Raw genomic sequence first — 72,089 nt, 5'->3', positions numbered from 1 at the left:
ATAGCTGTAACATATGATTTTTCAACAATATATCGAACAGTAAGAATAGTCTAACAAGTATTTATTTCTTCTGTTTTTGAGTTGGAAACACCTTCATATGCTTTAGAGTATCAATAGCAATCCAATAAAAAAAAAAAAAGAAAATCACATTGCATTGTCCAATAAACTGTTTATTTCTTGTATATATAGCTGAAAACATCTTCATATGCTTTAATATACCAATAACAATCCAATTTTACAAAGAAAATCACTTTGCATTTTTGCATCTAAAGTGCTACAGTACAAACATTTATAGAAATACATTCATATATGATTGTTCACCAATATATGTAACAATAAGAATAGTCCAAAAAGTGTTTATTTATTGTATATTTTAGCTGAAAACACCTTCCTTTGATTTAGTATATCAATAACAATCGAATTTATCAAAGTAAATCACTTTGCATACGGCTCTAAGACAAAAGGCTATAGCATTAACTTCACATTTGATGTTTCACCAATATATGGAACAGTAAGAATGTTCCAACAAGTGTTCCAACAAGTCACAAGAAAAGACATTTCTATGCTTTAATATACCAATAACAATCAAATTTATCAAAGAACATCACTTTGCATTTTTGCACCTAAACTATTAAAATACATATAGCTATAGACGTAACATTTGATTTTTTTTTTTACCAATATATGGAACAGTAAGAATAGTCCAACAAGTATTTATTTCTTCTGCTTTTGAGTTCAAAACACCTTCATATGCTTTAGTCTATCAATTAGAATCCAATTTTTAAAAAAAATCACATTGCATTGTCCAATAAAGTGTTTATTTTTTGTATATATAGATGAAAACACCTTCATATGCTTTAATAAACCAATAACAATCCAATTTTACAAAGAAAATCACTTTGCATTTTTGCATCTAAAGTGCTACACTACAAACATTTTTAGCAATACATTCATATATGATTGTTCACCAATATATGTAACAATACTAATAGTGCAAAAAATGTTTATTTATTATCTATTTTAGCTGAAAACACCTTCCAATGCTTTAGTATATCAATAATAATCCAATTTATCAAAGAAAATCACTTTTTTTTTTTTTGTAACTAAACTGCTACAATACATAAGGGCATAAAGGCCTTACCTTCACATGTGATTTTTCATCAATATATCGAACAGTAAGTATAGTACAAAAAGTGTTTATTTCTTGTATATTTTAGCTGAAAACACCTTCATATGCTTTAATACATCAATACCAATCACATTTAGCAGTGAAAATCACTTTGAATAGTCCAAAAAAGTGTTTATTTCTTGTATATGTTAGATGAAAAAACCTTCATATCTTTAGGATATCAATAACAAACCAACTTAACAAAGAAAATCACTTTGCATTGTCTGAAAAAGTGTTTATTTATTACATATGTCACGTGAAACGACATTTGTATGCTTTAATACATCAATAACAATCCAATTTATCAAAGAACATCACTTTGCATTTTTGCACCTAAACTATTAAAATAGCTATAGCTATAGCTGTAACATATGATTTTTCAACAATATATCGAACAGTAAGAATAGTCTAACAAGTATTTATTTCTTCTGTTTTTGAGTTGGAAACACCTTCATATGCTTTAGAGTATCAATAGCAATCCAATAAAAAAAAAAAAAGAAAATCACATTGCATTGTCCAATAAACTGTTTATTTCTTGTATATATAGCTGAAAACATCTTCATATGCTTTAATATACCAATAACAATCCAATTTTACAAAGAAAATCACTTTGCATTTTTGCATCTAAAGTGCTACAGTACAAACATTTATAGAAATACATTCATATATGATTGTTCACCAATATATGTAACAATAAGAATAGTCCAAAAAGTGTTTATTTATTGTATATTTTAGCTGAAAACACCTTCCTTTGATTTAGTATATCAATAACAATCGAATTTATCAAAGTAAATCACTTTGCATACGGCTCTAAGACAAAAGGCTATAGCATTAACTTCACATTTGATGTTTCACCAATATATGGAACAGTAAGAATGTTCCAACAAGTGTTCCAACAAGTCACAAGAAAAGACATTTCTATGCTTTAATATACCAATAACAATCCAATTTATCAAAGTACATCACTTTGCATTTTTGCACCTAAACTTTTAAAATACATATAGCTATAGGCATAACATATGGTTTTTCACTAATATATATCGAACAGTAAGAATAGTACAAAGTGTTTATTTCTTCTGTTTTTGAGTTCAAAACAAATTCATATGCTTTAATATATCAATAGCAATCCAGTTTAACAAAGAAAAATACTTTGCATTGTCCAAAAATTGTTTATTTCCTGTATATGTTTGATGAAAAAACCTTTGCATGCATGAATACAACAGTAACAATCCCGTTTTACAAAGAAAATCAACCTGCATTTTTTCACGTAAACTGCTCAAATACATCAGGCTATAGCGTCAACTTCACATGTGATTTTTCACCAATATATGGAACAGTAAGAATAGTCCAACAAGTATTTATTTCTTCTGTTTTTGAGTTGAAAACACCTTTGTGTGCTTTAATACACCAACAACAATCAAATTTATCAAAGAACATCACTTTGCATTTTTGCACCTAAACTATTAAAATACATATAGCAATAGACGTAACATTTGATATTTTTTTTTACCAATATATGGAACAGTAAGAATAGTCCAACAAGTATTTATTTCTTCTGCTTTTGAGTTCAAAACACCTTCATATGCTTTAGTCTATCAATTAGAATCCAATTTAAAAAAAAAATCACATTGCATTGTCCAATAAAGTGTTTATTTTTTGTATATATAGATGAAAACACCTTCATATGCTTTAATAAACCAATAACAATCCAATTTTACAAAGAAAATCACTTTGCATTTTTGCATCTAAAGTGCTACAGTACAAACATTTTTAGCAATACATTCATATATGATTGTTCACCAATATATGTAACAATACTAATAGTGCAAAAAATGTTTATTTATTATCTATTTTAGCTGAAAACACCTTCCAATGCTTTAGTATATCAATAATAATCCAATTTATCAAAGAAAATCACTTTTTATTTTTGTACCTAAACTGCTACAATACATAAGGGCATAAAGGCCTTACCTTCACATGTGATTTTTCATCAATATATTGAACAGTAAGTATAGTACAAAAAGTGTTTATTTCTTGTATATTTTAGCTGAAAACACCTTCATATGCTTTAATACATCAATACCAATCACATTTAGCAGTGAAAATCACTTTGAATAGTCCAAAAAAGTGTTTATTTCTTGTATATGTTAGATGAAAAAACCTTCATATGCTTTAGGATATCAATAACAAACCAAATTAACAAAGAAAATCACTTTGCATTGTCTGAAAAAGTGTTTATTTATTACATATGTCACATGAAACGACATTTGTATGCTTTAATACATCAATAACAATCCAATTTATCAAAGAACATCACTTTGCATTTTTGCACCTAAACTATTAAAATAGCTATAGCTTTAGCTGTAACATATGATTTTTCAACAATATATCGAACAGTAAGAATAGTCTAACAAGTATTTATTTCTTCTGTTTTTGAGTTGGAAACACCTTCATATGCTTTAGAGTATCAATAGCAATCCAATTTAAAAAAAAAAAAGAATATCACATTGCATTGTCCAATAAACTGTTTATTTCTTGTATATATAGCTGAAAACATCTTCATATGCATTAATATACCAATAACAATCCAATTTTACAAAGAAAATCACATTGCATTTTTGCATCTAAAGTGCTACAGTACAAACATTTATAGAAATACATTCATATATGATTGTTCACCAATATATGTAACAATAAGAATAGTCCAAAAAGTGTTTATTTATTGTATATTTTAGCTGAAAACACCTTCCTTTGATTTAGTATATCAATAACAATCGAATTTATCAAAGTAAATCACTTTGCATACGGCTCTAAGACAAAAGGCTATAGCATTAACTTCACATTTGATGTTTCACCAATATATGGAACAGTAAGAATGTTCCAACAAGTGTTCCAAGAAGCCACAAGAAAAGACATTTCTATGCTTTAATATACCAATAACAATCCAATTTATCAAAGTACATCACTTTGCATTTTTGCACCTAAACTTTTAAAATACATATAGCTATAGGCATAACATATGGTTTTTCACTAATATATCGAACAGTAAGAATAGTACAAAGTGTTTATTTCTTCTGTTTTTGAGTTCAAAACAAATTCATATGCTTTAATATGTCAATAGCAATCCAGTTTAACAAAGAAAAATACTTTGCATTGTCCAAAAATTGTTTATTTCCTGTATATGTTTGATGAAAACACCTTTGTATGCATGAATACAGCAGTAACAATCCCGTTTTACAAAGAAAATCAACCTGCATTTTTTCACGTGAACTGCTCAAATACATCAGGCTATAGCGTCAACTTCACATGTGATTTTTCACCAATATATGGAACAGTAAGAATAGTCCAACAAGTATTTATTTCTTCTGTTTTTGAGTTGAAAACACCTTTGTGTGCTTTAATACACCAACAACAATCAAATTTATCAAAGAACATCACTTTGCATTTTTGCACCTAAACTATTAAAATACATATAGCTATAGACGTAACATTTGATATTTTTTTTTACCAATATATGGAACAGTAAGAATAGTCCAACAAGTATTTATTTCTTCTACTTTTGAGTTCAAAACACCTTCATATGCTTTAGTCTATCAATTAGAATCCAATTTAAAAAAAAAATCACATTGCATTGTCCAATAAAGTGTTTATTTTTTGTATATATAGATGAAAACACCTTCATATGCTTTAATAAACCAATAACAATCCAATTTTACAAAGAAAATCACTTTGCATTTTTGCATCTAAAGTGCTACAGTACAAACATTTTTAGCAATACATTCATATATGATTGTTCACCAATATATGTAACAATACTAATAGTGCAAAAAATGTTTATTTATTATCTATTTTAGCTGAAAACACCTTCCAATGCTTTAGTATATCAATAATAATCCAATTTATCAAAGAAAATCACTTTTTATTTTTGTACCTAAACTGCTACAATACATAAGGGCATAAAGGCCTTACCTTCACATGTGATTTTTCATCAATATATTGAACAGTAAGTATAGTACAAAAAGTGTTTATTTCTTGTATATTTTAGCTGAAAACACCTTCATATGCTTTAATACATCAATACCAATCACATTTAGCAGTGAAAATCACTTTGAATAGTCCAAAAAAGTGTTTATTTCTTGTATATGTTAGATGAAAAAACCTTCATATGCTTTAGGATATCAATAACAAACCAAATTAACAAAGAAAATCACTTTGCATTGTCTGAAAAAGTGTTTATTTATTACATATGTCACATGAAACGACATTTGTATGCTTTAATACATCAATAACAATCCAATTTATCAAAGAACATCACTTTGCATTTTTGCACCTAAACTATTAAAATAGCTATAGCTTTAGCTGTAACATATGATTTTTCAACAATATATCGAACAGTAAGAATAGTCTAACAAGTATTTATTTCTTCTGTTTTTGAGTTGGAAACACCTTCATATGCTTTAGAGTATCAATAGCAATCCAATTTAAAAAAAAAAAGAATATCACATTGCATTGTCCAATAAACTGTTTATTTCTTGTATATATAGCTGAAAACATCTTCATATGCATTAATATACCAATAACAATCCAATTTTACAAAGAAAATCACATTGCATTTTTGCATCTAAAGTGCTACAGTACAAACATTTATAGAAATACATTCATATATGATTGTTCACCAATATATGTAACAATAAGAATAGTCCAAAAAGTGTTTATTTATTGTATATTTTAGCTGAAAACACCTTCCTTTGATTTAGTATATCAATAACAATCGAATTTATCAAAGTAAATCACTTTGCATACGGCTCTAAGACAAAAGGCTATAGCATTAACTTCACATTTGATGTTTCACCAATATATGGAACAGTAAGAATGTTCCAACAAGTGTTCCAAGAAGCCACAAGAAAAGACATTTCTATGCTTTAATATACCAATAACAATCCAATTTATCAAAGTACATCACTTTGCATTTTTGCACCTAAACTTTTAAAATACATATAGCTATAGGCATAACATATGGTTTTTCACTAATATATCGAACAGTAAGAATAGTACAAAGTGTTTATTTCTTCTGTTTTTGAGTTCAAAACAAATTCATATGCTTTAATATGTCAATAGCAATCCAGTTTAACAAAGAAAAATACTTTGCATTGTCCAAAAATTGTTTATTTCCTGTATATGTTTGATGAAAACACCTTTGTATGCATGAATACAGCAGTAACAATCCCGTTTTACAAAGAAAATCAACCTGCATTTTTTCACGTGAACTGCTCAAATACATCAGGCTATAGCGTCAACTTCACATGTGATTTTTCACCAATATATGGAACAGTAAGAATAGTCCAACAAGTATTTATTTCTTCTGTTTTTGAGTTGAAAACACCTTTGTGTGCTTTAATACACCAACAACAATCAAATTTATCAAAGAACATCACTTTGCATTTTTGCACCTAAACTATTAAAATACATATAGCTATAGACGTAACATTTGATATTTTTTTTTACCAATATATGGAACAGTAAGAATAGTCCAACAAGTATTTATTTCTTCTACTTTTGAGTTCAAAACACCTTCATATGCTTTAGTCTATCAATTAGAATCCAATTTAAAAAAAAAATCACATTGCATTGTCCAATAAAGTGTTTATTTTTTGTATATATAGATGAAAACACCTTCATATGCTTTAATAAACCAATAACAATCCAATTTTACAAAGAAAATCACTTTGCATTTTTGCATCTAAAGTGCTACACTACAAACATTTTTAGCAATACATTCATATATGATTGTTCACCAATATATGTAACAATACTAATAGTGCAAAAAATGTTTATTTATTATCTATTTTAGCTGAAAACACCTTCCAATGCTTTAGTATATCAATAATAATCCAATTTATCAAAGAAAATCACTTTTTATTTTTGTACCTAAACTGCTACAGTACATAAGGGCATAAAGTCCTTACCTTCACATGTGATTTTTCATTAATATATTGAACAGTAAGTATAGTAAAAAAAAGTGTTTATTTCTTGTATATTTTAGCTGAAAACACCTTCATATGCTTTAATACATCAATACCAATCACATTTAGCAGTGAAAATCACTTTGAATAGTCCAAAAAAGTGTTTATTTCTTGTATATGTTAGATGAAAAAACCTTCATATGCTTTAGGATATCAATAACAAACCAAATTAACAAAGAAAATCACTTTGCATTGTCTGAAAAAGTGTTTATTTATTACATATGTCACATGAAACGACATTTGTATGCTTTAATACATCAATAACAATCCCATTTATCAAAGAACATCACTTTGCATTTTTGCACCTAAACTATTAAAATAGCTATAGCTTTAGCTGTAACATATGATTTTTCAACAATATATCGAACAGTAAGAATAGTCTAACAAGTATTTATTTCTTCTGTTTTTGAGTTGGAAACACCTTCATATGCTTTAGAGTATCAATAGCAATCCAATTTTAAAAAAAAAGAAAATCACATTGCATTGTCCAATAAACTGTTTATTTCTTGTATATATAGCTGAAAACATCTTCATATGCTTTAATATACCAATAACAATCCAATTTTACAAAGAAAATCACATTGCATTTTTGCATCTAAAGTGCTACAGTACAAACATTTATAGAAATACATTCATATATGATTGTTCACCAATATATGTAACAATAAGAATAGTCCAAAAAGTGTTTATTTATTGTATATTTTAGCTGAAAACACCTTCCTTTGATTTAGTATATCAATAACAATCGAATTTATCAAAGTAAATCACTTTGCATACGGCTCTAAGACAAAAGGCTATAGCATTAACTTCACATTTGATGTTTCACCAATATATGGAACAGTAAGAATGTTCCAACAAGTGTTCCAACAAGCCACAAGAAAAGACATTTCTATGCTTTAATATACCAATAACAATCCAATTTATCAAAGTACATCACTTTGCATTTTTGCACCTAAACTTTTAAAATACATATAGCTATAGGCATAACATATGGTTTTTCACTAATATATCGAACAGTAAGAATAGTACAAAATGTTTATTTCTTCTGTTTTTGAGTTCAAAACAAATTCATATGCTTTAATATGTCAATAGCAATCCAGTTTAACAAAGAAAAATACTTTGCATTGTCCAAAAATTGTTTATTTCCTGTATATGTTTGATGAAAACACCTTTGTATGCATGAATACAACAGTAACAATCCCGTTTTACCATGAAAATCAACCTGCATTTTTTCACGTGAACTGCTCAAATACATCAGGCTATAGCGTCAACTTCACATGTGATTTTTCACCAATATATGGAACAGTAAGAATAGTCCAACAAGTATTTATTTCTTCTGTTTTTGAGTTGAAAACACCTTTGTGTGCTTTAATACACCAACAACAATCAAATTTATCAAAGAACATCACTTTGCATTTTTGCACCTAAACTATTAAAATACATATAGCTATAGACGTAACATTTGATATTTTTTTTTACCAATATATGGAACAGTAAGAATAGTCCAACAAGTATTTAATTCTTCTGCTTTTGAGTTCAAAACACCTTCATATGCTTTAGTCTATCAATTAGAATCCAATTTAAAAAAAAAATCACATTGCATTGTCCAATAAAGTGTTTATTTTTTGTATATATAGATGAAAACACCTTCATATGCTTTAATAAACCAATAACAATCCAATTTTACAAAGAAAATCACTTTGCATTTTTGCATCTAAAGTGCTACACTACAAACATTTTTAGCAATACATTCATATATGATTGTTCACCAATATATGTAACAATACTAATAGTGCAAAAAATGTTTATTTATTATCTATTTTAGCTGAAAACACCTTCCAATGCTTTAGTATATCAATAATAATCCAATTTATCAAAGAAAATCACTTTTTTTTTTTTGTAACTAAACTGCTACAATACATAAGGGCATAAAGGCCTTACCTTCACATGTGATTTTTCATCAATATATCGAACAGTAAGTATAGTACAAAAAGTGTTTATTTCTTGTATATTTTAGCTGAAAACACCTTCATATGCTTTAATACATCAATACCAATCACATTTAGCAGTGAAAATCACTTTGAATAGTCCAAAAAAGTGTTTATTTCTTGTATATGTTAGATGAAAAAACCTTCATATCTTTAGGATATCAATAACAAACCAACTTAACAAAGAAAATCACTTTGCATTGTCTGAAAAAGTGTTTATTTATTACATATGTCACGTGAAACGACATTTGTATGCTTTAATACATCAATAACAATCCAATTTATCAAAGAACATCACTTTGCATTTTTGCACCTAAACTATTAAAATAGCTATAACTATAGCTGTAACATATGATTTTTCAACAATATATCGAACAGTAAGAATAGTCTAACAAGTATTTATTTCTTCTGTTTTTGAGTTGGAAAAACCTTCATATGCTTTAGAGTATCAATAGCAATCCAATAAAAAAAAAAAAAGAAAATCACATTGCATTGTCCAATAAACTGTTTATTTCTTGTATATATAGCTGAAAACATCTTCATATGCTTTAATATACCAATAACAATCCAATTTTACAAAGAAAATCACATTGCATTTTTGCATCTAAAGTGCTACAGTACAAACATTTATAGAAATACATTCATATATGATTGTTCACCAATATATGTAACAATAAGAATAGTCCAAAAAGTGTTTATTTATTGTATATTTTAGCTGAAAACACCTTCCTTTGATTTAGTATATCAATAACAATCGAATTTATCAAAGTAAATCACTTTGCATACGGCTCTAAGACAAAAGGCTATAGCATTAACTTCACATTTGATGTTTCACCAATATATGGAACAGTAAGAATGTTCCAACAAGTGTTCCAACAAGTCACAAGAAAAGACATTTCTATGCTTTAATATACCAATAACAATCCAATTTATCAAAGTACATCACTTTGCATTTTTGCACCTAAACTTTTAAAATACATATAGCTATAGGCATAACATATGGTTTTTCACTAATATATATCGAACAGTAAGAATAGTACAAAGTGTTTATTTCTTCTGTTTTTGAGTTCAAAACAAATTCATATGCTTTAATATATCAATAGCAATCCAGTTTAACAAAGAAAAATACTTTGCATTGTCCAAAAATTGTTTATTTCCTGTATATGTTTGATGAAAAAACCTTTGCATGCATGAATACAACAGTAACAATCCCGTTTTACAAAGAAAATCAACCTGCATTTTTTCACGTAAACTGCTCAAATACATCAGGCTATAGCGTCAACTTCACATGTGATTTTTCACCAATATATGGAACAGTAAGAATAGTCCAACAAGTATTTATTTCTTCTGTTTTTGAGTTGAAAACACCTTTGTGTGCTTTAATACACCAACAACAATCAAATTTATCAAAGAACATCACTTTGCATTTTTGCACCTAAACTATTAAAATACATATAGCAATAGACGTAACATTTGATATTTTTTTTTACCAATATATGGAACAGTAAGAATAGTCCAACAAGTATTTATTTCTTCTGCTTTTGAGTTCAAAACACCTTCATATGCTTTAGTCTATCAATTAGAATCCAATTTAAAAAAAAAATCACATTGCATTGTCCAATAAAGTGTTTATTTTTTGTATATATAGATGAAAACACCTTCATATGCTTTAATAAACCAATAACAATCCAATTTTACAAAGAAAATCACTTTGCATTTTTGCATCTAAAGTGCTACAGTACAAACATTTTTAGCAATACATTCATATATGATTGTTCACCAATATATGTAACAATACTAATAGTGCAAAAAATGTTTATTTATTATCTATTTTAGCTGAAAACACCTTCCAATGCTTTAGTATATCAATAATAATCCAATTTATCAAAGAAAATCACTTTTTATTTTTGTACCTAAACTGCTACAATACATAAGGGCATAAAGGCCTTACCTTCACATGTGATTTTTCATCAATATATTGAACAGTAAGTATAGTACAAAAAGTGTTTATTTCTTGTATATTTTAGCTGAAAACACCTTCATATGCTTTAATACATCAATACCAATCACATTTAGCAGTGAAAATCACTTTGAATAGTCCAAAAAAGTGTTTATTTCTTGTATATGTTAGATGAAGAAACCTTCATATCTTTAGGATATCAATAACAAACCAAATTAACAAAGAAAATCACTTTGCATTGTCTGAAAAAGTGTTTATTTATTACATATGTCACGTGAAACGACATTTGTATGCTTTAATACATCAATAACAATCCAATTTATCAAAGAACATCACTTTGCATTTTTGCACCTAAACTATTAAAATAGCTATAGCTATAGCTGTAACATATGATTTTTCAACAATATATCGAACAGTAAGAATAGTCTAACAAGTATTTATTTCTTCTGTTTTTGAGTTGGAAACACCTTCATATGCTTTAGAGTATCAATAGCAATCCAATAAAAAAAAAAAAAGAAAATCACATTGCATTGTCCAATAAACTGTTTATTTCTTGTATATATAGCTGAAAACATCTTCATATGCTTCAATATACCAATAACAATCCAATTTTACAAAGAAAATCACTTTGCATTTTTGCATCTAAAGTGCTACAGTACAAACATTTATAGAAATACATTCATATATGATTGTTCACCAATATATGTAACAATAAGAATAGTCCAAAAAGTGTTTATTTATTGTATATTTTAGCTGAAAACACCTTCCTTTGATTTAGTATATCAATAACAATCGAATTTATCAAAGTAAATCACTTTGCATACGGCTTTAAGACAAAAGGCTATAGCATTAACTTCACATTTGATGTTTCACCAATATATGGAACAGTAAGAATGTTCCAACAAGTGTTCCAACAAGTCACAAGAAAAGACATTTCTATGCTTTAATATACCAATAACAATCCAATTTATCAAAGTACATCACTTTGCATTTTTGCACCTAAACTTTTAAAATACATATAGCTATAGGCATAACATATGGTTTTTCACTAATATATCGAACAGTAAGAATAGTACAAAATGTTTATTTCTTCTGTTTTTGAGTTCAAAACAAATTCATATGCTTTAATATGTCAATAGCAATCCAGTTTAACACAGAAAAATACTTTGCATTGTCCAAAAATTGTTTATTTCCTGTATATGTTTGATGAAAACACCTTTGTATGCATGAATACAACAGTAACAATCCCGTTTTACAAAGAAAATCAACCTGCATTTTTTCACGTGAAATGCTCAAATACATCAGGCTATAGCGTCAACTTCACATGTGATTTTTCACCAATATATGGAACAGTAAGAATAGTCCAACAAGTATTTATTTCTTCTGTTTTTGAGTTGAAAACACCTTTGTGTGCTTTAATACACCAACAACAATCAAATTTATCAAAGAACATCACTTTGCATTTTTGCACCTAAACTATTAAAATACATATAGCTATAGACGTAACATTTGATTTTTTTTTTACCAATATATGGAACAGTAAGAATAGTCCAACAAGTATTTATTTCTTCTGCTTTAGGAGTTCAAAACACCTTCATATGCTTTAGTCTATCAATAACAATCCAATTTTAAAAAAAGAAAATCACATTGCATTGTCCAATAAAGTGTTTATTTTTTGTATATATAGATGAAAACACCTTCATATGCTTTAATAAACCAATAACAATCCAATTTTACAAAGAAAATCACTTTGCATTTTTGCATCTAAAGTGCTACAGTACAAACATTTTTAGCAATACATTCATATATGATTGTTCACCAATATATGTAACAATACGAATAGTGCAAAAAATGTTTATTTATTATCTATTTTAGCTGAAAACACCTTCCAATGCTTTAGTATATCAATAACAATCCAATTTATCAAAGAAAATCACTTTTTATTTTTGTACCTAAACTGCTACAATACATAAGGGCATAAAGGCCTTACCTTCACATGTAATTTTTCATCAATATATCGAACAGTAAGTATAGTACAAAAAGTGTTTATTTCTTGTATATTTTAGCTGAAAACACCTTCATATGCTTTAATACATCAATACCAATCACATTTAGCAGTGAAAATCACTTTGAATAGTCCAAAAAAGTGTTTATTTCTTGTATATGTTAGATGAAAAAACCTTCATATGCTTTAGGATATCAATATCAAACCAAATTAACAAAGAAAATCACTTTGCATTGTCTGAAAAAGTGTTTATTTATTACATATGTCACATGAAATGACATTTGTATGCTTTAATACATCAATAACAATCCTATTAATCAAAGAACATCACTTTGCATTTTTCATCTAAACTATTAAAATAGCTATAGCTATAGCTGTAACATATGATTTTTCAACAATATATAGAACAGTAAGAATAGTCTAACAAATATTTATTTCTTCTGTTTTTGAGTTGGAAACACCTTCATATGCTTTAGAGTATCAATAACAATCCAATTTAAAAAAAAAAGAAAATCACATTGCATTGTCCAATAAACTGTTTATTTCTTGTATATATAGCTGAAAACATCTTCATATGCTTTAATATACCAATAACAATCCAATTTTACAAAGAAAATCACTTTGCATTTTTGCATCTAAAGTGCTACAGTACAAACATTTATAGAAATACATTCATATATGATTGTTCACCAATATATGTAACAGTAAGAATTGTCCAAAAATTGTTTATTTATTGTACATTTTAGCTGAAAACATCTTCATATGCTTTAATATACCAATAACAATCCAATTTATCAAAGAACATCACTTTACATTTTTGCACCTAAACTATTAAAATAGCTATAGCTATAGCTGTAACATATGATTTTCAACAATATATCGAACAGTAAGAATAGTCTAACAAGTATTTATTTCTTCTGCTTTTGAGTTGAAAACACCTTCATATGCTTTAGATTATCAATAACAATCCAATTTTAAAAAAGAAAATCACATTGCATTGTCCAATAAAGTGTTTATTTCTTGTATATATAGATGAAAACACCTTCATATGCTTTAATAAACCAATAACTATCCAATTTTAGAAAGAAAATCACTTTGCATTTTTGCATTTAAACTGCTACAGTACAAACATTTATTGCAATAAATTCATATATGATTGTTCACCAATATATGTAGCAATAAGAATAGTCCAAAAAGTGTTCATTTATTTTATATTTTAGCTGAAAACCTCTTTATAAGCTTTAATACACCAATGATAATCCAATTTTACAAAGCAAATCACTGTATTTTTGTATCTAAACTGCTACAATACATATGTTTATAACCTTTCATTCATGTCTGATTTTTCACCAATATATGGATCAGTAATAATGTTCCAAACAGTATTTATTTCTTCTATGTTAGCTGAAATCACCTTCTTATGATTTAATATATACAATAACAATCAAATTGTACAAAGAAAATCACTTTGCATTTTTGCATTTAAACTGCTACATTAAATACATTTATAGAATTCCATTCACATATTATTGTTCACCAAAATATGTAACAGTAAGAATAGTCCAACAAGTCTTTATTCAAGTTTTTGAGTTGAAAACACTTTTATATTGTAAGGGCAGGATTCAGGCCGAGGCCCCCTCCGGCCACCAGAGGGAGGCCTCTAGTAAACCTCACCACTAATCATGCGTAACAGCCTACAGCTGGGCTAGAGCTTATATAAGCCCAGTGATCCAGTCATTCGGTGCTGGGTCTTGGCCAAAGTTCTGAGCCAAACTCCTAGCCTGCAATGTGAGGTATTGAGGTCTGTGAACTCTCGTGATCCACTTTCCTTCTTGTCTGCGAGGATGTTTGTGTTTATACATGTTCTTTCTCCAGTTTTCTCTCTCGAGTCTGTCTCTCTCTCCTGAGGCTTCCCTTAGCCATTCAAGTTCCTCTCTGTTTTCTGGTTTTGTTTGGGGAGTTTCATTTTGGTTTTCCCCAGTGTATCGGGGTTTTCATTTCTTCCCATGGCTTCCCTGCTTGCAGAGGCATCAAACACAGAGACCAGAGATCAGTCGAGGCTCTCGCAGAGCTCTGTGCACCCTTAGTCCTGTTCATGTGAATGACGAGCAGGGAGAGTCTGAATCCCAGCCAATGCAGCTAGGACACACCCGCCTTTCATGAAGTGAATGTTACACTCAGTTGCGGGAGCAGAGGTGTCTGTATTGCAGAAGCGTGGGTCATCTCCGCCCAGCTTCTCCCTCTCTCCAGAAAGAAGACAAACATCCATCAGGGGAGGGAGGACCTCTGACAGACTCAACCAGTCCTTCCCAAGCTCAGTGGTTGTTCCTCAGCACCACAATGGCTTGGGGAACGTCTGAAACACATCTCCAGGCATTTGTGGACTCTTGGGCAGTGGGCAACCTTCTCAACAGGGGTTGTTAGTCATCAGACCCGTCCAGTCACGTTGCGATTCGGCGCACACACTAATTACATTGTACTGTTCATTATCCATGCTCCCGAATTGCAACTGATTTTGGGGTACCCCTGGCTTCAGCGACATAATCCTCAGGTAAACTGGCTGAGCCAGTCGGTGCTATCATGCGGTTCGACATGTCAGACCTCCTGCCTGCAGCCACCCAAACCCTGGTCTGGGGCTGGTCGCAACCCCGACAGTCTGGATCTGTTTCGAGTCCTCCAGGAATACTGGGATCTTAGGAGGCATTTAGCAGACAGAAGGCCCTACTATTGCCCCCCCCCCCCCCCCACCGGCCATACGACATGGCCATACACCTCCTCCCGGGCTCCAGTCCCCCTAGAAGCCACTTTTTCTCCCTTTCGAGCCCTGAATGTCAAGCAATGGAGGAATCCAGGAAGTCTTAGCCTTAGGATTCATCTGACCATCTGCTTCCCTGGCTGGTGCGTTTTTTAAATTTATTCATTTATTTATTTATTTTTTGTCGGGAAGAATGATGGTGGGTTACTCCCCTGTATAGACTACCGGGGCCTTAACAAGGTGACTGTCAAGGATCGTTATCCTTTATCCCTCATGACCTCAGCATTTGAGGTGCTGCAACAGGCCTCCATTTTTACCAAATTGGACCAAGGGAGATGAATGGAAGATGGCATTCATCACCCCCTCTGGGCACTGCGAATACCTGGTTATGCCATTTGGGTTGATGAACGCCCCTGCTGTGTTCCAGTGGTACATCAACAAGGTCCTAAGGGAGGCCCTTGACAGATACGTGTTCGTCTACTGTTTGGCTGTATATTAGGATGTCATCAAGTAGACGAACACGTCACCCATGTTAGGTGGGTCCTCCAGCTTCTGCTTGAGAACCACCTCTTTGTCAAGCTGGAGAAGTCAGTGTTCTATACCCAAACCATCTCCTTTTTGGGATTTATTGTCTCCCACAATAAATTGTGCATGGACCCTGCCAAGGTGTGGGCTGTAGAGAACTGGCCTAGACCCACCTCAATGCGTTTGGTTCAATGCTTCCTGGGCTTCACAAACTTCTACCGCAGGTTTGTCAAGAACTTTAGTGCAGTTGCAGCCCCACTGATCACGTTGACCAGGAAAGCGTCGGGTCGGTTCTGATGGTCCACCAAGGCCCAGCAGGCGTTTGATGAACTGAAGCACCATCTGATCAAGTCCCCTATTCTGCAGCTCCCTGATGCCGAGCTTCCATTTGTCATTGAGGTGGACACATAGGAGGTGGGCGTTGGTGCAGTTCTGTCCCAACGGTCCACAGAGGATGACAAATTGCATCCCTGTGCCTACTTCTCTTGACGTCTGTCCCCAGTGGAATGGAACAATGTGGGTGACTGCGAATTGCTGGCGGTCAAGCTTGTGCTCGAGGAGTGGAGGCATTGGCTGGAGGGAGCAAAACACCCCTTTCTGGTCTGGACAGACCATAAAAACCTGGCCTACAAACAGCAGGCCAAGCGACTTAATCCGCACCAGGCCAGATGGGGACTGTTCTTTGCCCGGTTTGATTTTACCATATCTTACCAGCTGGGCACTAGGAACATTTAAACCAGATGCCCTCTCTCGGCATTGGGAATCCTCGCTGCCTTCTGCACCACCCTCGACCGTTATACCTGGGGCCTGCATCGTAGTGCCACTCCAGTGGGGGGTTCAGAAGGAAGTATGTCAAGCTCTCCTTACTGAATCAGACCTAGGTGGAGGCCCGCCGGGACGGCTGTATGTCCCTAAGGCAGTTAGCACTCAGGTCCTCAAGTGGGGACATGCATCCCCCTTTTCTGCGCACCCAGGAGTCACATGGATGCTTGAGTTACTCCGTCAGCCATTTTGGTGGCCCCACATGGAACCCGACATCCGAGCATTTGTGAACTCCTGTCGCACCTGCGCTCAGTGCAAGGACCCCAGGACAAGGTCTGTTGCACCCACTAGCTGTGCCTTTGTGCCCTTGGTCTCACCTGTCGCTTGACTTTATTACAGGGCTGCCCCCATCAAGGGGCAACACGGTGATTTTGGTGGTCGTAGACAGGTTCCCCAAGGCTGGCCACTTCTTTGCACTGCCTAAACTGCCATCAGCAAAGCAGACAGCCAAGTTATTGCTTAACCAGGTGGTCCATCTTCACGGGCTGCCTAGCGACATCATGTCAGACCGCAAGCCTCAATTCACCAGCCAGTTCTGGGGGGCCTTCTGTGGGTTCTTGGGGGTGGAAGCAAGCTTGTCCTCCAGCTTCCACACCCAATCCATCGACCAAGCCAAAAGGGTTAATCAGGACTTGGAGCACACCCTCCGCTGTCTGGCCTCTTCCTGTCAATCCTCTTGATCTGAGCACCTATTATGGGTGGAGTTTGCCCACATCACCCTGTGGCACTCTTCCTTAGGCATGTCACCATTTGAGTGCCAGTACGATTATGCTCCACCCATGTTTCCTGGCCAAGAGGCTGACGTGGGTGTTTGGTCTGCTGAGCAGACAGGCGTTGCCACTTCGCCTGGCAATGGGCACGCAGTGCTCTTGTCTGCCGCTGCTGATCAAAAATGAGACGGCGACTAGCGCCAACTTATCGGCCAGGGCAGCGGGTTTGGCTAACAGCCAAGGACCTGCCTTTGCCTGTTTATACCTGCAAACTCGCCCCTCGCTACATAAGGCCATTCAAGGTTCTTTACCGCATAAACCCTGTTTCTTATTGCCTTGACCTTCCCCCGTCATTGCGTGTCCACCCCACTTTTCACGTGTCTCGCCTTAGGCCTGTGTTGTGTTCGGTGGGCTCCTCCGACCGGCCGGGTCCATGCATGGTGGATGGTGCACTGGCGTACATGGTCGAGCGTCTCTTGGACTTCCGGCAGGTTCGTGGTGGAGTCCGGTATTTGGTGGACTGGGCGGGATACGGGCTACACCTCACTTGTCTGCGAGGGTGTTTGTGTTTTTATACATCCCCTTTACAGTTTTCTCTCTCTCGAGTCTGTCTCTCTCTCCCGAAGCTTCCCTTAGCCATTCAAGTTCCTTCAAGTTGTCTGGTTTTGTTTGGGAAGTTTCAGTTTGGTTTTCCCCAGTGTGTTGGGGTTGCCATGGTGTCCTTTGTTCTTCTGTTTTCCATGCTCCGCGTGGTTAGATTTTTTTCCTTTTTTGTTTTACCTGGTCCAAGATCTAACTGTTCTGCACACGGGCCCACCATTGTTAGTGTGCTTGCTCACCCAGTAGGCTGTTGGTGTCGTCACCTAGCTGACCTGGGTTCAAGCCAATAACAATTCAGTTTTACAAAGAAAATCACTTCGCATTTTTGCACCTAAACTGCTCAAATACATATGTACGTAGTGTTAACTTCACATATGACTTTTCACCATTGTATGGAAAAGTAATAGTCCAAAAAGTGTTTTTCTTCTGTAAAGTAGCTTATGGCTCAGAAGCATAACCCTAAAAAGAAAAGTATATACAACTCTTGAATAAAAGCAATATTGTTGATGTTAAGGAAATGTCACTACATGCTTAATTCCTATTTAATTCCTGCTCCATGTTTTGTATGCAGCTCCCCTCAAGCACTTTTCAGGGTCACCAGCTGTGTTCTCACCCTGCCCTGATGCTACCCCTGGTAACCTGTACACACTAATACACCACTCTATTAGTCAGAATAGTCTTATGCAGGGATCATAATGTCTAGTACAGAGACAATGCAGGAATTTACAGTTAATGTTTGCACAGTTTTAAACACCTGTTTAAACCAAGCAGAACGATAAATGTTATGAACTGGATCACAGGGGCTAGATATGTTTACCCAAATTCTCCATAAAATGCATTTCAGCACCTGCTGAGTGCATGCACTGTGTTCACTGTTATTATCTCTGGGTAATGTAGTCCCTCACCTGATGTGTTTCTCACCAGGAAATAGAGATCAGAAAGACTAACAAGCACATTGTCAAAAACAGAAATGGCAGAATCAGATACCAGAGCAGTGGTTTTCTCTGAATTACATTACTGAATGTTAGATTATTAATCATGTCCTTTTAGGGGGTTTGTGTTAGTTTGTCCACCCAGACTCCCCCAATTCCATGTCTCAGGAAGCATGATACCCTAAAGTAGATACAAACTCCCTAAAGTAGATACATGTTTTTACTAATGCTAAAATGATATATGTTGCTGTTTTTATAAAGTTATGCATTGTTTAAGTGTAATAAGAAAACAAGACAGCTGTGATAATCTCCTCAGAAACAGAAGGGAAGGCCTACTTGAGTTATGAGCAGGGAAAGACTGGAGTCAGTGGAGAGACTGGAGTCACTGAAGAGAATAGACAAGAAGCAAAGTAATTTTCCCATCCATATTAAAAAGGTTCTGTAGCCCCTAGTTAAACCATAAAACAAAAACCACACTACACTTTATACAGGAGGGAGACAGAGGAGCTAAACACTTTAGTATTGCCATGAGATGACCTGAGAAACCTGGTGTACAGCTCAAGAATCATACAAAGGAGGAATTTAAAAAAAAAAGCTTTTTGCATGTTGCACCTTCATGATCTCACAACAAGCTTGCACATACAGTACAAGCCGAGTGCCTGCGTCAATTCTTTAGTAAGCAGAGAGAAACCGCACGTCTTTTATTTCGAGTTAGCATTTGGCGTCCTCTAGTGACGGTCAAGCAAAACCGGTCCATAAAAACATCTGTTTGAACCTTAGCTGTCAGACTGTTCTCTATTAGGGCTTTGAACTGGTGGCTGGTGAAAATAAGTGAGGATGTTTGTGATTTTCTTAGTTTCAGCAACTATCCTAATACAGCTTAACACATACTACTAGTGCCCTGTGAAACAGCCAGTAATTATTTAATTGGCATTAAAAACCAGGCTAATAATAAATGACAGTTGTTTTTAGTTGCAGTTCTCTAAAGTGCTCTGATAGAAGGCACAGTATGCATCATTAGTTTACAACCTGAGTCTTCAAGAATAAAAAGAGTAATTTTAGTACACTAAACAAAGAAATTTGGAATTTCTGGAGACCCAGATATTGCTGGATGATGTCTTATGCTACATACAAAGAAAGCTAATGTGATGCAATTTCATGCATGATCTTTTAGTTTATGTGGCATCCACGTGTTTGTTAGAGAAACTTTAAGTTAAGAATTTTGGCTTGCATGTCTTTTTGTTTTGAGACGTGAAATTAATGTCAGAGTAAAAAAGTGTGTATAGTTTGTTAAAACATTTTTAAATAAATACAAGACTTGCATTTTAAAAATATATATGCTGTCCTCAAGTCCTCCTAGGAAATTCCTATTTACTAGTTCGTAATTACAGGTAATTAGAGGTCGTAATTACAAGACATGGTTTGTGTTAAAGTTGTTTTTTGGTCTGGGGAAAAAGGGATGCCATGAGAACTCCTTTTGTAGTTACTTTTTGTTTTTGTATCATTTGCCTTGCTGAAAGAAAGCGAAGCAAATAAGGCACGCATTAGTGTTCTCATGATTTAGCTTTGTTGCTATTCCCCATAAACATAAGTGCAAGTTGCACACAATGTATACAAGCTTGAAATGAACATTTAACATTCAAAACTACTGTTAATAATCTTTAAAACCTTTTTACCGTCTACTGTAGGAGAAGCATCCATACAGACATAACGTTTTGGTTACTGGCACGGCCACAACTCGAAGAGTCGGGCCTTAACAAAAAATCTGAGTTTGCCCGCTAGTAAAGCTAATTTACAAATAAGTAGCTATTGAGATTTTATATATATATATATATATATATATATTACAGGGAGGGCAGCACCCTAGCGCCCTCTGTGGACCAGCTGCCACTGATTAAGGTTAGGGCTTCTTTAACACTTGTGAGTTCTGTATTGTTGTAGACTGCTCTTACTGTACTACAGTAGACAGCAGTACTACATTTCAAAGGCCTCTGCTCCTCTTTGATGGCTGGGCTGTGTCACAGTAACATGTCATTTTAATGTGTCATATTAATGTGCACTAGCCAGTCACATCATGTGTACAATTAATCTGCTGAACTGCTAAATAACATTCAGAATGTCTGTTCTGTTTTTCCACTCATCCCACTTACCCTTCACTTTAGCTGTAGTTACAGAAAACATGAAACCATCCACTAGTCCACCTCCATTCTGTTAGGGCTCAAAACTCTACAAATACAACACAAGGTGATATACATTTAGATATGAAAAGGTGAACCCCAAAACAGGTGCTAACCTGGAAAGAGAATTTGGATGGTGCCCAAGCAAAGAGAGAAAATAACTCACCACAATCCTAATCCATATTATAACCCTCTTACCTAATCCTAGCATAAAAGACAAGGGAAAAAACACTAACCAAATACGCGTTTACACTGAATAAACAAAATTGTTTAGTGTTAGCGCCTGCCCACTTACCTAATGTGTTTAGACAATTATGCACGAACCTACGTCCTGTACAGTGTAGGTGCACACACTGTTCTCAAGATCAGAATTTTTATCCGAAGTCAACTCAGAAGTACATAAACTAACAGCAAATGAGTGAATGCCAAGCAAGCACAAACAGGTGAGTCCCAAGAGCGATAGTGCCCCCTTCTGGGTGTCCCCCCAGATGAAGCAATGATAATTGATAGGATGAAAACTGTGATAATGGACAGAGACGGAAACAAAGGGAAACCCCAGGAAATCCCAGCAACAACCCAAATATGTAACAATTATCATAGACAATCATTTCACAAATTACCACAGACAATCACTTCACTGTTTCTATTCTTGTCTAATTACAGAAAAACTTGTGAAAATTAATTTGTGGTTATTTTTTACATTAGAGGTACAGTACACTTTAAGACATTTTGGAGATTAGATTAAAAAAAAAACCTGTTTGGTTCCATTATGACTCTTTTTACACTCATAACACGACAGAGCAGTACTGGGAGGAAAACTCAAATCAGAACGATAAACAGTGACTCTTGAAGTAGATCTCTGGGTTCTTGTAGAACAGTTGGTATACATCAAGCAGAAGTGAGTTGTGAAGGAGGAACCAGAGTTGGGCCTCTGTCAACTAGATGCAAGCTATGTCCAGTAAAACCCTAACACCAGCATCTCCGTTTGGGTGTTAAAGGTTTGTGTACGGGTAGAGACATCCTAAGCTGTTTTGTAGCTCTTTGTGATGTTCTGAGTGAGGTGGCAAGCTGCCAGTCAGGAGTGTTTCAGCACTATATCACCACTGTAGTAGAGACTAAAGGGGTAATCTATATTTCACCACAGGAGATATAAAAGCGCGAAACCCATGAGCCAAACATCACAGGCATTAATGCCAACAGTAACAGCAGTAACAGAATGCAACAGAATGTAGTGACAACACTTTACAAAGTAATTTGTATATATTTAACACTGAACATTACATTCATCAAGACTGCAGCAGGATAATTTAAATTGACTGTCACGGAATGCTCCCCTTTCCACTGTTCACATGGTACGGCCCTCCACGTGCAGTGGATGTTCATTGTCTCCCTTGTAACCATGCCCTCCTTGTTAGCACACACTTGCACATGCTTTATTGTGTTATGTTTGTATGTATTTAAACCCCTGTTGGTGTGTGCATCCTTTTTGGTCTTTGATCTTGATCGTGTTCAGGTTCATGTTGCACACTGTTTGTGAGCTGTGTCCAACGTTGCCCATGCTCACCTTGCCTGTTCTATGTGAGTGCCACTGTGTTCCGTTAATCGTGTTTGTGTAATAAATGTCCCCATTGAGGGATTCTGTGCGACCTGATCCTTGCCCTGCGGCACTCAGGCCATTACATCGACATTCTGGGAGTGTTTTTTTTTTTGTTTCTAGTGCTGTATATTGTATTACATTGCTGATTAACTGTACACTTATCAATTCATAAATAATTAATAGATAGACTCTAGTATCAGTAAACAGAAATGAACTCTTAGGTAATTACTATTAATTTACTTGTAGGTAATTCCTTGTACTTTAATAGTATGGGTAAGGGCACCCACTGTGTACTTTTGGGGCTTCAAAGGAGAATACATAATAGTAATGTATTAGTTATTAATATTTGATTTTCAGTGTACACACAGTGTAAGAAACCAATAGACATGTCGCTATCACAATATTTAAAAATGAACAAATAATCATACATTTGTCATCACAATGGTTTATTATAGTGAAGAAGAACTGAAACTTACCCTCAGTTACTTATTACTCAGTCAACAGGGAGGTGTTAACAACTGTTAAAACAGCTCAAGGAAAACAAAATAAACAAGTTTTGAAAATTGGTACAAACTATATACATTTTTTTCCAAGCTGTGCATTACACAAGTTAAATGGACTCTGTGGAAGATCTTTGCCTTCACAATTGAAAATGGTAGTATGCGCTATTAAACCTTACTTACATTTACCTGACACTTAGTCAAAGCATCTTACAATTATGACTGAGTACAACTTGAGCAATTGAGGGTTATGGGCCTTGTTCAGGGGCTCAGCAGTGGCTACTTGAACCAGCAACCTTCCAATTATAAGTCAAATACCTTAACCACTGAGCTACCACTGCCAACAGGACTGTTATTTAAACAGTAACCAAGGAAACCTTAAATACATAGGTACACCACAACAGTTCAAGATTGCTTGTGGAATTATTGTACTTTTATTAGCATTGCAGTTCATTATTTTGATGTCTATTTAATGCAAAATGATATGGAAACAATTGACTTACTTTTTACTCAGTAATTAATTTAAGCATTAATTAGCCAATGAATTAGGGACTTAATTAGGGAACCATCATTCATATAGATACCACACTGATTCACAATTGCTTACTTACACTTTAGTATTAGTAGATCGTAGATAGATAATAAATTATTGTAGTGTTGAGTAATTAATGAGGAACTACTTTGGGGATGCTTGATTACGTACTCAGAAATACGGAGAAATCAGTGTTTAAGCATTGATTAAGGAACCATATTGTAACGTGTTATCCAAAAAACGTCTCTAAAGAATCTTTAACAAATCAATTTTTATGTTTATGCAAAGCTCACTAAGCCCCTCCAAGGACAACAGTAAGATCCAGACTGTTCACAGCAGTTTTGCTGATTCATTAATAACGGTTTTTGCCTCAGTATAAGTGACACCTTTGTAGGTGCCACTGATGGGAAACTCCAGAACATTGTTGTTAAAGCAGGTAATTTGAACACTGCCAGTGTAGGGGAGATCTATGGTGACACGGCCAATTGTGATGTCTACATCTACTACTTTCCCTGGAGGAACTTTGACAGGGAAAGAGAACAGCTCAGTTTTTTCTTCAGAGTTCTCTAAACCACATGTGCTTTCAGTACTCACAGTAAAACCAAACCCAGTTTTTATTTCAACAACCTCAGGAATGCCTGCCTGCACTTCAAAGCTGAAGTTGAATTCAATCTTGTTGGTCACAGACCAGGATGATGTTTTGATTATTTTTTTTGAGGATTCTATTTTGTATTCTTGCATCTCACTAGTATTGTTGTGGTAAGTCATTGATTTGATTTCCTCAACAGCCACCTTGGGTATCACACTATGAAGTGTGGGATAATTCACATTCTTTAACACAGTAGACTTGATGGTGTTTATAAATTTGAAACCCAAGCTATCAATGTCTGAACCTGCTCTTCCTACAACTCCCATGCAGATTCCAGAACCAATATCAATTGGATATTCTGTTTTCAGCCCCCAGTCTGTCATACGTGCAAAAAACTCTGGGGAGCGATTGGTCTTGAACTTGATGGCACCCAGACGTGTTCCAGCTCCATTTCCCCACAGTGAGAGAGAAGTGAAGTGCTCTCCATCTTCAAATGTAAATTCTTTAAAGTCCCCGGCAGGATTTCCGAATTCCCTGCACTGGCCATCAGTAAGCCACACCTTTATGGCCTTGATCTGCCAGCCTCCTGCCCACACCCATATCTTTCGCAGAGTTGCTCCATTGCCAATACCATCAAAATGAAATTTGCTACCACCTTGCCCACCAATCATGAGCACTGGCGCCAGGTATGACATGGTCTTGCTCTTAATCTGAATCTTAAAAAGACAAGACAATTACTGGATAATAGGTCCTTTGGCCTCAAAACACATTATCTATGAACATATGGTAGGTATATATATCTAAGGTATGGTAGGTTTTGTGCTGATAGCATGATGATAGCATGATTAATCCATCTCACAATAATCACTGGTTTATTTATAAAGTTACTACTATAAATCTTAAATTGCATGCACCATTCCATCAAGTACAGTAAACATACTTACAGAGAGATTTTGAGTAGGGGATAAAAAGATTCCTTCCCAAGGTATTGTTGTGTAGTGTCAGCTGCAGGTTGGGTGCTCTCTTAAATACAGCAGATAAAGTAGGCGGAGTCTGATGTTGGCTGGGACTTCTGAAGAAATCAGGTTGGTGAGTGAGATCTTCAGTTATATCTGGAAAGTATATCTCTGCTGGAATTTGCTTTGGTTAGTTGAGTCCCAACAGTTTTACCACAGGTCACTCCCTCTGAAGACACAGCTGCCTCACCAATGTCGAGTCGATCTACTGCAGTTACCCAAGAGCACAGGAGCTTCCTTTCACTTTAATAGGACATACCCTGGATTCCTTTTCTATGAGCAGTTCTCTCTCTCTTTTGCTGCACCCTCTTCCTGTGTCTCACTGTCTCCTGCTCTCTCTTTCTTTGTCAGTCTCTAAAATAGATGCACTATATTGCCAAAAGTATTCACTCACTCATCCAAATCATTGAATTCAGGTGTTCCAATCACGTCCATGCCCACATGTGTATAAAACCAAGCACCTAGGCATGCAGACTGCTTCTACAAACATTTGTGAAAGAATGAGTCGCTCTCAGTAAATTCCACCATGGTACTGTGATAGTATGCCACCTGTGCAACAAGTCAAGTCATGAAATTTCCTCGCTACTAAATATTCCAGTCAACTGTCAGTGGTATTATAACAAAGTGGAAGCGATTGGGAATGACAGCAACTCAGCCACGAAGTGGTAAGCCATGTAAAATGTGTGGTGGAATTTTGAACATGATAATACATGATCAAATAATATTTTCCATCACAAATGACAGAGCGGGGTCTGCGCTACAGGCCTCCAAACTTCATGTGACCTTCAGATTAGCTCAAGAACAGTGTGTAGAGAGCTTCATGGAATGGGTTTCCATGGCCGAGCAGATGCATCCAAGCCTTACATCATGAAGAGCAATGCAAAGCATTGGATGCAGTGGCGTAAAGCACGCCGCCACTGGACTCTAGATAAGTGGAGACATGTTCTCTGGAGTGAACAATGCTTCCCCGTCTAGCAATCTGATTTTCAGGAGAACGGTACTTGTCTGACTTCACTGTGACAAGTATATAGTTTGGTGGAGGGGGGATTATGGTGTGAGGTTGTTTTTCAGGAGTTGGGCTCAGCCGCTTAGTTCCAGTGAAAGGAACTGTTAATGCTTCAGCACACCAAGAGATTTTGGACAATTTCATGCTCCCAACTTTGTGAGAACAGATTGAAGATGACCCTTTCCTGTTTCAAAGCAAGGTCCATAAAGACATGGATGAGCGGGTTTGGCGTGGAAGAACTTGACTGGCCTGCACAGAGTCCTGACCTCAACCTAGAACACCTTTGGGATGAATTAGAGCGGAGACTGCGAGTCAGGCCTTCTCGTCCAACATCAGTGTCTGACCTCACAAATGCGCTTCTGGAAGAATGGTCAAAAATTCCTATAAACACACTCCTAAACCTTGTGGAAAACCTTCACAGAGGAGTTGAAGCTGTTACAGCTGCAAAGGGTGGGCCAACATCATATTAAACCCTATGGATTAAGATTGAGATGTCACTCAAGTTCATATATGTGTGAAGGCAGACAAATACTTTTGGCAATATAGTGTATTTGCCTCTCATATATTGTTTTTCTCCTTGCTTTGTTATGAGTCTCCAGTGAGAAATGCTGCCAGAACATTGTGTGTGTGTGTGTGTGTGTGTGTGTGTGCGCGTGCGTGCGCACACGTGTTATATCTTTGGCTACCATCCCCACCCACTTATTAAAATCTGAACTGTTTTAAAACAATTGCTGCTAATTTGCCATATGGTTCAGTGCCAGATGTTCACAGGGCTGGGTTAGAGGCGCTGTGTGTCTGTCATTAAGGAGTTGTCAGGGACGGGCTGACATGAGTGCGTGAGCGTAAGGAGCGTGTGAGTATGTGTGGGGCAGTGGATACAGAGCCTATGAACAATGGGATCTGAGTGTGTGGGTGCTGAAAGGGGAAAAAAAAGCATGTCTCTCCAAACCTGATGAAAAATGGTAAATCTTTATTCCAGTAAAAGCAGTAGCAAACTACAGTAAAGTACTAGTACTGTGGGATCAGCGACTCTGGACTGAACCCCCAGTAATGGAACTGGTCCCACAGCAAAAGCCTTTGTGACTCTTCCTCCTTTTCTTTTTTATTTGCTAAATAAGTTGAGGCCTCCTTATTTTGGGGGGGACTCCCTGCTTTGGATTTTTATTTTGACAATGCCATTGAGTGCAGCGGGGTGAGCCAGTCAACGAAGGCTCCACATTATAATTTCTTAGTGTTAACTGTCTATTACATAACTAACACAGGCCCACCTCTGTGCTGATGAGTGTGATCCAGCAAAAATGATCAATACTTCTCTCAGCTGCTCAGCCTGGGACATACATAAACCCACCTGAGGGAGCGGGGGTGAGGTTTAATGGAGAGAGAGCAATGAAGAACAGGCGAGTGCAAGTGTGAAGGAGAGAGAGGGAATGAGAGGGAAAGAGAGATGGGGAGATGGTGGGGGTAGAAGCTGGGGAGTTTTAATACATTTTTGAAGAGTGAATCTTGCTGAGTAGGTTAGTCAGTAATGTTGTAGCAACCATAAAAAAACAAACACTGAGTCCAGTGCAATTTGAATCAGAAAACATCTGATACCAGCACAGGCACTGGCCCCAGTGCAGTCAATGATCCATGCATAATCACTGACTCCAGTGCAATTTTAACCAGAAAAGTGAAAAACTACTGACTAGTAGGGAGAGGATGATAGTGTTAAATGCTGAACTGTAGTCGACAAACAGCATTTTACCATAATTACCCCTCCATTTGTCCAGGTGGGTCATTGTGGTGTGGAGCAGATGTGTAATTGCATCATCAGTGGAGCGGTTGTGGTGGTATGCAAACTGCAATGGGTCCATGGAGGCTGGCAGTGAAGATGTGATGAAATCTCTGGCTAGCTTTTCAAAGGACTTCATCACAACCAATGTGAGGGCAACAGGGCGGTAGTCATTGAGGTCGGAGGGTCGAGGTTTCTTCGGGACGGGGACGATGGTGGATCACTTGAAGCTGGACGGGACGATACCGAGCGTCAGGGAGAGATTGAAGATGTCGGTGAATACCGGTGCTAGCTGGTTTGCGCAGGCTTTGAGGACTCTCCCGCAGATACCATATGGTCCCGCCGCCTTCCTGGTATTCACCCTTTTAAACACATTCCTCACGTCACTATCCGTGATGATAAGAGGGCGCTGTTCTATGGTGGGCTCTGCGCATGCGCCGTTGTTTGCGCCAATAGTCCCATTAGCACTAGTGCTGTTAGCATTAGCGCTGCTAGCATTAGCGCTGCTAGATGTAGCCTCGAAGCGAGTGAAGAATGTGTTCAGCTTGTTCGCCAGAGACTCATCCGCACTCATCAGTCCAGAGGGTGGGCTCCCGCAGTCCGTGATCATCCGTAGTCCCTGCCACAGGGATCTAGAGCCACTCTGCTGGAACTGTGTCTCTAGTTTCCTCCCGTAGCGCCGCTTCGCCTCCCTCACCGCCCTGCGCACTCCGTATGCTGCAGACTTGTACTCGTCCGTGTTCCCGCTGATGATCCCCGCGTTGTAGGCAATTGTAATGCGAGAGTTCAGAGCCTCGCGGATGGTTTTGTCCACCCACGGCTTCTGGTTGGGAAACTTCTTGATTGTGGTTCTTGGAATCGTGTTGTCCACCAGTTTCCCAATAAACCCTACTACTGCCCCTGTAAACTCGCTGACGACATCAGTGCTGCGCCGGAACATGTCCCAGTCTGCGTCATCCAGAGCGTCCTGCAGGGTGGCCACCGATTGGTCTGTCCAGCGCGCTACCTCCCTCTGAACCGGAGCATCCCGTTTGTTTATATTTTGGTGGGAGGAAGATGGCGGCGTGGTCCAACTTACCAAATGGTGGATGAGCTAGCTGTCCTTGTATGGGGTGTAGCAGTGGTCAAGTGTCCTATTTCCCCTGGTGGGGAAGGTTACGTGCTGGTAAAGGTTGGGTACTGCACGCTTGAGGTTAGCGCTATTGAAATCCCCAACCACGGTAAGTGCAGCGTCCCGGTGTTGTGCCTGAAACTGTGTGAGAGCCTCATGAAGTTCACAGTGCAGTATCCATGTTGGCCTGAGGTGGGATGTACACGGTGTTGATGATGACCGAAGTGTACTCCCGAGGAAGGTAGAAAGGACGAAACTTGAGGGCGAGCAGCTCCAGGTTGGGTGAGCAGGAGCGGGCGAGAGTAACAACATTGGCATTGTTGCACCAGCTGTTGTTTACCATCACACACAAATTAAAATCCTAATGTTTTTCATAGGGCTTGGAGACAGTATCTATTTCTGAGAAATTAGCCAAGTAACTTTGGACAGAGAAACGTTTCACTGTACCTTTTCTTCATAAACCCATATTAAAGTCATATTACCTTTAGGTGAATTAATGTACTTATATCATCAAGGCTGAATTTGGATATCTATTTCTCAGATATTTCCCATGATCATAAAAAATATGCTATCACATAACAGGGGTAGGCCTTGCCTATCACCATTGTAAGTTTGAACAGATTTCACTGTACCATTTTGACAAGGCCAGGACTGAACGATACCACTTTTTTAAGGATAAAACAAGACTCCAAACATAAGGCTTTTAGTTGTTCTTGAGGAATCTCCTTTATTGTATACCTTGTTCATGGCAAGAAAGCTCATTTTGTTTTTCTCCATCACCGGCATGCTAACTCTTGTTGCCTGCTGAGTGCTTGAGATATTTTGCATGACAGGGATGAGGAAGTGATGAGGACTAACTCATAGTTTTTGTTAAATTTTTGTTAATTTCCTTTCATTGCAACAAACAAGCCCAGGCTAAGTAGTTCAAAAAGATTTATTATTCATTATAAACGTAATTTCAACTGAAAATGATTAAAGAACAGCATGACTTCCATAATTTTTACATATACCTTTTCCACTCTATAATTTAAACATCTATATTTACATGCAAGTCAAAATCATGACACATAGTTACATAAATACCTCCACCTGACCATTCTACACCAGAAACAACTATTCTCATACTTCTTGTGTAAAAACTACGAGTTTTTCATGTTTTATAATCTCCATGTATTTTATTCCATTAGTCTTTGCTGGAGATAATTTTGGCATCACTCCTCTGAAACACACTTGGAACACTGCCATTCCTCCTCTGTATTCAGAGCACTTTCTGGAATGGAAGAACAAGTTGGGTGGTATCATTCTTTACAGTCTGTGCACTGCACCATTATCTCGCCATTATATGCTGTTCTGCACAAGCAATATACATCAACTTTTGTCACTTTTGGTTCTTTTTGTCCATCTTGCAGTTTTCAGTCTGATGTCAAATTTTCTCTTTTGTTTTTTCAATGAGGTATAAAGATGAGCTTCACTTTTCAGGGAAATAGCATTGCTTGGGGTGCAATCCCCTGGATATTGCATCAGAAAAGTCAAATGTCAAAAAGCTATAAATGTTACTATGTTATTGTTGTACATCTGGCTGAAGCAAAAAAAAAGTCTGGGGTCTTTGGCCTTAACATCCAAGATTATGCCTGTTTGATATTGATATTAAGCTTGTTCACTTGACTGTCATAGACACAGATGTGATTGCTTCCACATAACATTTTGATGGCAGTAACCCAGTTATGACCCCGGGTGTTCAGTAACTGGACAAAATGTCCCTGGGGTGTTCCCACCATCCCTCCTAATTGAAGTCTGCTATAAAGAAGAAAAGAGTAAAATCCATCCATATGTTTGTTGTCTCTGGCAAGGTAAAAGCAAGCCAGGTCAATTTCATCACTATGCAGTATGCTACTCAATGTTCGGATTGATGGTGCCCTCTCAGGGTTATGCAGAGGGTTTTTTATACTGGACTAAAACACTACCACAATGGTCCAGCAACAGAGGACCTCTGCTTTCTCCTCCTTTTTTGTGTATTCTTCCCTCTTCTTTTGTGTTCTTTTGATATGGTTTATTGTTAAAAGATTAACTGAAATATTAATTGGAATATAAACAAAGCTAAAATTCTGCTTAGTATTTTGTATTCCACTGGTGATGGGTCACTGTGGAGTAAACTGGTTCCAATGTTGGAGTTATTTATTAAAGTAGAAATAGTCATATTGTTCACTTTTATACCAATCTAATATTAAATCCTTAAGTGATTAATTTCAGCAATCCTGCATGTCCTTGCTGGGATCATTTATTGGCCTAAACCTGGACCATGCCATCCAAAAATGATGGCATATAGGCTGCCTTCTTGTACTCCTCCACAGGACTTTCAAGAGCAAATCCAAATTGTATTTTACATAGCATAAAGAAAGCTGATGGGGAGCATAACATCCTCTGGATGTCCCAAAGTAACCAACAGAGGCAATGGAACAGAACCCATCGGAGGAATACATCTTGAATAGCAAGAACCTACACTGAGCTGGGTGCTCACAGATCTCTGGTTCGTCCTCATGGTTTTGCTGACAACCTTGTAGGGTGAAATATTTTTGTAACAATGGGATAGAGGAAGCAGGCTGCAATAGCAAACATTCTAAAGCTCTTTTAATGTTGCTTCCACAATCCAGTGTCCAGGGCACAGTAGAACAGAATATCCATTGGTCATCAGTGTCAAATAAGAAATAAAATAAAAGACCACAAAACAGGCCCACAAACAGCAAAACAAACACTTCACAGTATTGACAGTAATGCATTGGTATAAATGCACAGGAGTAGATGAAGCTAAGTAGAATCAGGTGGAGACAATGACCATAATGAGAGGATAATGGGTAACAAGGGGGAGTAAACCAAGGCGGGGCTAAGAAATAAACAAGAGCACATGGCAAGACCGACAGACAAAATAAACAGAACCAGAAGATAAGGACAGGGTAGAATCACCACACTCATACATTGCGAACACTAATGATATACTTTACCAGCATTATAAATGACAAACACTGTACAAGCTGTCATTCAGCATTAAGAACACTGCTCATATAATTTTACTAGCATTATGAGCACAATTCATACTTTTATTGAGCATTATTACACCAGTTAGCTAGCTAATTCGGTCACGTTTAAGGACACAAACATGACGCTTATGATGTATTCGCTGACGTCTATGACCTGAACTTGCCTTGTCTTGAAACTAAAAAGCAAATGCATTTCGTTTCTTCAGCACTGCTCATGATGTGCTGCTAATGAACATTAAATACTTCTGGACGTTTTCTCACGTCGCCTACCTAGCTGGTGGCAATAGCATGAGAAGCATTGCAAAAATAATTTTCATTTAGCCCATATGATCAGCTCTTATACATGCCAATGTAATCAGAAAAGCCAAAAGGCAGAAAGAAAACGAGCTACATAATGTAAATGTCAAAACAGCACGATAACAGCCAAAAACATAGCTAGTTAGATAGTTAAGGTTAGGAAACTCAGTAAAACGTTAATGTAGTCAGTTAACAATTAAAAATGGAAGAAGAGGTAGCTAGCTAACATTTTAGTGCACTATCAAATTCGTTAGCTAGGTTAACTAGCCTAGCTATGTAGCCACATGTTTCGGCTAATGTTAGCTAGATAGCTAATATTAGTTAATATTAGATATGAAATCCCTAAACCGTACCGTTAGTTAACTAGCTAGCTAGCGTTGGCATAATCAACTAGATATCAAGAGCGACGTCCCCTGTGGTTGTTGCTGCACACAAAGTACGGGAGCTGTATTTATCCTACCACTGATAGTTAGCTAGATAGGACCGCTAGAGAGGTTCGCTAATTCATATAAAAGGCTACTCGGGTCTGGACGTCGATATCCTCACTGTACTCACAACGGCTACTCTTTCCTCAAAACCGAGTTCGTACAATTTCCTTAATTTCTAATCTCTCTGTTTCATTAAGATGAATAAAGAAAAGCTTACTTGATATTCCTCCAAGCTGCGGTCACTGCATTTATATGTTGTACTAAAATATCCGCGATCAAACTGGTTATAACTAACAGAGAAAACGGCGCTGCGCACTAAAATATATAAACTTCTATTCGCTGTGACCCCACAATTACACTTGGTTGCCATAACAACAGCCTATATGAAGTACAGGTCAGGTAGTTCAGTGAAAATGTATTATTATTCATAAAACCGTCCACACACACACAAGAAATGTGCTTGTCCGAGCAAACTTTGCTCGCCAGTAACGTCATATAACTGCTTAAATAAATAACATTCGGTATAAAAAAAAAGTTATTGTCGCTTCAATTTCTCATTGTTGTTTATTGATCTCGGTAAAAGGAGCAGTACTTACTCGCAGCAGTGCATAATCTGTTCGGCTGCGAGTATCCCAGAATTCTCTACTTTTGTCAGAGCTACATAAAGTGAGCATTTGGTGCACTCTTGTGACAGCCAAGAGAAACTGTTCAATAAAAATATCTATTCAAACACACCAGTTGTCAGGTTGTTTTCTGTTAGGGCTTTTAGCTATGATGTCATACACACTGTACAATCTCTACTGTTGACGAACAAATCCACATACAGTAAGGTTTGGGCTTCCCTGACACTGGTGAATTCTGTATTGTTGTAGTTTGCTCCTACTGTAGTACTTAGAGTAGACAGTACTACTTTTCAAAGGCCTCTGCTATTCACAGTAACATGTCATTTTAATGTGTCATATTAATGTGCACTAACCAGTCACATCATGTGTACAGTTAATCTGACAAACTGCTAAATAACATTCAGAGTATCTGTTCCATTTTTCCCCACTCATCCCACTTACTCTTCGCTTTAGTTACAGACATTAAACATTAAACCATGCACCAGTCCACCTGCATTCTGTTAGGTAGCCAAGCCGAGACTGGGTCGGAGCACAAGAGCACAACTGATGACGTTTCACAGAATGTTATAGTGTGGCCCAGGCCTTAGCCAATCAGAACAAGGTCTGCGTCGAAACTGGTTGTGTAGTGAAAATTGATGTGAAGGTTGTTTAGTGTGCTGAACACAATATGAAGGTTGCATTGTGCATTGATCATTAATGTGCAGATTGTGTAGTGAATATTATGTAGGTTGTGTAGTTTGTTGAACATTAACTGAACATTACTATGTCTGGGCACATTGAAAGAGGCTCTCATGTTCCAGCCTTAGACTGTCTTGCTACCTGTTTGGAGACACTAACTGCTCCATCCTCTTCATCACGATCGCCTTCCTGACTTTCCACACACCCCCTCTATTTGAAGCTGGCGACACAGGGACAGAGCAGAAGGTCCTAATATATGTGAGGGTTTTCTTATGCAAGTCTTTCACATACAACCAGGACTTGCCAGATCCTGCGTGAGTGGCTTTGTCATTGGCTGTTCCATGGGTCGGGCAAAGCCCGAAGGAGCTGCTCTTATCCCCAACCAATCAGAACAGTCATGGGGGACACAGTTGACTTTCTCACACAGACAGCTGCCTGTCAGTAAACGAGGTGATTCTGGTATTTATGGAGACTCAAGAAGAGAAACACAAATTGTACAAGTAATCAGGCAAGTCAAGTCATTGTCATTTTGACCACAAAACAAAATGCTTAGTCCAATAACTACTAAACTACTGTTACTGCCTGTAAACTAGTTTCAAGCATATAAAACTAGCCTATAAACTAATTAAATTTACATTAAGGATTATTTTTCTGTTTAATGATGGAGTACAGTTTAAAGGTGGAGTTGGTCAATTATTGTAGAAGCATTTTATATTTTTGTGAAACACTCATTACATTCTGATAGAAATAAATAAATTAAATGCTCAGATATTCAGACCAAACTGAATGACTGGATGACCTGCCTGCCTGTGTACCTGCCTACATGTCTCTGCAGTCTGCACATGTACTCATTTCACAACATGCTCTTACAAGCAGGTCATTTCATTTACATTTAGATTTACATTTATGGCATTTAACTGACACTTTTATCCAAAGCGATTGAGGCTTAAAGGTCTTGCTCAGGGAATTGGCAACCTTCTGATTACAAGTCAAGCACCTGAACCACTGAGTCAACTTTATAAACTATATAAAGCATATCAAACCCCAGACTAGGCAGGAGTTGTGAAGCCAAGTGTTGAGTTTATTGAAACACACACACACACACAAAACAGAGTAAAAACAAAATACAGAGAACAAAACAAGATGGACAAAGCCAGAAGGTAAAATCCAACAACAGTACGTCAAGAATCAAAGCAGCGGTGAGATCAAAATACAAGAGAAATGATTAACAACAAGGAACAGTTGAAAGAGGACGACACACAAGGAGAGGGAAGAACAAATGCTGCCCAGAGCCAATAGGATGAAAATGTTCAGGTTATGTCTTAAAGATAAATGAATCTTTCCAGAGCAGACAACTACTCCCCTAACCAAGTTCAGTTCATTTAAATATAATTTAAAGGCAATAGCATGAGATGCGTTGCAAGACATTCTTATTTTTCATCCATCCCAATTTATCAGTAATCAGAAAAGTCAAATGACAGGAAAATCGGGCTACATAATATGAATACAAAGACATAATATAAATATAGTAGGCTAAAGGGCAACAAGCATAATTTAGCTAACGCTAGCTAGCTAGACAGGTAACTTAGTACAACATTAATGTGGTCAGTTAACAATAAAAAAGTGCAAGAAGAGGTAGTTAGCTAACATTATTAATGAACTATAAATATTCGTTTAAATAATAATTATAAAAAAAATCGTTAGCTAGTTTAGCTAATTCATATAAAAAGATACTCGCGTCTGGACCTCGAAATCCTCACTGTATTTACAACGGCTACTCATTCCCCAAAACGATTTCTCACAACTTCCATAATTTCTGATCTCTGTTTTATGAAGATGAATGAAGAAAAACTTACTTGATATTTCGCTAAGCTGCGGTCAGTGCGTTTATAAGTCGTAATCAAATATCAGCGATCAAAACGGTTATAACTAACAGAGAAAATTGCGCTGCGTACTAAAATATATAAACCTCTACGAGGTGTGACATAACAATGAGACTTGGTTTCCATAACTACATCCTATATGAATTATACAGCAGGGAGCGCAGTAAAAATGTATGGAGGTTCATAAAACCGTCCAAACTTCTACGCAGTTTGACGCCACAATTACACTTGGTTGCCATAACAGCCAACCATTCATGTTAACATGTCATTGAGAATAAATAATTAAAAAGACAAACGGAACATTCTTGACTTGGTGTTGTCTTGAAAGTTTCACGGTACCGCCTCCTCTTTGCTGTCGTCTACCGGCGGCGCACGTGGACTTTTGTTTGTGTTATTCCTGCGTTACCTCATCACAAATCTTATGTTTGTCCACCGCCTGGGGGTTATGATGTTATTATGTTGTCTGTATTTAAGCCTATTTACTTTGTATGATTGATGTCGGTCATTCATGTTTCGTTGGCGCCTTTGTTCGCATCAGTGAACTTTTTTTGTTCGATTTTCGGTCTCGTTCATTTCGTTAAACTATTCAGCTGGAGAATTTGCTTCTCTTTCTTTCTTTTAGCCCTCTCGTCCTACGCCCGTCACAGAAAGCCTTGTACAGACTATATTATACAGTTAAAAAGCTATAATAACAAACCAGAATGTGGCACATTTCAGGTATGATGATGATACTTTAAACAGGAGTAAAGTACATAACATTCTTAAGAATAAATATTGGCTAATCCTTAATCAGTCTCATAACTGACAAGGTTTGTCCATGCCACATGAAAAGGAAAAATAACATTAATTATTAATAAGTTACTTAAAAAAAATATTGATAGTAATCAACATAGTTGTTCTAAACTATTTTTAAAAACCTGATTGATGTTATACTATAATGAGACTATATCAAAAGTTACCACATCTATCTGGTCTGTTTATGGACGAGAACGTGCTGACCAGATGTACCAGGTCCCAACAGCTAGTTTGTGCAGGAGTCTGTCCTTAAAGAAAGAAGAGGGCTTAGATCACTGCAGTGCACTGGTGAATAGAGGGCTTAGATCAGTGCACTGGTGAATAGAGGGCTTAGATCAGTGCACTGGTGAATAGAGGGCTTAGATCAGTGCACTGGTGAATAGAGGGCTTAGATCACTGCAGTGCACTGGTGAATAGAGGGCTTAGATCACTGCAGTGTACTGGTGAGTAGAGGGCTTAGATCACTGCAGTGTACTGGTGAATAGAGGGCTTAGATCAGTGCACTGGTGAATAGAGGGCTTAGATCACTGCAGTGCACTGGTGAATAGAGGGCTTAGATCAGTGCACTGGTGAATAGAGGGCTTAGATCAGTGCACTGGTGAATAGAGGGCTTAGATCACTGCAGTGTACTGGTGAGTAGAGGGCTTAGATCACTGCAGTGCACTGGTGAATAGAGGGCTTAGATCACTGCAGTGTACTGGTGAGTAGAGGGCTTAGATCACTGCAGTGCACTGGTGAATAGAGGGCTTAGATCACTGCAGTGTACTGGTGAGTAGAGGGCTTAGATCACTGCAGTGTACTGGTGAATAGAGGGCTTAGATCAGTGCACTGGTGAATAGAGGGCTTAGATATAACAAGCAACGGGTGGTGGCAGCGTGCTCAGAGAAGTGCTTACTGACACATCTGGGACCAGCAAAGACGTACTCCTGGATTTACATGAGGCTCAGTGGAGTGTGACGCTCGACACACATAGTTCAGTTCATTTAAAGATCAATTAATCTTTCTGGCACAGGTTACTAACCAAGTTCAGTAACCAAATTCAGCACAGTTGTCTTAGACATGTCGGTTATGGCATGTTTTCTTAGCCAAACAGACAAAGATGGGGTGGAGTAATGGAGCAGTATTATTATTACTTTTATATAGGGACTTTCTTGAACTCAAGGACACTTTACAGACAGACACTCAGACACACAGGCAAGGAACATTTATTTGTGTAGTATTTTTCATATACAGTGGCTATTCAAAGTGCTTCAGATAGACAAATACGAATTATAATGTAATAAGCTTTAGCTCTGTCAGACTGGGAAGGTTTTTGCCAAAAAGAAAGTGAGTGACAGGTCAATGTAAACAAAACAAGATGCCATCATGGAGCACAGTTTTTCAGACAGGATTTTCCAGGGACTTAAGATAAAGCTATTGCTAAATATTTTTTATGTTCTACATATTTCGCAGCTTATTTGAATTAGTAAGAAAGGGGTGGGAGGGGGTCAACTAATGTAATTGATTTTCCCGTTTTATCCAAACCAGTATGTATTATGTGATCTCTGTGTAAACATTGCTCTTTTAACCAGCTAGGTTACTTACCCGAGTTAAACACAGATTTGTTTTCTGTGCTTTTGTCTATGTGCACTTCAGTATGAGCCACTGATAATTCCCTGAGTTGTTACTGCTATAGCAGTAGGAAGTGAAGCTGTCAAGAATTCAGTCTGTAACAGAAATTTGGACACAAGCTTAACCCAAAAATGTAAAAGCACTGATGCTCTTGACCACTCTTGTGGTCACTCCAGGAAATGCAGGAGTTTGCCATAGACAAGGTCTGACCAGCTGCTTCAGGGCACATACGACACCTCCACTACCAGTGGGCCACAGTTCACAGTGCAGAGCTTCAAAATCTGTCCTGAGAGCGTCAACTTCACACTTTTCCACTTTCATTCACATAAAACACCCGAATTAATTCACTACCTGACACCTGTGAACTACATTCCCCAGAATCCTCCTGTTCATTTCCAATACTCTGATTACTTGTCACACGTGTCTAATTTTTCCCTTTGTGTCTGCCTATAAATACCCTCTTGTTAGTGTTTGTATAAGTCTTATTTAAGCATGTCTTGTGTTTCTGAGCCTTTTCCTTGAATATTTACCTGATCTCATTTTGACTCATGCCTGTTCCCTCTGTTCCGGCCCCTAGCCTGACTTGTTTGTATTCTGTCCTGTCGCTAGTCTACATCTACTTTTTGACTTTGTCTTTGGATTGCCCTTCCTGTTTTTGCATTAAAGCCTCTGAACTATACCTGAAGGCGATTCCATTTCTGAATGCAGATCCTGACACCCAAGATCAAAAATCATCCTTAAATGCTAGAGCAATTATTACATTGAATACTCTCTCTTTCTCATTTAAGCTGAGATCTTAACACTACAAATCTTTTGGAAAACAGGGCCCAGATTACATTAGAAACCCTCATTGTCCTTTATTATTCAACCTCTAAACAACTTTCAATCCACTTTGTCTATAACAATACAGTAACAAAACCACCTCCAACTAGGACCCCATGAGGCCCTGTGTAGGTATCCAGCAGGAATGCCTGTTTCTCCTGAAGCAAGATGCCACTAGTCATGCTTATTGGTGTCACATTTAGTCTTGCTCTGCTTACAAAAACACCATAATGCAACAAATTATACTTTCTCATTTACTTTACTGGTTTAGTTTCAGTTTGATCTGTTTGTGGAGCAGTCTGCTTAATTGGTCAGTCAAAGAGAATATCTGGTTAAATGTGCTGTTTAATGTGCTTCTGCATTCTCTCTCACCACCAGTGGGGGCGATTAAGAGCACATGACTGCAGATCTCTATAGAGCAGAAGAAACTGTCTACATGCAGCTGGTAGAGGTTTCAGAACCATGGACAGAGACAAACTATTAGCACGTGCACATACACACAAAGACACTAATTGGGTGAAAGAATAGGACCATAAAACAGAAAATCACATGCAACCAGCATAAATTCTCTCTCATTCTTTCACACTGTTTCTGTCTCTCTCTCCCTCACACACACACACACACACACACACACACAAAACGCAAACCCACAAAGAAGCTGTGCAGCATTGAGCCTCAACAAATTGTTCTCATACATCATAGAAGAAAGACGTACCAACAACCTCCTGCAGACACTTACACTGCTCTGTCACTGTGGAAAATGTATTAACCAGCGAATAAAGTCATGCTTTTAAATACAGCAGTATCAGAATTGCTTTAAATCATGTTTAAACATAAAACTAAAATAAAAGTATAGAGGAAAGTCACACAGAAGCTCAATCTACACATATGTAAAAGATTCACGTGTTTTGGGTGGCAAACAAAGGTGGGGTTTGACGCTGGGCTGTATGTCTGTGTCCTTGTGTGCGATTAGAATGACCAAAACCATTACGAGTGACCAGAAATAACAGGCATTACATTATATTTGTACCGGGGAAAATGTAATCAGTTTATCTACTTCAAAGTCTTAAGAATAAGAACAAATAAAAATAAGATGATCTTTAAAATAAGATCATTCAACTCAAAATGCTTCCTGCTGAATGTTCTACAGTCTCAGTTCTGACCTCAGAATACGTATAGAAATGAGTGTTCTGAACCCTCTCCTTCTTAGGTTGGTTTTCTGCCTTTGAGAAGTCCACCAAAGCATAATGACGCTCATCTCCTTCACCCTACAATGATTAAAAACATGTAGCATGTAGAGATCTGCACTTACATTACAACAGATTTACACCCTAAAAAACTGAACTGGCTTGAAATTATTTTAAACTAATTAATTTTATTCCACTTTTACAAGGAAATATAAGATAACACAGGGAGAGTAACTATAGATAGTTTTGTATCTCCTCCCCTGTCCTCAATCTCACAGTCCCCTGCTGACAGCTTCTGCAGTCAGTAGAGAGACACACAGTAAATTCTGATGTCCAGACTCAGGGAAACACTGGAGGTCATGTGATATGGTGAATGACATCATGGCAGTGTTTAGACACTGGTCAGATGAGAGCCGTAGTTCATTGTAAGTGTTATTCGCAACAAAAACACCACTAGCAGTGTCACATCGCTTTTATACAGCAGTTAAAGTGAAAGAGGTAAAGCAAAAAAAAACATTTTTTTAAATCACTGAAGTTTGTTTCCAACATTTTTTAAAACAATATTTCTTTTTCTATCAAAGAAATAGCAGCAGCTTAGAGTAATGTGTCCATTGTTGTTACAACCATGGGTCAGCATAATGATACAGGTATGGTGACATCACATCCCATTAAAAATGAGAAAACTTTATAGCTAAGATGTCACAGCTGCTGCAGCACCCAGTGTCATGTGATGATGTCAGTATGACATTCCAAAAGTGCCCTTAGACCAGTTGGACTAAACCATTCAACTAACCCACACAGTCAGTCATGAGGAACTGATATCCCCAAGAGTTCCCCAAGCTGAAACTGCCAAGCTAATATCCCCAAGAGTTCTGGTTGAACATGTAGAAAAGAAAATGGTTACTGAGATGCATTTTATACCTAACCTGATCAAGATGAACCAAATAAACACAAACTAAATTGTTTACTGTTTTGGTGGACTGTGGGATATAACAGGCACCTGAAGAACTTTCTGGAATCAACTGACACATTTCATAGACAAGAGTGTTGAGGCATTTAAAGCAGACACCAGCCTTGAACATGTGTGTGTGTTCTCAATAAGTAAATTCTGTTAATTTAACTGTTAATGACCTAGCAAGTGTACTATGTAACGTTCGCTCTGTTTTGCTCAGGACTCTTTCACAAACACAAACAAGGGCGGGATGGTGCGTCTAACACTCTAGCACTATATTTTCAAATACACAAACTAACGTTGAAATGTAGGACGTTTAATAACCCCCCCCCCCCCCCCACATATGTATACAACAACACACCCTACAAGTAGTAATATTATACAAATATACCCAACACAATATCACACGTCAGGTCATCCAACATAACCACTTTGACATCGGTAGTGTTTATAACAGGGAAGCAGTGAGCACGGTAAATCAAGATGGAGACGGTCTCTTTACCACTTCACAGCTAACCCCTTGTGTCCCCTTTGGTAGACAGGAAAGCGAAGTTTTAAATCCCTCAGTAAAACTCCGTTAACGGTCAATAATACCCCGGGGTAAGAGGAAAGAATAGCCTACTCCTTCAGGTGTATTTCCACTGCGCGAAAGTGGAGAGAGAAGATGTGAACTTTCCCCAAGTAAAGTCCCATGACTTGATGCTTCTGTGTGTTAAAACTTTCTCTTCTTGTTCCTGGGATTCTTTATTTTATTATTAGTCCATTCGTAATCTTCCTGCCCACTGGGCAATCAGTAACTACAGTCTTCTGCTCCGGAAGGGACGAGCTCTGAACTCGTGTACCACGCCCCCTCCTTACGGGGTATGCGCTCTACTGAAAACACGAGTACAAAAAAACAAAAAGGAAAAAGGTTTATACACATGTGCACATTATTTATCATATGTGATTATTACAAATATACTTATCTACCAAGGACAATATACTGTATCAATATATCTGGGTAGGAATGGAAACCATAGAAGATGGAAAGAGTGAGAGAGTGACATGGTACCTGTGGATTTGTTATGACAGACATAGACACATACACACAGGTGGACGAGAGGAGAACACACACAGGACACACAGTGAACAGTGTCCAGCAGACACTACACACTGATATATACGAGGCGTTAGGGTGGTCGTCCCTGAAGAGGAACAAATACATGACATTTCACTTCAAATGTCATATTTTACATGTTTATTCTCCAAAATGTCACAAAAATTACAAACACAACAAAGCTTTTCTTTTCAGGATTACTGGGAGCAGTTTCGAAGTTCTAGTATGTGAGAGACAGTTTGACCAGCAGAAATGATAAAGGTGCATGCTCACCTACAAGGGAGAGACATGCAATTAGAGTCCCATAACGTCCTCAGTGTCTCCTTTGTCAGCACTAAATTTCCTCTCATGTTTTGCTCAGTAGTACAAGCCAAGGTTGGTCCACGCAGATGGAACTGTCCTATCACATGATGGGGTTAAATTTTGTGGCTCTGGTGGCAGTGAACAGTTATCAGGCATCATGGGTGGTGTGATGGCTGAAGTTTAGCCCGAGCGGTTTTAGTCCAGATTATACTGAGAATCACGGCCTGAGAAGTGTTTTAACTGACATGCCTGCGTGATTTTCTTTCAAGCAAGTCTTACCAACCCAAAGTGTGTATAGCATGCAGGTTGCTTTTGTTAAATGTGTGGTATTTGATCTTCTACACTGACATGTGAATGTCAGTGGCTTGATTTTCACTTTTTAAAATGCATTTTAACTGAACTAGGGATGGAGAACACACAAAAAAAAATGTTTAGTTTAAAGTTTATATTTACTGAAGCATCATGACATCATAATGAGGGAGGTCAAGGTGCAGCTCTGGATAAAATCAAGCTAGGAGGGCTCAAATCCTGCTCAGGAGGCCATACCCACACATCCTGTTTTATACAATGAAACACTGCACCACTCAGATGCAAGCATCACATCACAGAATTGTTCTGATCAGGGTAAAGAGTAGTTTGAGCAGATCTGAAGGATAAATACCTGTTGACCCACCCACAGTATGCAAAATGTGATTTGTAACCAAGTTATAAGATGACCCTAGGTCATTTTTACTTCTTTGACTTCAAGAGAGACTTATTGTACCAAGACTTGTTTACTGAAAACCAAGCAGCTGTTAAATGTGGTGAGTGTGCACCGTGGCCTCATTGTGGGTTTCCTGTTTCTCTGGTGCTTGCAGGTTTGGTGTAAGGCGCCAGCTATTAGCTGCATTCTTCTTTCTGTTTTTACTCATTTTTAAAAGATATCAAACTGTGTTTGAATGTGCTTCAGTTTTATAGGTGAGCTGTACATTGCATAGACATACTGAGGTACAACTACATGCTATATCTCAATTAAGATCCAATTTGAAGGTTCTGACAAGAAATGCTCCAACCACTGATGTTTCCATTCAAATGTATGAGCACACACGTGCGCACTCTCTCTCTCTCTCTCTCTCTCTCTCTCTCTCTCTCTCTCTCTCTCTCTCTCTCTCTCTTATGTTAGGATATAATTCTATTGTTTTTGTTGTCAGACCACTACACACCACTGATGTGTTCTTACCTTTCAACCACTTGCAGCTGTGTTAGTGCACACAAACACTCACGCACACGCTCGTTCACGTACACATGCACACAATCACTTAATGGACATTCTCTTGTGGGATGTCATGATGTTACTGAGCCTCAACCCATCTCAGCTGCCATGGCTACTCCCCCACCCCCGATGTCCCCTGCTATAGCCCATCACACCTCCACCCCAACCAACTACCTCTCCATTGCCTTTAATGGACGTTCTCTTGCAGGATGGGACTTGGACACATACACACCATCAGGACAAGACTAGGACCTCTAGAAAGTTGTACTAGACATTAATTGCTTATTTTTTCATTTTGAATTTATTTTTCTCATAAAATTGTTATTATTGTGGTGACCATTGTCAGCCAGAGGAGGATGGGCCCCCCTTTATGTCTTGGTTCCTCTCAAGGTTTCTTTCTCATGCTCTAAGGAGTTTTTCCTCACCACTGTTGTCCTTGAATTACTCACTGGAGACTTGGACTCGGACATTTGTAAAGCTGCTTTGTGACATCTGTTGTAAAAAGTGCTATATAAATACATTTTTGATGGATTGCCTTATGCATATACACATCTGTTTATGCATCTTCATTTCATAAATACACAGGGAGAGACACATGCTTGCATGTGCACACAGACACACTCCTACATAAGCACTTTTTTACATCCACAGACTGTGTACCTCATGTTTTGCGCAGAATTAGAATCAGTTTAATTTACTTAGTGATGCCAGAAAATGTATATGAATCTAAAGAATGTAGCAGCTCTCAGATCAGTTATAAATAACAGTGTGCAGATCCGTTTCAAATGTTACATTTAGCTGACACTTTTATTCAATTATGACTTTTATTACAATTATGACTGAATACAACTTGAGCATTTGAGGATTAAGGGCCTTGCTCTGGGCCCAACAGTAGCAACTTGGCAGTGGTGGAGCTTGAACCAGCAACCTTCTGATAACTAGTCAAGTACCTTAACCACTACTGCCCAAAATGAGAGTGTGTAGATCTCAGATCAGTTATAAATAACAAAGTTCAGATCTCAGATCAGTGTGCAGATCTCTTAACGCTCCCTGCTGCAGGGCCTCCTGTGTCTCCAACAAACACAAAGTGTGTGTGTGTGTGTGTGTGTGTGTGTGTGTGTGTGAGAGAGAGAGAGAGAGAGAGAGAGAGAGAGAGAGAGAGACAGAGAGAGAGAAAAAGACTGAGTACATTTCTAAGATTACATTTCTGTCATCAATATACAATGCAGTTTTGCTCAAAATAAAACTATAAGTGTTTGGTGTAAAGTCCTACATAAAAGTGTTAGAGCTAAGAACATCCACACAGCTGTAGGTAGTCCTGAGGGCTGACAGCTTTTATGCTACAAATGAACATCTTTATTCACATTTTGATTTACATTTTCATTTATCGAGGTTCTTCTCTCACCTGTGATGTATTCTAGGAGTGCCATAGGCTGGCACAGTGGCTTGGTGGTTAGCATGTTTTCCTCTCAGCACAAGAGTCTTGGGTTTGAGTTTCCATGTTCCCCCTGTGTCTTTGTGGGTTTCCTCCCACACTTCAAAAACATGGCTATTAGGTTGATTGGATACTCTAAAAATTGTTCTGTGTGCATGTATGTTTAGTGATGGTTGGTGGTCTGTCCTGGTCTTAATCTCTTCCCCTGCACTTAATCTCAGTCCCTCAGGGGGGTGTGGTTTCTGACTGAGAGTATGCTGTGTGCAAATTGGCTGCTGCTTCTCATTGGTGTGTGGATGATTTGAAAATCTGATATGTGAGGTGTCCTTGAGTTTGAGAAAGGTGTAATGTAACTAAAGTAATATTTGTGTTTTGTGTGTAACTGATATAAATGATCATAGCTCTTAATCATTTCAGTGATAAGACTTGGAGGAGAGTTCAGAGGATGACCTCCATGTGACTGAATTCTGTTTACACTGGGTGGAGATATTAGTGGTTGACAGGCCTGATTTGGTGGTGGTGGGGAGGGGATTCTTAGGGCTTTTCACATAAGTACTCAGATTTCAGATATTAAATGAAAAATAGTTCACAACAACTGAGATTCATTTCATGCAACCTTGCAAACAGCAAACAAACAGGAAACTTGACAGGAAGCCCTCAGCTCAGACCACATTCACAGCACAGCACCAGCATAACTGACCCAGGATCAGCTTATAACCTGCTTTTAAATCACATTTTGTACAGGTTGAAGTGGTGAAAGGTTGTTATCCATCAGATCCACCCAGTTATCTCTCTGCTCTGTTCAGATACACTAGCACTCTGCTATGTGACTCTCACGGTTCAGTGCAGCTGCGTTTGACTGGATAAAACAGGGAGTGTGGACATGGTCTCCTGCCACCCTGAGAATTTGGTTCTTTATGTAATAAACAGGCATCTAAACCTGCACCTTCAGCTCCTTCAGTACGACACACTGATGAGTCAGTGAGATGGACTGTGTGTAAATATTACATTACAAATTACTTTGGTCTGATTGAACCGATCCTAATCAGGTTTAAAAGAGCTTGTACTTTCTTTAATTTCCTGGTATTTTGTTCAATGATTAATTTTAAGGCTTTTCCAGTAGCTGCTATAAATTATTCTTCAGCAAAGTTGAAAGTAATATAAAGGTATGTAGTGATGTGAGTAACAAAAGGCTACATGAAACCTGTTTTATGAAGAAACAAAAAAAGTTCAAACTTTTTTTGACATATCATGTATATTTATAGACTACGTAACAGTAACCAATAGGTTATATGCGATTTGTTTGTATAAATCTTGCTTGAATGCGCTTTAATTAAAACTACCTTTTCTCAGTGCCTGGACAACTTTAAACTTATCGGCTAGTCTTCTGCATACAGAGCCATTATGTTGTTTGTTGACCAAAAGAGAAATTTTCCACTGATAAAGTCCCCTAAACCACAGAGTTCAACGAGAGCCACTACAGAGAAAAACGTTCCACTGACGTTGACCAATCAGATCTCAGAACAGACATCCGCGTCAAAGACCCTCATCACCATCAACCACCCAGCGCCAGTCTGAGATGGAGACGTCACGATTTGTTCTCATCACTCTCATGTGTAAGTGAATTCATTTTATAAACTACTGTATCTTATGTTTCTTACTTTATTACTCTAAACACAGTTATGCCTGTTTCTGTTGAAGCTCACCTTCCTTATTTTAAACTATATATTCTCCGTTGTAGGTGTGGTGTTCTCCAGTCAGAAGAGGATTTCTGGGGCAGACGTGGAGATGAGAGTCAGACGAGGAGACAATGCCACTCTCTACGGTGACTGTATCTGGGAGAAAGGATTTAATCCAGTGTGGTTCAGAAACTGCTCCCATGAGAATCAACCTCCTCGGATTATAACATGGAATGGCTGGAGTAAAGAAGTTACTTCACGTTACTCTTCTGTGTGGAATCCCTCTAAACAAATTCATGACCTGCTGATAAAGAACATCACTGAATCAGTCTTGGGTCTGTACTACTGTGCTTTACACAAGATATACATCACTAAAGATAAAACTGGAGTTATAAACTCTAAGGATGTTTACCTTTATGGAAAGAGAACTATCCTACTTTCCCTTCATGGTAAGATTACTCAGTCTGATCTGCTGAGTGACTTTCTTTAGTGAGTAAACAGACAATTTTGAATTAAAGAAAAAAAATGTATTTAAAACAATCTAAAATTTTCCTGACTGTTTTTTAGCAGTATTTACAACATAAATGGTCAAATGTGATTGAGATTCTTTATTGAGATAGTAGAATTTCATCCACATTTCTAAGATTTAAACCATAAAGAACATTTTACTTATATATTAATATTAACGTGAAATAGACATGCAAGATTAATGACATTGTGTTTACTTTATGAGTTCTGTCTCCAACTTTAATTGACAGTTCCACTTCCTCTTTGATTTCAGACCCTGGTGCTGAGCTCACCTCCACCTCCACCCCTCCTGTATCAGACTGTGGTGTCTACAGGAAGCTGCTGTTCACTGTGTGTCCTGTGTGTGTTCTCCTCTCCTCTCTCATCTCCTCCACCTGTGTCTACTGCTTCTGTCGCAAGAGAAATTCAGGTACTCACTCAGTCTCCATTTTTGTGTGTTTGTGTTTTACTGACACCATTTTAGTTCACACATTTTTCTCAATTTTCAAAAACGTCAATCTTTTAGAAACTTTTCTTGTATTTCTATATAGTTGTCATTTCTTCTGGTCAAGTGTAATGGCTATGCATTCAGTAATTATTAACATAAGCAACTTTTCCACAGTTACCAAGGCCGTGCAAGGCTGTTCTGGACTCCTGAGTCTGGTTAAGGTTTCTTTTTCCACAAGTGTCATTCTGGAGATCAGGGCTGAGAAGGATATGTGGCGGCGATGTAAAAATGTTTGGGCTAGTTTTGTGTCAGTTTTATGTGTGCAAAATATCACAACATGTTCAAATGGCAAATGTTAATGAAGAAAGAGAGAGAAACATGATGAGTCTTACCTCTGTGCAGAGCCTGTTGGCAAACCCTTACATAATTAAGACTTCTCAGCTGAAGGATTCTGCAGCTCTGAGCACAGTTATATAACCACGCAGAGGAAACTGTGCTGAGCACAGTTAGATAACCATGCCCAGGAAACTGTGCTGAGCACGTTTTGTAAGCGTTCCATTCTGAACGTGTTCATGTGTAAATGTGACTGGAACAGTTACTGTCCTTATTCAGAACCGTTCAGACCTGCAGTGCTAAAGAGGTTGGAGCTGACTTGGACATTTTTATTGTAAAATCCATTTTTTTGTACATTTTTGTAGCTGTAATTTCACCCCTGGACTTTGTGCTGTGTGGTTGTCCCAGTGCTTCAGGCTGGATCTGTAATGTTGTTGTGTGATTATTAATATTGTTCTGATTACAGAAGCAGAAGTTGAACAGAGGTTTAAAAACAAATCACAGATCCAGAAATACTCCAACACTGATGAGGTACTGTGAAACATACTTGTACACAAACACATACTCACAGTATTGTTTTTTAACCATTTGACTGTAACAGTGAAATGTTAAATATAAAAATGTAAAATTGTCAAATCCAGATGCTTTTAAACTCACAGCAGGCTGGAGGAGGTGAGGTTTGTTACGCCTCCCTGGACAACCTGAATGTTGGAAAGAAACGCCCCAAGAAGACGAGAATTCAGAACTCTGATTTCAGTACTTATTCTGAGGTCAGAACTGGTTGAGTGTAAAACTACTGAGGAAGATTTTTCCAGAAAGCAGAGTAAGATGACAAATCAGGTTTATGATCACATCACCCTTACACATGAGGAAGATGAGTGAAAAGTTGAAGTGCTTACTCCCGTGCAGCTGGGCTTTACTATGATACATATGATTGTATTTTGATTAAAAAAAAAAAAAAAAGATTTTCAGCTTTTCCTGACATTTCAATTCACTGTTTAAAGTTAAAAAGCATTTTGTAAAAACCTGAACCTTCTACTACTTTAACAATGTAGATTAATATATGATCTAAAATCTAAATTTAAACTTTGTTTACGTGTCTTTCTCTAACATAAGTTTACCAACCAGACCTGATATATGTCAAATGTTGATATGCTGTATGTTCTAAATAGCATATTTCATATGTAAAATGAGGTGAATTTTACCTCTATATAATATTTGCGATGAATGGAAAATGAATAATAAACTGGACTTACTGCATTTAGAATGACTTTAATACTGTTAAGTGTAACGATGAGCGGTAAGGAGGCGAAGAGAAGAACGAGATTTATTAGGGGCAAATCCAGAGTCGTAGTCATTATAGCAGTCCAGGGTCATAGAGCCAACACGGAGATTACGGGGATACATTACAAACAAACAAAAACACACAAAGGTAAACAGGGGAAGCAGGATATAACAGAGGCTAGGAAACACGAAGGCTAGGATAACAAAACAGGCTAACAAATAAAGGCTCTGAAAAGGATGAGCTTTCAAAGGTCCAAACATTAAACCAAACACAATGAACCTAACACAAATGCAACCATCAAATAAACATAATGAACATAACACATAAACGCACAGATTCAAATAAACATGCAATGAACAGCAAACACACAGGGCTCAAGAAAGGGTTTAAATAAATTAACTTAACAAAACTAGAAATGAGGGACAGGTGTAAGCAATCAAACAAGGGGCAGAAAAATGAAACTATGGTATGGAACTAAAATATACAAGACAGGGAAAATGGGAGGGACCAATCGTGACAGTAAGATTTTACAAACATAGCCTGAGAATCACAACAGTGATGTGGCTAGTGCCCTGCATTACTGGGTGAGCTATTACAGGACCTGTTTAACTGACTATATGATTTCATCTAGAAGGAAATAGCTATAGATTTACAAAGCTTTTAAAATGTAATCAAATATACGCAAAAATAGGCCAATGTAAATACAATGACCTGATGAATATTAAATTAAGATGATGATTTTGATGTCTGTGGAATTAGTAGAAAAATCTATATTATTCACTCCTTCCAAAAGTCTGGATCTGATTCCCAACAGCCAGGAACAGCAGAAGGGTTACTTCCTTTCTTCACATGACCTCTTCTCTATAAACTATTACAGGCTGTCTGCAGTAACAACCCTCCTTATCGCCCCCTGTGGGTGGCTGTGTGTAAACGTGGTTATGTCTGTAATGTCACTGATTTCAAAACATCTGTTTGCAGTTCAGTTTCAATATATGATCTGTGTGGACTGGGAATTGAAAGGTTAAGTGTTTACAGAACTCATCCAACTCGCTTATTTCAGTATGTAAAGAATTACATTTTCTTAAAGTTGCAAACTATGTTTTTAAAGACTTGTCCCAGAGTGGTTACATCTTCAGTGGTTCGACAGAAAAGCATTCCCTAGGAGATCATGAGTTTTATCCCTGATGATGCCACAGTCATCTGTGGATGGGAGCCTGAGAGAGCAAATTGACTCTCAGTGAGGGAAGGCTGGCATTTGTCCTCTCCCCTGTCAATCACAGTGACACTGGCCAATTAGAGCTACCCCCTCATGTTGAGAACACGCTTCCACTGTTTCAGAGTTCAGTGGCTGCCTGTGTTACACCACTCCCTGTTAATGCCAGGCCTGGCTTTGCCCATAGTGATCTTAGGCTTAATAATTCAATAATATTAATCAGTTAAAGTCCTGTCTGCTTCTACTAGTTACTTCACCTGGGGGTAGTCTGTTTGAGCAGCAGTCATCTGGGTCAGAGCATCTCCAGAACAGCAGATCTCATGAGGTTCCCAGTATGCAGTGATTAGTACCTACTAAAACTGGTCTAAGGAGGAACTACCAGTGAACTGGTGACAGGGTTCTGGGTGCCCAAGGCTCACTGGTGTGGAGTGAAGGCCCGTCTGGTCTGAACCCACAGAAGAGGTACTGTAGCACACATTGATGAAAACATTCATATTCACTGTGATAGAAAAGTGTCAGAACACACAGTGCATCACAGATTATTGTGTAGCAGTAGACTGGTCAGAGTACCTATGCAGACCCCTGTCTACTATACTGACCCCTGTGCACAATACTGACCGCTGTACACCATGCTAACCACTGTACACCATGCTAACCCCTGTACACCCTACTGATGTCTCCCCTGCCCCCAAACCTGCAAGACTGCAAACAACAAAGAAACAGGAAACCTGCAATGAGACACTGCAGCTCAGGCCAATTCCAGAGCACTGCACATGGACCATGTTTAATCACTGATCTCAGATCTGATTTACATGAAGTATATGTATCTTTCAGGCCTTGGTAAATTTGTGAAACTGACCCAGAATCTGTTTAAAACATAAAATAGTGCTTATGAGGAAATAGCATATAAATGATTGCTGACACAGGACTGATCCTTTTAGCCCAGGTCAAAGGTCATGTAGCCCAGGTGGGTGTGCATACATCCTGCTACAGATGAGTGAACATCAAATCTCATGTGTGATATAGTGACTCATGGAGCACTTTTTCACAGACAAATCCTGCCCAGTAATCCATTTTATATATATATATATATATATATATATATATATATATATATATATATATATATATATATATATATATATATATATATATATATAATTTTAGTGAGATAGATAGATAGATAGATAGATAGATAGATAGATAGATAGATAGATAGATACATAGATAGATAGATACAGATATAGAGCATCTCAAAATCAGGGACATTTTACAGACAGATATCAGCTTTTACAATCCCTCATACACTTTGCTCTAGACTGTAATGGAAACACTTGTGGTTTCTCTCTCTCACGCACCACTATGGTGTGATAAAAGAAACTGAGCAACTCATCTTAGATCTGTTGTACATACTCTGTGCTGCAGCTTTTTTAGCATTGCCAGACATCTTTTAAGAAATCACACTGAACCAGGATCAGCCTATTACTTGCTTTATATGTCTACTAAGTACTTGATCTCCATTTAAGAGGAAGTGTGTGCATAGCTTTATTCTGCAGTGTGTGTCCACACACAAAGAATAAGAAAGAGGTTTAAATATTTACATGATCAGATGAACAATGCAGCCACATTTCCACCCAACCAGAGCAGCAACCAACCAACCAGAGAAAAACAGGAAACCCACAATGAGGCCCTGCTGAAGCCCTGCATGTTAAGTTTAATATCTGATCTCAGATTTGTTATATACTGATTAGACCTTTCATTGTTATTGTAGTGCACTAATGTCTGATTGTCTAATACACAGTGAATGTGTAAAAGAGATAATCTGTGTGTTTTGTGTGTGTGTGTGTGTGTGTGTGTGTGTGTGTGTGTGTGTGTGTGTGTGTGTGTGTGTGTGTGCATGTGTGTCTGCATTGCCACAGCGAGAGACTAAAAATGAATGACTATAAAAGGCAAGTGCTTATTTTCATATTTTGGATGGATTAGAAAATGCATAAACATGTCAATAAATTCATTAAAGGATGTTTGGGCTCTGACAGTGTTGTGTGATTCCCTTCCCCCACCCTGAGAGTTTGTGAACAACAGAGTTCCTGCAAATTAAAACAGGAAACCCACAATGAGACCCTGCAGCTCAGACCACATACAGCGCAAAGCACACTGACTGTCCTTAATCACTGATGTCAGATCTGTTTTTGATTAGATAGACTTACTTTTCAGAAATGGCTTAAGTGGTAAAACTGACCCAGGATCTGATTTGGACAGTACTAGATTTAGATAGAACTATTGAGTAAACAGCATGTGAAAAACTTTACTTCTGTTCCAGAACACTGAACACTGGACTGATTCTGTATCCCAGATCAAAGGTCATGTAGTCCAGGTGTGTTTGTATATAAACTGCTGAAAGTGAAAAAAAATATGAACAGAATAAATGTTCCACTGGACCTGGTTAATCAGATGAAACTCTCATCTAAATCTATATCCCTCATCTTTAAAAACTGACCAACCAGGAATACTCTTTAGTTTGCAAGTTTCTTAGTGCTTACATGTCTAAACATCAAACTTTGCCATCAGGCTGTGGCAAACCCTGTGATCAAAAATAGAAACGTTCCACTGACGTGAACCAATCAGATCTCAGAACAGATATCCGCATCAACGTCTCTAATCACCATCAGCCACCCAGCACCAGTCTCTGCGATGGTGAGCTCACGGGTCACTCTCATTACTGTCATGTGTAAGTAAATGTTTATATTTGTGAACTGGCTTCTACTAGGACATTTTTACTGAACTTTACAAACTTTAATACACTTAGTAGTTGATTGGCTTCATGTATAATGAAATACACAAACTCTTCGTGCATACACATGTCAGATCTACACATCTATCGTTGCTCGCACCCACATCAGATTTTCTCCTGCAGGTCTGGTGTACTCCAGTCAGAAAAGGATCTCTGGAGCAGAAGTGGAGAGGAGAGTCAGACGAGGAGAATGCATCATCCTCTACAGCAACTGTGAAATACCTGCTAGGTCAAATACTAAATGGTTTAGGAGCAGTTCATCTGAACGTCATTCTGCTGTTGATTTACTGACTGATAAGGAAACTTGCTGCTCTGCTGTGTGGAATGCCTCCAGTAAGACTCAAGATCTGCTGATTCAGGATGTCAATGAATCAGACCAGGGCAGTTACATGCATATGCATCAAATAATCAGTATTTCCTAATGAGCATTACTGACAACATTATGGCTTTAATATTGATTTTCTCCAGTGTTCCAGGGTGGATCTGTAATGTGACTGACTGATTCTTTTCCTTCATTGATAATAGAAAAAGAAACTGGTCAGAGATGGATGTACAAAAAACAGAGCTAGAAACAACAAAATACTGATGAGGTACACAGACACACACACATTGCATAAATGAAGCTTTTTTTTGCAATAGTTCTCCAGAAGCCAAATGTGTTTCTAACCACTGCAGGCTGGAGGAGGTGAGGTTTGTTACGCCTCAGTGCACTTCTCAAAGGGAGAACACAAACACCCCAAGAAGACGAGAGTTCAGAACTTTGATTTCAGTTCTTATTCTGAGGTCAGAATTGAAAAATTCTGAAACTCAGGAAGTTGAGGTGTTTTGTGGACTGCAGTCATCAGAGAGAGAGAGAGTTGATGCACTTATGCTTCATTTATGAACTCAGTGTGAACTGATTTCATGTAGTAATTCCACTTCCATAATATTTTAAAATGGCTGTTGAGATGATGTTTATTGATTCTTGATTAATATTTTTATTGATTTTTACTTTCATTTTAAAAACTGTTTTACTTGGGTTATTGGTTGGGTTATTTTGTTAGGGTGTTTGTTATTGAAGAAAATATTACCGTCTGGCTTATTTGTTGCTTTCATAGATACTAATAATTTTCTCTGTTAGTTATAACCAGTTTGATCACTGATATTTTACTAAAAATCATAAATGCACTGACCGCATCTTGTCGGAATATCAAATAAGCTTTTCTTCATTCATCTTCATGAAATAGGGAGATTATAAATTATGGGATTTGTGCGAAATCGGTTTTGAGGAAAGAGTAGCCGTTGTGAGTACAGTGAGGATATCGACGTCCAGATCCGAGTAGCCTTTTATATGAATTAGTGAACCTATCTAGCGGTCCTATCTAGCTAACTATCAGTGGTAGGATAAATACAGCTCCCGTACTTTGTGTGCAACAACAACCACAGGGGACGTCGCTCTTGATATCTAGTTGACTATACTAACGCTAGCTAGCTAGTTAACTAATGTAACGGTTTAGGGATTTCATATCTAATATTAGCCAGCTAGCTGACTAGCTAACATTAGCCCAAACGTGTGGCTCCCAAGCGTTAGCTATTTAACCTAGATAACGATTTTTTATGGATTATTATTTAAACAAATATTTATTTATAGTGCATTAAAATTTTAGATAGCTACATCTTCCATTTTAATTGTTAACTGACCTCATTAATATTGTGTTGTTACCTATCTAGCTAGCTAGAATTCTCTGAATTTTAACATAACGCAAAAACAGTTCCAAAGTGGTAGTGTACCTTGACTATCTATCACCAGTGCAAGTCTGGTCACATTTCACTGAACCATTTCTTGCACTTCAAACCTGCACTGATGGTAGCCAAGGGCTACTATTCTTGGGGAGTAGTGGGAAAGTTTTGGCATTATGGGAAAATTCTGAGAAATATTCAAAATCAGCTTCTATGAAATGAGTATATTAATTTGCCTAAAGGTAGTATGATTTTAAAATGCATTTATGAAGAAGTAGTGCAGTGAAATGTGGCCAAATTTGCACTGGTGATAGTCAAGGTACACTACTCTTATATCGTAGTAGAACTGTTTTTGCATTATGTGAAGTTTCTGAGAGATAGATATCCAAATTCAGCCTTTATGATATGAATTATGAAGAAATGGTACAGTGAAATCTGTCCAAACTTTGCTGATAGTCCATAGGAATGGTCTTGGCATTATGGACATTTCTGAGACATAGGTGTCCAAAATCAGCCTAAATGAAATGAGTACATGAGTTTCCCGAAAGGTAGTATGATTTTAATAAGGGTTTATGAAAAAATGGTACAGTGAAATTTGTCCAAACTTATTCTGATGACAGTGAAGTTGCTCTACTCTTGTGGTAGTCAAATTGTCTTGGCATTATGGGACATTTCTGAGGAATAGATAACCAAATTCAGTATTTACAAAATGAGTGCATTATCTTGCCTAAAAGTAGTCAGTTCAACAGTATGGATATCTATTTCTAAAAATTTTCCAATAATGCTAAAGCAGTTTCACTACCACATAAGAGTAGGAGTGCTTGGTTATCACCATAGCAATTATGACTAACTTTAAAATGGATTTATAAAGAAACAGTACAGTGAAATCTGTCCAAACCTACTCTGCTGATAGTCAAGGGCTCCTACTGACATGTGGTAGTGGAACTGTTCTTGCATTATGTTAAAATTCAGAAAAATATGTAACCATACGTGATATGGTTAATATGAATTAAATGGGCAAGTAAACATCATTACAAATACAATGACTTCAATATAGATTTATTAAAAACTGGTGCGGTATAATCTTTTCAAACCTGATCTGGTGATAGCCAAGGGTCACCACTCAATTAACAATGGAATTTTTCAGTCCTGGATTACCTCATGCTCTGCACATTTGTAAAATTTCACTAGTGATAACCCGCTTTAGTTGGCAGTGAAGCTCTATAATAAACTGAGAAACAGTTTATAGAAAAAGCATTTTTGCACAATGCTTATTGAGCTGTCTAAATATATTAACAATTGTGTTTATGTAATAATAATAGTAAACTAGTTCAATCAAGTAAAGTGTATTTTGTACTTTTAAATGTAGTAAAGGTGCGTCACTTCATTAAGTCTGTTTCTCTTTGCTTTGGGGGGGGGGAGCGTTAGTTTGCGGTGAACAGAGAAATATCGTAAAATCGCACATATAGGCGTACAAGAATATGAACCTCGGATGAATTGAACGCGAATCGCTAATGTGCAGATATCTTGACCGCAGTAAAACGCGGATAGGTTGACTGCGGTTCAAGAGCGCCGCCCTCTGTGGTTGTTAAATAGCTAACGTGAGGGGTAGCCACACGTTTGGGCTAATGTTAGCTAATAAGCTAATATGAGATATGAAATCCCTAAACCGTACCTTTAGTTAGCTAGCGAGCTAGCGTTAATATAGTCCTCTATGGTTGCTGCTAAACACAAAGTACGGGAGTTGTATTTATCATACGAATAGATAGGTTCGCTAATTCGTATAAAAGGCTACTCGGCCTGGACCTCGATATCCTCACTGTACTTACAACGGCTACTCTTTCAGTGCATTTATATGCTGTAGTCAAATATCAATGCTCAAACTCGTTATAGCAGCAAAAATTGTGCTGCGTACTAAAATAGTTAAACTTCTACGCGTTGTGACGCCACAATTACACTTGCTTGCCATAACAACAGCCTACTTGAAGTTAAAATGTATTAATATTCATAAAACCGTCCTCACATACAAAACAGGGAGTGTGTTTAGCCCAGCCAACATTCCTTTCCAGTAACGTCATATGAATGCTGTTTCTAGTCATAGCCTAAGACGCATCTTAATTAGGATTTCAGATATGACTAAGGCACCTTGTTACCTAAACCTGGTAATTCACCATTTTACACTTTCTGGGTAAACCCTGTTCTATTTGGGCTACACAGTCTGTAACTCTACACCTGTGAATCCACATGTAGGATACAAGTACTAATAAAGTCAACAATGGGTGAAGTCATTGCTAAGTGTTTTTCAACAAATAAGAGTACAGAGTACAGTTATTCTCTGCAGAGTGTGTTGCCATATCATTACCGGTCCTGCAATATAAATGATTGCAGTACAATTCTCTTTTAACAGAATAGGCAGAATAATAATTCTGTTTTACAGGATAAGCACCAGGCAAGACACACAGGATACACACAATCTTTTCTAGCTAACTAATTCAGTTAAGTATATGGACACAAACATGACGCTTATGATCTAGTCGCTGACATCATGGACCCGAACCTTCCTTCCTTTGAAACTAATAAGAAAATGCCTTTCCAGTTTCTTCGGCACTGTCCATAAGGTGCAGCTCATGAACATTAATTAAATACTTCTGGACATTTTCTCACATCCTCTACCCAGCTGGCAGTAAAAGAATTGTAACCCCTCCCTAAAGGTGCCCTAATGAAATGATCATTTAGGGGTATTGATATTGATAGTAATACTCCTTTTAACCCTAAGCGGTTAATGACTCGAATGATACACAGGTTAGTAAGTACTACAAAGAGGACAATTTTTATTAAAAAATACTAAACCCTGCACAAATAAAAGAAATAAGCAAACTAACAGAAAACATCACAGAAAACATTACAGGGACACCGGTAACTTCCTTCCACCGTAGCCATGTCGCGTTGACTCTCGCCCGTACCTCACCGTCGATGCCGCCGTCGCTCTGTAGGATGGAGACAAGGTACTGAAATGTTTTCTCCAGATTTTCAGTGTTAACCTGGATTGAGCCCACACTGGGAATCGTTTCCAAATATTCGATCTTTGCGATGTTGAGGCGCAGGCCGAACTGGCTCAGGAGGTCACTCCAGGCTTGCACCTGGTGCTGCAGCTCCTCTCAGGTGGTGGTAAAGCAGCATCCAGGGCCTGCTGCCCTGCAAATCCCATGGTACAGTGTCCATAACAAGAATGAACAGCAGCGGTCACAGTGCGGAGCCCAGGTGAATGCCAACGTTCACTGGGAAGCTGTCGGACGTCCCAGCTGCACACTTCACTTGACTGCTGGTATTTGTATAAAGCAGTTTGATCCAGCATATGAGCTCTTCAGGTTGTCATGGAGTGCATACCAAATAAGCTGATGGGATACATGATCGAACGCCTTCTCTAAGTCGAGAAAGGCGGTATGTAGTGGCCTGTTTTTCCCGCCGTGCCTCTACATCCACTGGCGGGCTGCAAAGACTGCGTGGGTTGTTCTACAGCCTTTCAGAATGCAGCACTGGCACTGGTGACGCTGATCTGGTCAAGGACGCATTCAAAACTTTTTATGGTGTGTGAGAGCAGGCCTATTGGCTGGTAGTTGGAACATGCCACTGGGTCCCCCTTATTCTTGAGGATCAGTATGGTGATGTTCATGCACCCTCTGCTGCACGTCCTCAGTCTAAAGCCATCTCTGCTTATTAAGGCACAGACTGCTGGGTTTCCTGGTACCGAGGGTCATCCTTGCAGCAGTGGTGATGCAGTCACGGAGCACGTTCCACACAGCATCGATTGAGGTTGCTTTGACTTTGGGGAAGGTAAAGCTGTTGATCATGGCCACGTCACGTTAATGCAACTTCCACCATTTGATCATTGCCGGCCCTCTCATGTGGCCGTGGATGACTTTTGCATCACTGGTGCTAGGAGTGTAGTCAAGTCTCCGTGCCAGCACATCTGACTATGGCCTCCACTGGTGTAGGCGACCAAATGGCTCGTGCACTTTTTGAAGAATGTATTGCAAATGACAAGATCACTGGCTTCCGCAAAGTCGAGGATCCAGCGGTCATTGTCGTTTTGTGTACCATACCCAAAGCCACCGTGGCAATCATATCCATTCTTTGCCCTCCCAACATGGCCATTCAGGTTACCACAGACCATGAGCAGATCTTCCGCAGGGCACTATGCAGTGCGGTCATGCAGATCCTGGAGCATACGCAGAGAAGACCTGCAATCGGCAGACTCTGATGTCAATGACAGAAGACATGAGGTGGTCAGAGTGGCGATTTACTTTGGCCACACAGTCACGCAAGTCAGAGCTGACGACTAAGGCGACAGCTCACTGGCTCAATGTGCCGTAGTAGATCAGTTTGAACCTATCGCCAGTGTCACATGACTTTTGTCCTTTCCATTGTGTTTCCTGCAGGCAGGCAACATCCACGCTGTTTGAGTATTTCGGCAAGCTCACGGCTGCGTCCAGTTAGTGTTTCGATGTTGAGTGTGGTAATTCAGATTAACTTCAGTTTCGTTTTCAGTTGGGCTAGCTTCTTTGGCCGATTTCACCCTTGAATCGGTATCCCTTGCATATTTCTCACGCTGGTCGGGCAGGGCCAGCTCGCGTCGCCTCCGAGAGAGGCCCTAGTATTCAACAGTGATTTTGGATTTGACGTTTTGATCCTTTGGGTTGTGACGAAAGTGGACTGACCGGCTTGTCGCCACAGCCTGACGTCGGTCTCCAGTGGCGCCACCAAAAAAAACAAACCCTCAAACGCGCAAAGAAAATACACCAATATCAATATTTCTTTTACCCTCAGAGGCCTCAGTTGTAAATTAATCAATTGAACAAACACTGAAATTAGCAAATGAAACATTCAATAATAAATGGTCAACACAGTAAACGCATGGGATAATTAGCCTAAATGAACTGTACGCTCACCTACCCACAGATCAATTGATATGGCTCACCACGTGCTGGTGGAGTCGTCTTTGTTGACTAGGTTCACTGTGTTCACTGTGACCCACCCCCCCCCCCCATGCAACCACGCTCCTCCTTGTTACGTGTCGTTTATGTACGTTTTTAAACCCCTGTGTTTGTAGTGTTAGCCGTCAGTCATTGTTAGTCTTAGTGTGCATTGTTCATTGGTTATGCCTGTTGTTCAAGTTTCTGTGTTTATCATTTACATCATGCTGCACTGGACTGTTATATGTGAACACTGTTAATGTTTATTGGTTCAGAGGATGATCTCAATGTGAATGAACTCTGTTTATAGTGGGTGGAGATATTAGTGCTTGACAGGCCTGATTTGGTGGTGGTGGTGGTGGTGGTGGAGGGGGTTCTTAGGGCTTTTCTCATAAGTACTCAGATTTCAGATCTTAAATGTAAAATAGTTCACAACAATTGAGACTCATTTCATGCAACCTTGCAAACAGCAAACAAACAGGAAGCTCAGCAGGAAACCCTCAGCTCAGACCACTTCCACAGCACAGATCAGCTTATAACCTGCTTTTAAATCACATTTTGTACTGTTTGAAGTGGTGAAAGGTTCATATCCATCAGATCCACCCAGTCATCTCTCTGCCCTGTTCAGCTACACTACCACTCTGCTATGAGACTCTCATGGCTCAGTACAGTTGCGTTTGATTGGATAAAACAGGGAGCGTGGGCGTGTCCTCTTGCCACCCTGAGAATTTGGTTCCGTCTGTAAAACAGGCGTCCAAACTTGCATCTTCAGCTCCCTCAGTACGAAACACCGATGAGTCAGTGAGATGGACTCCGTGTGTAAAGATTATGTTACAGACAAATGACGTTGGCCTGATTGAACTGATCCTAATCAGGCATAAAAGAGTTTGTACTCTCTTTAATTTCCTGGTGTTGTGTTCAATTATTAATTTTAAGGCTATTTCATTAGCTGCTATAAATGATTCTTTAACAAAGTTCAAAGCAATATAAAAGGTGTGTAGTGATGTGAGTGACAAAAGGCTCCATGAAACCTGTTTTATGAAGAGAGAATAAAATTCACACTTCTTTTGACAGGTATTCATAGACAGTGTAACAGTAACCAATAGATTATATGCAGTTTGTTTGTGTAAATCTTGCCTGAAGCCCCTTTAATTAAGACTACCCTTTCTCAGTGCCTGGATAACCTTAAACTTGTCGGCCAGTCTTCTGCATACAGAGCCATCATGACAGTTCCTGTCCAGCAGAGAAATTTTCCACTGATAAAGTCCCCTAAACCACAGAGTTCAACAAGACCCACTACAGAGAAAAACATTCCACTGACGTTGACCAATCAGATCTCAGAACAGACATCCGCATCAAAGACCCTCATCACCATCATTCCATAACATGGAATGGCTGGAGTGAAGAAGTTACTTCACTTTACTCTTCTGTGTGGAATCCCTCTAAACAAACTCATGACCTGCTGATAAAGAACATCACTGAATCAGTCCTGGGTCTGTACTAATGTGCTGTAAAGAAGATATACATCACTAAAGATCAATCTAGAGTTATAAACTCTAAGCATGTTTACCTTTATGGAAAGAGAACTATCCTACTTTCCCTTCAGGGTAAGATTACTCAGTCTGATCTGCTGAGTGAATTTCTTTAGTGAGTAAACAGACAATTTTTAATTAAAGAAAAAAAAAATGTATTTAAAACAATCTAAAATTTTCCTGACTGTTTTTTAGCAGTATTTACAACATAAATGGTCAAACGTGATTGAGATTCTTTATTGAGATAGTAGAATTTCATCCACATTTCTAAGATTTAAACCATAAAAAACATTTTACTTATATATTAATATTAATGTGAAATAGACATGCAAGATTAATGACATTGTGTTTACTTTATGAGTTCTGTCTCCAATAGTTTAATAAAATGTAAGTTCTCCAACTTTAATTGACGGTTCCACTTCCTCTGATTTCAGACCCTGGTGATGTGCTCCTCCACCCCACCCCCACCCCTCCTGTAGCAGACTGTGGTGTCTACAGGAAGCTGCTGTTCACTGTGTGTCCTGTGTGTGTTCTCCTCTCCTCTCTCCTCTCCTCCACCTGTGTCTACTGAGGGAGGATAAACACAAGTTTCTGTGTTTATCATTTACATCATGCTGCACTGGACTGTTATATCTGAGCACCGTTAACGTTTATTGGTTCAGAGGATGATCTCTATGTGAATGAACTCTGTTTATAGAGGGTGGAGATATTAGTGCTTGACAGGCCTGATTTGGTGGTGGTGGGGGGGGGGGGGTTCTTAGGGCTTTTCTCATAAGTACTCAGATTTCAGATCTTAAATGTAAAATAGTTCACAACAATTGAGACTCATTTCATGCAACCTTGCAAACAGCAAACAAACAGGAAGCTCAGCAGGAAACCCTCAGCTCAGACCACTTCCACAGCACAGATCAGCTTATAACCTGCTTTTAAATCACATTTTGTACTGTTTGAAGTGGTGAAAGGTTCATATCCATCAGATCCACCCAGTCATCTCTCTGCCCTGTTCAGCTACACTACCACTCTGCTATGAGACTCTCATGGCTCAGTACAGTTGCGTTTGATTGGATAAAACAGGGAGCGTGGGCGTAGCCTCTTGCCACCCTGAGAATTTGGTTCCGTCTGTGAAACAGGCGTCCAAACTTGCATCTTCAGCTCCCTCACTACGAAACACCGATGAGTCAGTGAGATGGACTCCGTGTGTAAAGATTATGTTACAGACAAATGACGTTGGCCTGATTGAACTGATCCTAATCAGGCATAAAAGAGTTTGTACTCTCTTTAATTTCCTGGTGTTGTGTTCAATTATTAATTTTAAGGCTATTTCATTAGCTGCTATAAATGATTCTTTCACAAAGTTCAAAGCAATATAAAAGGTGTGTAGTGATGTGAGTGACAAAAGGCTCCATGAAACCTGTTTTATGAAGAGAGAATAAAATTCACACTTCTTTTGACAGGTATTCATAGACAGTGTAACAGTAACCAATAGATTATATGCAGTTTGTTTGTGTAAATCTTGCTTGAAGCCCCTTTAATTAAGACTACCCTTTCTCAGTGCCTGGATAACCTTAAACTTGTCGGCCAGTCTTCTGCATACAGAGCCATCATGACAGTTCCTGTCCAGCAGAGAAATTTTCCACTGATAAAGTCCCCTAAACCACAGAGTTCAACGAGCCCCACTACAGAGAAAAACGTTCCACTGACGTTGACCAATCAGATCTCAGAACAGACATCCGCGTCAAAGACCCTCATCACCATCAACCACCCAGCGCCAGTCTGAGATGGAGACGTCACGATTTGTTCTCATCGCTCTCATGTGTAAGTGAATTCATTTTATAAACTACTGTATCTTATGTATCTTACTTTAATACTCTAAACACAGTTATGCCTGTTTCTGTTGAAGCTCACCTTCCTTATTTTAAACTATATATTCTCCGTTGTAGGTGTGGTGTTCTCCAGTCAGAAGAGGATTTCTGGGGCAGACGTGGAGATGAGAGTCAGACGAGGGCACAATGCCACTCTCTATGGTGACTGCATCTGGGAGGTAGGATTTAATGCAGTGTGGTTCAGAAACTGCTCCCATGAGAATCAGCCTCCTTGGATTATAACATGGAATGACTGGAGTGAAGAAGTTACTTCACGTTACTCTTTGGTGTGGAATCCCTCTAAACAAACTCATGACCTGCTGATAAAGAACATCACTGAATCAGTCCTGGGTCTGTACTACTGTGCTGTACAGAAGCACATCATTACAGATCAAACTGGAGTTATGAACTCTAAGTATGTTTACCTTTATGGAAAGAGAACTATCCTACTTTCCCTTCATGGTAAGATCTGCTGAATGACTTTCTCTAGTGAGTAAACAGACAATTCATTTTTTTTTTCTAGAATTATTAAAAGAATCTAAAATGTTCCTGTTTTTTAGCAGTGTTTACAACATAAATGATTAAATGTGACTGCGATTGTTTATTGAGAGTTAATAGAATCTTGTCCACATTTATAAGATTTAAACCATAAAGAACATTTTACTTACATATTAATAATAACGTGAAATAGACATGCGAGATTAATGACATTGTCTTTAGTTTATGAGTTCTGTCTCCAATAGTTTAATAAAATGTAAGTTCTCCAACTTTAATTGACAGTTCCACTTCCTCCTGTATCAGACTGTGGTGTCTACAGGAAGCTGCTGTTCACTGTGTGTCCTGTGTGTGTTCTCCTCTCCTCTCTCGTCTCCTCCACCTGTGTCTACTGCTTCTGTCGCAAGAGAAATTCAGGTACTCATTCAGTCTCCATTTTTGTGTGTTTGTATTTTACTGACACCATTTTAGTTCACACTTTTTTCTCAATTTTCAAAAATATTAATATTTTAGAAACCTAATATCTTTTTTTGTATTTCTATATAGTTGTCATTTCTTCTGGTCAAGTGTAATGGCTATGCATTCAGTAATTATTAACATAAGCATCTTTTCCACAGTTACCAAGGCCGTGCGAGGCTGTTCTGCACTCCTGAGTCTGGTTAAGGTTTCTTTTTCCACAAGTGTCATTCTGGAGATCAGGGCTGAGAAGGATATGTGAAAATAGTAATGTGAAAATGTTTTATGTCAGTTTTATCTGTGCAAAATATCACAAAATATTCAAATGGCAAACGTTAATGAAGAAAGAGAGAGAAACATGATGAGTCTTACCTCTGTGCAGAGCCAGTCGGCAAACCCTTACAGAATTAAGACATCTCAGCTGAAGGATTCTGGAGCTCTGAGAATAGTTATATAACCATGCCCAGGAAACTGTGCTGAGCACAGTTAGATAACCATACCATACCCAGGAAACTGTGCTGAGCTAAGCTGTGCTGTGCTGAGCACAGTTAGATAACCATACCCAGGAAACTGTGCTGAGCACAGTTAGATAACCATGCGCAGGAAACTGTGCTGAGCACATTTAGATAACCATACCCAGGAAACTGTGCTGAGCTGAGCTGTGCTGTGCTGAGCACAGTTAGATAACCATACCCAGGAAACTGTGCTGAGCACAGTTAGATAACCATGCGCAGGAAACTGTGCTGAGCACAGTTAGATAACCATACCCAGGAAACTGTGCTGAGCACAGTTAGATAACCATGTGCAGGAAACTGTGCTGAGCACAGTTAGATAACCATGCGCAGGAAACTGTGGCCTTGCAGTGCTAAAGAGGCTGGAGCTGTTTGGACATTTTTATTGTAAAATCCACCTTTTTTTTTTTGTACATTTTTGTAGCTGTAATTTCAGCCCTGGACTTTGTGCTGTGTGGTTGTCCCAGTGCTTCAGGATCTGTAGTGTTATTGTGTGATTATTATTATTGTGCTGATTACAGAAGCAGAAGTTGAACAGAGGTGTAAAAACAAATCACAGATCCAGAAACACTCCAACACTGATGAGGTACAGTGAAACATACTTGTACACACACACACACACACACACACACACACACACACACACACACACACACACACACACACACACACCACCCCCCCACCCCCCTCTTTTGTCATACCTTCCATTTATAGCCCACAGTTACTCTCCTCAAGTGCTGTGCATTGCTCACTCAGTGCCCCAAAGACGACGCTCTGTGTTTGGTGCTCTGAGTTTGCCGCTCTGAATTTGCCTATGAGTCTGAGTCTGTAGCTCCGAGTCTGTAGCTGTGTTTGTAGCTCCGAGTCTGTAGCTGTGTTTGTAGCTCTGAGTCTGTAGCTGTGTTTGTAGCTCCGTGACTGTAGCTGTGTTTGTAGCTCCGAGACTGTAGCTGTGTTTGTAGCTCTGAGACTGTAGCCTGCTCTTGCGCACTTTGAGTTGTTACTACTAGCGTTTCTGCTTTTGTTTGTGTTTCCCTCCCTCCACAGTCACAAGTTCTATCTGCAGTCTACGAGTAATTAGACATCTGACTTTAATTAATACAGCTCCACTTTATCTTTGATTTCAAACCCTGGTGCTGAGCTCCTCCACCCCACCTCCATCCTCACCCCCACCCCCACCGTATCAGACTGTGGTGTCTACAGGAAGCTGCTGTTCACTGTATGTCCTGTGTGTTCTCCTCTCCTCCATCTGTGTCTACAGTCTCTGTCACAACTCAACTACAGATACTTAATTAGTCTCCATTTTTGTCATTCTGAAACCATTACAACTTTAATTTAGTGTTCAAAAAATTGATTCAGTATTTTTTAGTTTACTGTCTTTTCTTGCTGTTTATATCTTTGATGGTCAAACACAATAACCAGTAAGTAGTGTGAAAGCTACCTGAAGAGTATTCCTTAGTACTGAATATCATTTTCACCCTCAAAACTACAAGAACCTCTAAACAGATCAAACATGTTGATGGTTCTTGCTGGTTTCTGTCCTCAAGTTTCAAAAAGAAAAGTGAAAATATATTTCAGGTAGACAGTCTTATTACAAAGACTTTATTTCATATTAAAATTATGTGCTACCCTAGTTAGTGATGAGTCTATCTATCTATCATCTATCTATCTATCTATCTATCTATCTATCTATCTATCTATCTATCTATCTATCTATCTATCTATCTATCTATCTATCTATCTCTCTCTCTCGCTCTCTCTCTCTATCAGGTGAGCTGTGTTGAGGAGCATCAGTGTGAAAGGAGTGTGAATGCAGAGTTCTGTTACCACACTGAAGTCTCCTACACACTTCTGATATCTACAGACAAATCAAACTAACCATACCAAGCTACACACACACACACACACACACACACACACACACACACACACACACACACACACACACACACACACACACACACACACAAACACACACACACACACACACACAGGTATGGAAACGTGCATTCATGTGCACACACACACACACACACACACACATGCATTCACTCACATACACACATATGGACCCACACACACACATACAGGCACTTACGCACCCACACACACATGCACACACTTACAGGAAACCCACAAAGAGGCCATGCTTCTCAGGCCATATCCGGTGCACTGCACACTGACTGTTCTTATCCACAGATCCAAAATCATTATTTTGCACTAATTCAAACAAACTAAAACAAATATATTTAACAAACAATTCCATACAATTCTGCACTCACACACTCATACACACATACTAGATGATCAGATGATTGATTATAGATTACGTATTTGAGTCTAATATCTTAATTTTCTGAATTGTTACATCAGAGTGCAGAACTGTAGTTCTGACGAAGCCTGTGTTAGAGTCTGCTATACACACAGCCAAGGAAACTTGGTTACCTCATATTAACAAGGAGCAATTTTAGCCACAACACACACACATGTATGTGCAGTTAGAGGTGTCCACCTTATATCTGAAGAGAAGAGTAGAATACACTCTGCACTGGTGGCTGAGGGGACAGACCGTGGGTGGCTGGTTGGTGTACGTACCAGGGGACTCGTAGCTAAGTCTGCCACATCCTTGCTCATGCAGCTCAGCCGCATACGCCGTAAATGAAGACTAGCAGTGAAGGAGTGATCAGAGGCAGCTGAAAGGGCCAATCGGGGTGGGGGGTGACCAGAGCTCAGACAGGTTGGGGTAACCCACCATTAGGCTGGAGAGAATGAAGTTGTGTGTAATGCAGCAGGTCCAGGTAGAACCAGCAGCACTGAGCATGTGCTAACAATGCCAGTAGGTTTAGCTACCAGGGAGGCCAGTGTGGATCTGTGATGCTGGGGAACGCTTGGTGATGTAGTTGATAAGATCCACGTGGTACTGGTGCCACTGAGCATGCATTAACAGTGCAAGTGTGACCGGGTGTGGCCTTAGTCTCGCACACTCACATGCGCTCGCACACACACACGTTAACAGTGCCACGTTCTAAACCTTAGTTTTGAGAGGACCACGTCTCCACTGAGCTCTGGATGAGGGCTGTTATGATCTTAATAACTCTGTATATTTTTGATACTTTTACTTTTTAAAATAAAGCTGTATCCAGAATACCAAAGTGTTTATTTTGTCCTATCTGACATGCCACATTTGGTCCCCAGAAGTAGGTAAAGACCCCCCCCCCCCCCCCCCCCCCACACACACACACACACACACAGAGTAAACAATGATAAGACGAAGAATTTTCCTGCATAAGCATAAAAGAAGTGGACTGAGATAAGGACGCTTCAGAACCATGGACAGTGCATGAATCTGACTCAAATCCTAAAGGTAAGCTCACCTCTAGTGACCCCCACCCCAAACAAATAATAAAATAATTTAAAATGCCAGTAGACTCTTTAACTGAAACACATGCACTGTCTCTCTCCTGGGGCTCAACACACCACCTGCTGACAGTTGTCCATCACTGGCCCTCCTGTGCATGGAGGACCTGATGACTTCAAGCTGGATATACAGTGTGGACACTGGAGTGTGATTTGGGCTCAGGGAATGTGGTTGGCTCAGAGTAGCCAGAGGACAGAGTGAACTGAACTACCAAGGGGTCACATTAAAGTTGTGGAGGACAAGATGTGGACGGACACCTGGGGATTCTCCAATCACACGGAAACCACCAGGCTGAAAGCAGAAAGATGAATACAGGTTATAAGCACAGAACTAGGAGAAGCAGGATGTGAGTGCGAGTCAGGGAGGTCTTTATTAAGGGTGATTCAAAAAAGGTAGACAAAAACAGGCCAAAGTCAAAGAGGTGATCCTCAAACACAGACATCATACCAAAACAAAGAATTAGGAGATTAAACCATGATGAGAAAACACAATGTGACAGCTAACAGGATCCAGCAAGGGCACCAAGGAAAACACAGAATTTAAATATAGACACTAACCAGGGATACTTGGATATAGGGGATTATTTACACACAGGAATACACAGAGTTTAAATACAGACACACCAGAGATACTTGGATATAGGGGATTATTTACACACAGCAGTACACTGAGTTTAAATACAGACACACCAGGGATACTTGGATATAGGGGATTATTTACACACAGCAGTACACCGAGTTTAAATACAGACACACCAGGGATACTTGGATATAGGGGATTATTTACACACAGGAATACACAGAGTTTAAATACAGACACACCAGGGATACTTGGATATAGGGGATTATTTACACACAGCAGTACACCGAGTTTAAATACAGACACACCAGGGATACTTGGATATAGGGGATTATTTACACACAGGAATACACAGAGTTTAAATACAGACACACCAGGGATACTTGGATATAGGGGATTATTTACACACAGCAGTACACCGAGTTTAAATACAGACACAACAGGGATACTTGGATATAGGGGATTATTTACACACAGGAGTACACAAACGTATAACCCGAATGATGAAAAGGTAGGAGAGACTTAGGTGACACTGATAGCATCACTCCATGCTGACAATTCACACCAGAATATTAACAAAAGGTGCCACATATACATCTAGTGCTAAATCAGTACATAAAGTGCTAAATCAAGACATGGTTACATAAACTACCCCAGAAAAGTATGTCAGTGGGTTGGGCTGGAATTTTACTCTTCAGAGGGTGACCTGGATTGCAATGGGGTCACTGTGTTCAGTGCAGGTCTGAAGGTAAAGCAAACATTTCTGTCTGACATACGTATGTAGACACACAACAGGCATTCCTGAAAACACACGCAACACAACGACATGTACTAATAATGCACTTAGTCACGTCTAAAATCTGCACAATACATCAGATAAATAAACAGTAGATCTCCCTTCACCCCTCCCCCATCTCACAGCAGAGCCTGAACAGCAGAGTTCAGTCCCACTCAGACAGGAAACCCACAATGAGACCCTGCAGCTCAGACCAGACCTCTGCACACTGACTGTCCTTAACCACTGATCTCAGATCTGTTTAATATTAGGTTTTTCCAGGCCTGGTTAGAGTGATTACACTGATCCAGGATCTGATATAGACAATAGATTGTGCTTGTCAGTAAACAGGATGTCAATAATTGCACTGCTGCAGGTATTGAGACAGGACTGATTCTTTAGGTCAGGTCAAAGGTGAGGTGCATCTGGTGAATGTGAGATAATGAAGAGTATAAAAACACAACAGGTTTTTCATGTGGTGCTTTGACCTTTTCACGACACACACAAACATACAGAGTGACCTGCCTGCATTCTCCTATTTTATGGGAGGAGCCATCACCACAGGTCACATGAAACACTCTCACCAGGTCACATGATCTATAGCCATCCATTAAAAACTGTCACCAGGTCACACGATCTATATTCATTCATTGAAAACTCTCACTAGGTCACATGATCTATAGTCATCCATTGAAAACTCTCACCAGGTAAAATGATATATATCCATCCATCAAATGCTCTCACCAGGTCACATGATCTATATCCATTCATTAAACAGGTCACATGCACTAACAGTCTTACACTTACTCACAAGTGTGTGTCTCAGATCTGCTGCTCAACACTGAGGACTTGAGCCCTAATTAGAGTTCATCTAATACTTACATGACTGGGCTCTAATTAGAGTTAATCTAATACTCACATAACTGGAGCCACGAGGGATGGCAATGATATTCTGCAATTAGGCAGTTCCACTGGAGGTGAGGTCTGACTGAAGATATCATGAAATGTTCTGAGGTTTAAAATAGGTCTTTCCATTGTTGGGCTTCCTGTTTATTGCTAAGGGGGAAAAAACAGAGAGAACGTGAGAGAGAGCATGAGAAAGAGAGAGGAATTTCCCACTGACGTGAACCAGTCAGGTGAACGCTCTGATAATAAACGACCAATAGGACAACAGTGACTGCTTTGTACACATCTCAGTGGATTGTTCCTGTAACCCAAAAAAGTAGCCCAATCAGATTTTAGAACAGCCCCTGGGGTGTCAAAGACCTTCGCCATCTTTAGTCAGCCATCAGCAGTCTGAGATGAAGAGACCAGGACTCACCCTCATC

At 38.4% G+C, this 72,089-nt stretch overlaps 2 protein-coding genes and 1 long non-coding RNA gene across 4 annotated transcripts; 2 read left to right on the top strand and 1 right to left on the bottom strand.

The window, feature by feature from the left end:
- Nucleotides 1-24,029: 24,029 nt before the first annotated feature.
- Nucleotides 24,030-28,682, bottom strand: LOC113568157 (aerolysin-like protein). 2 transcript variants are annotated; one of them, XM_035530283.1, is made up of 3 exons: nucleotides 28,650-28,682; nucleotides 25,828-25,955; nucleotides 24,030-25,599 (listed from the first exon to the last, which is right to left on the bottom strand). In XM_035530283.1, exon 3 carries the CDS (start codon nucleotides 25,576-25,578, stop codon nucleotides 24,625-24,627), a length of 954 nt encoding a protein of 317 aa, XP_035386176.1. In that variant the 5' UTR covers nucleotides 25,579-25,599; nucleotides 25,828-25,955; nucleotides 28,650-28,682; the 3' UTR covers nucleotides 24,030-24,624. The 2 variants fall into 2 exon arrangements, with proteins under 2 accessions (XP_035386176.1, XP_035386175.1); XM_035530282.1 differs by lacking the exon at nucleotides 28,650-28,682 and having other exon boundaries at nucleotides 25,828-26,252.
- A 19,033-nt stretch (nucleotides 28,683-47,715) lies between these two features.
- On the top strand, nucleotides 47,716-50,368 carry LOC118242028. Its single transcript, XM_035530232.1, has 5 exons — nucleotides 47,716-47,800; nucleotides 47,926-48,312; nucleotides 48,645-48,800; nucleotides 49,618-49,682; nucleotides 49,811-50,368. Exons 1-5 carry the CDS (start codon nucleotides 47,764-47,766, stop codon nucleotides 49,934-49,936), a joined length of 771 nt encoding a protein of 256 aa, XP_035386125.1. The 5' UTR covers nucleotides 47,716-47,763; the 3' UTR covers nucleotides 49,937-50,368.
- A 3,947-nt stretch (nucleotides 50,369-54,315) lies between these two features.
- On the top strand, nucleotides 54,316-55,366 carry LOC118242030. Its single transcript, XR_004776513.1, has 3 exons — nucleotides 54,316-54,377; nucleotides 54,564-55,030; nucleotides 55,116-55,366. It is a non-coding gene; the product is annotated as an uncharacterized LOC118242030 (long non-coding RNA).
- The last annotated feature ends 16,723 nt before the right edge of the window (nucleotides 55,367-72,089 follow it).

Source organism: Electrophorus electricus, chromosome 9 (assembly GCF_013358815.1).
Source record: "Electrophorus electricus isolate fEleEle1 chromosome 9, fEleEle1.pri, whole genome shotgun sequence".
NCBI lineage: Eukaryota > Metazoa > Chordata > Actinopteri > Gymnotiformes > Gymnotidae > Electrophorus > Electrophorus electricus.
The sequence above is the reverse complement of the archived record's forward strand: the minus strand, read 5'-3'. Positions and strand labels throughout refer to the sequence as shown.

Coding starts and splice junctions, on each gene's coding strand:
- LOC113568157 (XM_035530283.1), bottom strand. CDS start 25,578: ATGTCATACCTGGCGCCAGTGCTCATGATTGGTGGGCAAGGTGGTAGC.
- LOC118242028 (XM_035530232.1), top strand. CDS start 47,764: ATGGAGACGTCACGATTTGTTCTCATCACTCTCATGT. Junction 48,313..48,644: donor TATCCTACTTTCCCTTCATG/GTAAGATTACTC, acceptor CTTTGATTTCAG/ACCCTGGTGCTGAGCTCACC. Junction 48,801..49,617: donor CTGTCGCAAGAGAAATTCAG/GTACTCACTCAG, acceptor TTCTGATTACAG/AAGCAGAAGTTGAACAGAGG.